Here is a 72,089-nt window from a genome sequence, read left to right as displayed (position 1 = left end):
ATAATAATGATTTGTATTATCTGACTGTGACTTATATGTGAATAATTGTATGTGCATCATTTATCTTATATCTATAAACTATATCTTCATTAAGTGGGAATGATATAAAGAATCAAGTATTGGTAGTTTAATGATCTACCAAAGTAAGTGGCTAAGCCGCAAATCTGCATCTGATTCTGGTGATTTATCGTGTACTATTCTGACAAATAGTATGTAATTATTCTAAAATGTGTCATACCGACACTAATTGGTGTGTAGGGCTGAATGGGTACTTGATACCCTATACATTGTCTTGGGATGGTCGAAGATGGTGTGTAGCGGATAAAGGTAGGAAATTGCATCTGATTCTGTTCTGTTTTTGTGCCTGATCTATTTCACATTTCATCTGAACTGTCTGATTATATTGAGTATCATCTATTTCTGATTCTGTATCTTCTTGGGAAAATTATTGTTATATTTATATTGTTGATTTGCCTTTATACATGTTACATACATTAAGTTATAAACTCATTCCATTGTTGACTGAATTTTAGGTAATCCGCAGACTTAGGAGGCTCAGCGTGCCAGGAGCTTAGTCGTCTCTCTCTTTTATAGTTATCTTACTGCTTGTTTAAGTTTGAACTAACGTATGTTTATTTTAGACCAGGGTTTATAACTCAGAATTCTATGTTGGTTTAATTGGTTAATTGTTTTTTATATGATGAATTTTAAATTACTTAAAGGTTGGTTTTCCCTTAAACGTTTTGATGTAACATCCAGACTTGATCTTAACGTCTAGGTCAGGTTTGAGATGTTATAATACTTCTATATGTCCAAGACTTGAAAGTGAAAATCATCCGAATCTTTCTTTTGATATTAATAATCTAGAGCGAGATATGGGATTACATCCTCAAATATAAGAAGATCTTGTTAATCAACGAGGTGAAGTCATTCAAGCATATTTAGAAATAGGGTCATATCAAATAAGTTTGTCTGAGTACCCACTTTCTAGTGACAAGAATCCCTGAAGATTTCAGTCTTCTTGGTTTTGCAAATTTCATTGGTTAGCGTATTCCTTACTAAAGATGCAACATATTGTTTCTCATGCTATCTTTTCTCAAAACATATTGTTCGTCATGGAACAAAGGTATTCACTGTTAAAGTTTTTATAACTGGAAAAAGGTTAACAATGGAAAAATGTGTGCTTTCTTGAATCATGTTGGTCAAGATCCATACTCTCCACATAATAATGTTGAGAAAAGTTGTCAAGATTTGTTAAATCAATCTCGACATATTGAAAAAGTTATCAATGCACAAAGTTTAAATTAAAAAGAAGGTAACTGCTTACGAGTCAAGACTTTAATTGATGTTGTTCGATGGTTAACTTTGCAGGGATGTGCTTTTGAAGGTCATGATGAAACCTTTAATTCAAGAATCGAGGTAATTTTCTTGAATTGATTACATTGTTAGCTTCCTATAATGATAATGTTGCTAAAGTTGTTTTAGACAATGCTCCAAAAAATGCTAAATATACTTCTCATATGATCCAAAAAGAGATTTTACATATTGTTACAAATAAAGTGCATCATAAAATTCGGGAAGATATTGAAGATTCTAAATTTTGAATCATTATTGATGAGGCACGTGATGAATCTAAAAGGGAGAAAATGGTTATTCTTTTGAGATATGTTGATGAGAAAGGATTTATAAAAGAGTATTTCTTTGATCTTGTACATATCTAAGATACTACATCAATAACTTTGAAAGAGGAAATATGTGTTGTTCTTTCTTGGCATTGTCTTGATATTCAAAATATCCGAGGTCAAGGATATGATGGTGCTAACAATATGCGGGGTGAATAGAATGCTTTGCAAGCATTGTTTTTAAATGATTGCCCCTATGCATATTGTGAAGTGCGCCTTGTATTTTCAAATGAAACAGCATCGGCATCATCACAAGGAAGAGACAACGTCCCAGCGACGTGATACTCGACATCTCAACGAGAAAAAATTGACGACGCAACATTAGGCATCCCAACGAGAGGACACATAATGTCACAATGTGGCAACATGTTCCCACATAAATGGAGTTTCTTATTCTAGTTATACTCTGATTATTACCCCAGTCAAACTCTGATTAATCTAGGAATATTTTATTCATATTAGGACTTTAATATTAGCCTATTTAAAGGTCTTTGTAACCATGTTTTAGGACTTAATAGAATATTTCTTATGTGAGATTTGATGAAAAATGTTGGGGAGATTTTTTTAAAGAACTTTGTAATCGAGTTCTAGGTTTTGCTCTTTTAGGGTTATTTTTCCATCTTGTACTCTTCGTTAGTTTGTCAATTAGTGAAGTTTTCTTTACCCATGGTTTTTATCCTTTTTAGAGGAGTTTTTCACGTAAATATTTGTGTGCTTAATTTTTTTCTCTTTTTTATTCTTGTTCATTGCTTATACGGGTCGATCCCTAACAAACTAGTATCAGAGCTTGGTTTGAATTTCACAACCGACACGTTCAGATATGGCAACAATGAAATTCGATATCAAGAGGTTCAATAAAATCACAAATTTTAGTTTATAGCAAGTTCGGATGATGACAATTCTGGTTTAGAACGGTCTGAAGAAGGTCATTACTGGGCAAAAGCCCAAAAATTTAAACCAGTCAGAATGGGAAAAGCCTAATGAGAAGGCTCTGTCAACAATTCAATTGTGCCTCACGAACAATGTGTTGCAGGAGGTGCTTACAGAGAATGGAAGCAGCCTCAAGGAGAAAATTAGAAACCTTATACATGAAAAATTTTATGGCTAATCAATTGGTGTTTAAACAACGCCTATACACATTCTGTACGGATGAAGGTGAGCACCTTAGAGGCCATATCAATCAATTTGTTACTCTTTGAATAACCTAAAAAATGTTAAGGTTAACATAGATGATGAAGATTAGACTATACTATTATTATGCTTTTTGCCTCATTCGTATAAACTTTCAAGGAGACCCTGATTTATGGTAGAGGTAAAATTTTATTTGAGGATGTGAAGGGTAACTTGTTGAGTAAGGAAAAACTCGATAATGGGCTTGGTTCAGGTAATAAGTCTGGTAGTCAAGCCTCAATTTTGGTTGCTAAAGGTAGACAATAGTCTATGGATTCAGGTCAGAACAGTCTAGGTCAAAATCAAAGTCGAGGAATTGTGACCAGACATGTTATAGGTTGAAAAACAAAGGCAGAATGTTATAGGTTGAAAAACAAAAACAAGAAGGTTGTTGAGAGCGACAAGAAAGAGAAGCCTGGGGTAGTTGATGCTAGTGTGGTAGAGGTAAATGGTGATGATTGGTTGTTGGTGTCTACGACTAAAATGTCTAAACTTACGTCCAAATGGATTCTAGATTCGGGGTGCTCTTTCCATATGTGTAACAACCCATATTTCAATGGTACCGGAAACAATGGTTTTGAAAACCCGTATTTTGATGATCGAGCTAGTAAATAGTATTTATCAATATTTACTAGTCTATTATAGTGTTATATTAAATTTTGGTCTGGTAATTCTGTTGATTGAATGGTTGGTAGTTAAGGTGCAAATGTTTTGACCCTAAAGTCAATGGTGTCAAAAAATGAGGTATCGAGACATCATTTTTGTAAATCAAATCCTTAAATATTATTATTAAATATTTACAGAGTTAGTATATAAGTGAATTGAGTTTTGGTTAGGCAATTTTACCAAATTATTAGTTAACTAAGGAACAAGGACAAAATCATAAAAATCGCAAAAGTTAATCGCTATTGAATTTTATTAGCTAAAAGGATTAAGTAGAATTTTTTTTAGGGATTTAATGTCAATTAGGTCATATTCCATTGTATTGGATGGTTAGTGCTAATTTATAATTAATTATATGTTAAAATTTTGTAATAATTAAATAAATATTTTAAAACATTAGTAAAATAAAGAAAACGACATCACCTTCTTCATTTTCTTCTCTTCCACTCGAATCAACCATTTCCAAAGCTTGGAGAATTGGGTCAAGCTTTTCTCCTTTCCATGGTATGTAAACCAAGCTTGTTTTTCGTAAATTTTATATTTTTGAGATTGTTGTAGCTTAATCTAGCTAATCTAGGTACTAAATCGTAAAAATGTTAAAGTTTTGGAATGTTGTCATTAATGGTTTTTAATATTTTTATGTTAAATGGTAGTTTTGTAAGCTTAGAAATGATCTAGGACTAACTTGTAAAGTGATTTTTTGTTAGTTTTCAGTTTAATGACTAAAATAATGTCAAAATTTACATGAAATTTTTGAAACTTTTTATTTTATAGGGCCATAGAAGGAGGAAATTAAAATTGGATAGTAAAGCGGGCTTAAATGTGAAAAATATGAAAGTTTTAGTTTTACGGACTAAATTGAATCAAATGTAAGACTTTAGAGAATTGTGTCAAGTAAAATTAAAAGGTCATATACATGTAATTGAGTATTATAAGTTATTTGGATTTGATGATTTGAAATTAATCATCATAGAGATCAAGATTTAAATCAATTAGAGAATAATTGGGGAAAAAGAAAAATTGTTAAATAATCCTACGATTCAACTCATTGGCTAATTATATTAAGTAAGCTCGTATTGTACATGTATGTTTTAATGGATAATAATTTGTGTTATAGATGTTTGTATGTATAATATATTTTGAATTATTCGCTAAATGATACAATAGAAGAGTTTTGGACTGAATTGTAAAGTTATACATATGTGATAACTACAAATCATGTGGAATTTTGAATGGATATGATCTGTTATGACATATGTTTTGATTCATGGAAATGTTACGACAATGTAAATGTTTTGAATTTTGTATAAATGTCTGTTTGAACTTAGTAAATGATTAAGATACGATTGACATGCCAATTGGGTTAGTTGTGCGTTTGTACGGATTTGCACTATGGTGCCTCTGTATAGCATTACGATGCTCTTTGGTGTAATGTAAATACCCGAATATCTAAACCAATTTGCTAATGTGCATCAGGCTATTCTTATTAAGTAAAAGAAATGAATGATTCGAATGTATGCTTTAGACTTGAACAGATGGACTGAATTGAATGAAATGATAAGTTGAAATATTTTTCTATATAGTATTATGATGGACTCGCCTACCTCTTTTGAAATGTAATGTCAGGTTTTGAAAATATCATGTAAATTGATTGTATTTACATATTTCTTTTATTCTAAGGTAAGTTACGATACATTTTAAACTATGAACTTACTAAGCTTACTTAAAGCTTACTTTGTTTCATTTTATGTTCTCTGTAGTTGGCATTTTGCGGAACGTGTCTATCAGATCATCCCCAGAGCTCACACTATCTAGCTTCAGTCTTGGTAGATTTTGAAATCGTTCTACTTGGTTATGTGGCATGTATATAGGCTTGGTTGTGAATAAGTGTTTATGTGTTTAAATGATGATTTTGGAAAGATGATGAAATAGTCCTTGGTAATGTTTGTTTGAAAGTACATATGTGTATGTTTGATTGAAATGTTCATGTTTTTGAATCAAGAAAGAGGATAGTTTTTTATTTTGGAAAGATTTTGAATGCTTGTATGTTATGTATACAAGTATGTTTGATGACATTATGGTAATGTTTAGATTGAAACTCAAGAATGGTTAAAATGATTGATATGATGGGCTATTTTAAAGGATGTGTTATTTGGTAAGATACTAAATGGATGGTTAATAGTTGATGACATTGTTTTAGTTATTTTTAAGTTTGATTGAATGCTACAATGTGTCGATGTATTGGTTAGTTGGCATGATATACTTAGTTAAATGTTGTTTGAAATGGGGTGTCATTTGAGGCATATTGGTATAATGTTTGAATATGTTTAGAATGTGGTAAATTGGTATGTTTTCTATTGAATTTATGTAGTTTTTTAGTTGGTTTAATTGTGCATTAGGTCAACAAATAGGCAATTGATTTAGTTTGGAATGAAGTAGGCATTAAATGGTATACTTTGTACCACACGCCCGTGTGTCACACATGTGCTGGTGACATAGCCGTGTGTCTACGGGATAATAGGAAGTATTAAAAGCACACAGCTACTGATTGTCACACGGGTTGGCCACACACCCGTGTAAGTACTGTAGATTTGATCATTTACTTTTCACATGGGCATTGGCAAAGAAGACGTATTAAATACAAGTCAAGGTGGAGATTTATGGAGTGCCTCGTATTTGTGGACGAAACAGAGTTGGCGTCACCATAAAGAAGAGTCAATGTCTCAACAATACGACACTGGACGTCTTGATGAGGTGACATACGACGTCACAACGTGGCAATGTGTTCCCACATAAACCGAGTTTCTTCTCTTAATTAAACTCTGATTATTTTCCCCAGTCAAACTCTGATTAATTTAGGAATGTTTTAGTCATGTTAGGATTAATATTACCTATTTAAAGGGTCTTTGTAACTTTATTTTAGGAGTTAATAGAATATCTCTTATGTAAGATTTGATGAAAGTTTTGGGGAGAGTTTTTTAGAGATTTTTGTATCCGAGTATTGGGTTTTGCTCTTCTAGGGTTATTTTCTCTATCTTGAACTCTTCGTTTGTTTGTCGATTAGTGAAGTTTTATTTGCCCATGGTTTTTATCCTTTTCGGAGGAGTTTTCCACGTAAATATTTGTGTACCCAATTTTCTTTTCTCTTTTTCGTTCTTATTCGTTGTTTATACGTGTTGATCCCCAACACATATTATATTCATTGCTTGACTCATCGACTCTAGTTAGCATTAGTTTCTGCTTCTCGAGAGGTAATGATATCAAATTATACGGATGAGTGTGGATGAATGCGGAACAAGATCATAAGGTTTGTCCAAGTCACGGATTTGACATAGGGCTTTAGACGTTCGAAAAGAAACTTGGATTTTAACACAACCTAAAATGCAAATAAATCCAAGTTAGATAAAAAAATTAAAGAATAATTAAGATAAAATAAACGATTGAATAAATTAAAGATTAAAACAATAAATGAGAAAAGAAAGAAGATAGATGGAAAAGATGAAGATGGTGTGTAGAAGTCCTAAGGAGCCTTAGAAATAAGAAGAATCCACAACCCCCTTTAAGAAACTCTAATTTCCCCTCCATGAAAGAAAACTTGGCAAGAAAAAGTTTGAAGATGATCCGCACAATTTGAAAAGATTGTTAAAACTTTTCTAAAAAAAATAAGAAAATTTCTTGAAAATAAAAACTTAAAGAGAATTTACTAACTAAAAAGAGAAGTTGAATAATAATGATTTTTTGTGTACAATGTAAAGGCCTTTATATAAGCTAGCTAAATAAATCTAAATAAAACTTTTAAGTATACTAGAACTCTAATTAACCTAAATAAGAAATAGGTTTAAACTAACATTCTTGTTGCAACTTAAAATACTTAATAATTATAAAAAATTAGGAATAAAAATAATAAAATAATATGAGCTAATAAATACAATATTGGGCTCATATATAATAAAAATTAAGCCTAAAAATTGAACTCAATGTGATTTAAACTCGAATTGAAAGCCTGAAAATCGAAATTTCTGCAATAATCCCGTTCAGAAATTCTGCTCATGCAGTCTTCACTAAAATGGTCATAACTTGAGTTCCTGAACTTGAAATCAAGTGATTCAAAGTGCATTTCAAAGCTAAGATGTAGATCTTCGAATGCTATGAAGATATCCTAATCTAGAAATGTTTGGATCCCATCCAAAAATTTGTTGCAAGTTGACTAATATTTTCAACTTAAAAATTGACAGGTTGGTAGAATTGACTTTAATACATTTCACCCATTCTGTGCATGTATCATTCCTGGTTTCCTCGAAAAGATTCATCCTCAGATACTGACTTTGGTTGAATCTTGATTTAATTTGTTTGACCTTTGACCTTGCTGTTGGACCTTGAGGTAGTGTAAGCCCATCACATACATTAGCCTGAAATTGGGCCTTGAGACTCGTATCATTCCCCCATTCCTTAAGAAGATTCGTCCTCGAATATTTCGTTGTAGAAAATGAAAAGGGATTAGAATTAATAACAATAAAAGCAAACAAATACTTACCTAAGCTTTCATATGCAGCAAAACTATCTCTAAGATCAAAGACATGATTTTGATCCCCCAAATCATCATTGATCAAGTACCTCTCCTTCAAAAACAAACCATCAATACTAAACAAAGAAATGTTAGGCACATGAGTGTTCAAGTAAAAAAGAATCTGTAACTTTCTTTGAATATGCATGGTCATCCATAAGAATTTCCAAAGATTAGTTAATGATTTAACATAATAATCAAAATCCAAAAGTTTAATATTATTATTTAAAAATTCATATTTAAAGTTTAAGGTAGAAAATTTTGTTGTAAGATCAAAGGCATAAGGTTCTTTAATAAACCTATCGGATGCAACAAAAGTAACTTTTACATACCTTGATAAACCTAAAAAATCAATTGAATTTTTAGACCAAGGTTTAATGAAATTTGATCAACGAGAAAGCATGTTGTAAGGAAATATTTTACAAACAAAATCAGTAGCATACTTATCAAAAACATTCAAGGTATGCCTTCTTAAATCAATTTACAATGTTTCTTTACATTACTTACCTTGTAGCACTTGTGGGGAATTATCAATGTTCAACTTACTTCTTTCCCACAAGTAAAATCTTCTATTAATGGTAGAGTGATGTAATTGGAAGTCTATCAATGGATTCTTTAAATCCTATAACAAATAAACACTACTGAACAAATATAAGTTATGGTTAGTTAAAACATAATCATTCCTCACTTTTACATGGGTATTTTCTTGCTTTTCATTTTCTTTTCTCACTTGAGAACTCTCTGATTTTACCTCATATGTATTTTCGCTCACCAAAAGTGGACCATAACGTAGACTTTTATCACTCAAGGTCTCTTTTCTCTCAGTCTTTTCACATGATTTTTCCTCATTTCCTATATCCCCCTCACAAGTATTATGAATATTCCATTTAGCACAATACATCTCAATAGGAGAACATGACATTTCTATCTCATCTATCTCTATAGATTCAAGGAAAAATAATTCTCATTATCAACTTTTTCCAGTTCACAAAATTCACTATCACAAATCTCTTTTCCGTTAGAGTAAGAGTCAACAAAAGGTACAAAGTCATACTTACTTTCTTCTCTAGTTGGATATTTAAAAGGACATTGAAAACCCTTATGATCTTTTGAACTATACCAATAACATTGCACAAAAGGTGATAGCTTAATCGTATTATCCCTATTTGGATATTTAATTGGACATTGAAAACCCTCATGATCTTTTGAACTACACCAATAATATTTCACAACAGGTGAGAGATCAATTGTACTCCTCCTTTCATTTGACCATCTCTTCTTGAAGTTCTCGTCAACTAATCGGTTAACTTGAATATGACGTCGATGTTTCGTTTTGACCTCTCTATAGTAATGAGAAGGAATTAAACGCTTTTGCATCATTAGCTTCAACTCGTCCCATGTTTAAATTTCCCTTTCGTAGTTTATTTGACGATTAATTCCAAGTTGAATCCATCAACTCAACACATAATCTTAAAATTCAAAGGTCACCAATGAGACTTTTTCATGTTCCAGGCATTTATAGTAATAGAACATAATTTCAATTTTTGATTCCCATTTACAATATGCTTCGGGATCATTCTTTGCACAAAATTATGGAATTGAGAAATTTGGTTTAGCCAAAAAAAGGTTGTCCACGATCATTATTAAAGAAATTCCCATCATTTGTGTGAGGTGCACATCTAACATTATTTGCACGAAGATGAGGCTAGTCAACCTTATCTCCTCAATTACGATTTCGACGATCAATTTTGGTACTTAGACATTCCAAATTTTTGTTGATCGTGTCTAGAATAGTTTCTCATTGCTGATCTCGATCCTTTCAATCCATTTTCAACTTTTTGCTCATAGTATTGCGAATCGGTATGAAAGACTGAAAAGAACACAACACTTAATAAAAAAATAAACAAACCTCACTATTATGCACTTAGAAATAAAAATAAAATTATCAGTGAGGTAAGAATTAATCTTGTGAAGCTTTTAAAAGTGTTTATATCAACTAATCAGAATGTATTAGAATTATACTAGCAAAGCAAGCCTAGTAGCACTAGGAGTCCAAAATCGGCTAGACACTAAAGAATTATGTTGCGTGGAGGAAGGAATGTGCAACATGCTTTAACCTACTAACATAAGAAACAATTGTGTTAGAATGCATAAAAGAACAATAAAAACCAAAAACAAATGAAAACTTAAGGTTAAGAGTAAATGAAAATCCTTGAAACCCGAAAACTCAAAAAATTGCGAAGCAACTTGACAAACTTCGTTCAACCGATTTCTAAAATTACAAAATTTAAATTGAAGCCTCCTCAAATAATGTATATCTGATCTAGAAAGTTTCGGCACAAAATTCAACCCATATAATATTTTTTAATTTTTTTTATATTTTTCTATTTTTTCACTTTTTCAATCACTTTTTTGTGAGAAATATTTTTTAATATTATAAAAAGTGCCAAGAATCAATATTTAAAATTTCAAAGTTCAAATGTTTACCCATTGAAAAAAAAATTCTTGAGAACTTTCTGGGCAAAAAAAATTATTTTAAGACTGTTTGCTGGAAATCAGTTTATAAGAACACAAAAAATACCTAAAATGCCCAAGAAATTGATACTGAATGATATGAATGAACAGATGATAGCGGAAGAGGATCGTAAATTTGTCCAAGTCGAGAATTTAACTTAGGGCTCTAGACGTTCGGAAAGAAACTTGGATTTTAACACAACCTGAAACGCAAACGAATCCAAGATAGATAATAAAAATTAAAGAATAATTAAGGTAAAAAAACAATTGAATAAATCAAAGATTAAAATAATAAAGGAGAAAATAAAGAAGATAGATGGAAAAAAATGAAGATGATGTGTAAAAGTCCTAAAGAGCATTGAAAACAAAAAGAATGCACAACCCCCTTTATGCAATTCGAATTTTCCCTCCAAGAAAGAAAACTTAGCAATAAAAAGTTTGAAGATGATCCCCTATAATCTGAAAATATTGTTAAAACTCTTTTGAAAAAAACTCAAAAAATTTCTTGAAAATAAAACTCAAAAAGAATTTATTAACTCAAACGAAAAGTTTAATAATAATAAATTTTGTGTACTATATAAAAGCCTTTGTATAGGCTAGCTAAATAAATATAAATAAAACTCTTAAGTATACTAGAACTCTAATTAGCCTAAACAAGAAGTAGTTTTAAACTAACATTCTTGTTGAAATAAAACTCCTAAAAACTTAAAATACTTAATAATTATAAAAATTAGGAATAAAAAATAATAAAATAATAAGATCTGATAAATACAATACTGAGCTCATATATAATAAAAATTAAGCCTAAAAACAAAATCCAATATGATTTAAACTCGAATTAAAAGCTCAAAACTCGTAATTTCCGTAATAATCCCATTCAGAAATTCTGCTCATGCAGTCTTCACTAAAACGGTCATAACTTGAGTTCCCAAACTTGAAATCAAATGATTCAAAGTGAATTTTGAAGCTAAGAGAATGATATTCGAATGCTATGAGACATCTTAATCCAAAAATGTCTGGATCCCATCCAAAAATTTGTTGCAAGTTGAATAATATTTTCATCTTGAAAATTGATAGATTGGTTGAATTGACTTTAATACATTTCACCCATTTTGTGCCTGTGTCATTCCTAGTTTCCTCGAAAAGATTTTTCCTCACATACTAGCTTTGGTTGAATCTTAATTTGATTTGCTTGACCTTTGACCTTATTGTTGGGCCTTGAGGTAGTGTAAGCCCATCACATCTATAAGCCTGAAATTGGGTCTTGAGACTCGTATCAGGTATTTTCTATTCATAATTTTTTCTTTGATTTGAACTTCATTGTTAATATAATCAGCGCCTCTTGCAAACACCATGGTCAGTTATGAGTTGCCCAAGCAATTGAAATTGCAAATATGTTGGCAATTGATGAACTTGAAACTGGTAAAGGACTTAACCAAATTAACACTGAAATGAGCTGAAGAAATCCGTTGGAGCTCTCATTTTAGTTCTGTTTGTAGCTTGATAAGGATGTTTGATGCTACTTGTTTTATTCTAGAAAATGTTATTGATCTATCCGTGGGGATGCAGTTGCAGCATATAAAAAGATTACATCTTTTGATTTGTTTTTGTCTTACATCTAGTGAAAGAGATAATTGGCATTATATATATTCTTTGTCAACATCTAAAACAAAAATCTCAAAATATAGTAATGTTATGTATTTAGTCTTAAGCACCAAAACTTTGATAAAAAAGTTGAGAAAAGATGGTTGGGACAATTTGTTGTCAAAGCATTTTGTGAAAATCACAATATTGAGGTTCTTGATATGGATTCTTCATTTGTGGTAAAACATGGTCATCACCAACATGCTAATTTCAATATGGAGCACTATTATCGAGTTGATATATTCAATGCCATTATAGATTCTCAACTTCTTGAGCTAAATAGTAGATTTAATAAATAAGCGATTGATCTTTTTACCCTTAGCTCTGCTTTGGATCCTAAGGATGCTTATAAATCCTTCAATATTGATGATATTTGTTGTCTTGTGGAAAAATATTATCATCTTGATTTCACTAAGCAAGAGAAAGTAACCTTGAAGTATCAATTGCAACATTATAAGCAAAATGTTCCAAATCATCTGAAATTGTGGAATTTGTCCACAATTTCTGATCTTTGTCAAGGATTAGCAGAGACATAGATGTCAAAGGTATATTTTATTGTTAGATCAATCCATCTTCTGTTAACTCTTCCTATTTCCACTGCAACTATAGAAAGAGTATTCTCGACGATGAAATTTGTCAAAACAAGGTTTCGCAACAAAATGAAGATGGGTTTCTTACTGATAATCTTGTTGTTTATATTGAAAGAGAGATTACTGAAACTTTTTATTCAAACTCTATATTTAGTGATTCTATTTCCTTGAAAGAACGTCATGCACAATTTTAAGTAATGATATGTTATTTCTTTTTTATTGTTCTTTTTAAATATCTATTCATGCTATCTTTTTTAACTTATATATATTTGGAAATATAATGTGGAACAAAATTTTTATCTAATTTTTTGTAGTATAACTAACATACATAACATATGTAATAGGGGAAAAAACTATGTAGCACGTCTAATTTTAGCTTGGCTCTCCCAAAATTAACATCCTGACTCCACCACTGATGGAAGAGTTGTAACAATTCATACCAAAGAGTTGTATCATCTACTACTACTACTACTACTACCAACTTACCCTTTCATCGTAGTTAATCGTTCTGTTGTTCTTATTTAGATTGATGAATGAAGGAACTCAACTTAGGATCAACAATCATGACTATTGAATCATGTTCGATAAATCAATGTGCACGCACTACAAAATGAGCTTATCATCATTTGTAGTGGGTGTTGTGAGGGTTTTAACTTTCTTAGCATACTCTCAGGGTTGAAACCAAAAAAGTTTTTTAAGGGGGCTGAAATTAAATTTTAATTTTTAATAGCCTATATCTTTATAATTTTTTAAAGGATTAAATCAAAATTTTATCATTTTTAAGGGAGCCAAAGTGAAATTTTACCTTTACTAATTTTAAATTTTCTAAATGAATTTTTTTTCCATTTTCTAGATATGCCATTGCATACTCTTATATTGCTCCCACACAATCAACAATCAAGGTACAACAAGTGAAACAATAGGAAAAAAGAGAAGAAAGATTGGTTCAAACTTTGCAGAGGATATATTTTAACTTAATCTTTTTAGAACCATACTTCGATATATATAAGCGAACATTAGTATTGACTATGGAAAAAAAACTAGCATAAAAAACAAGAATGTGATATTTTAGCAGCCAAAAGCAAAATAACATCAATCACCATTACTTTATTATTATTATTATTATTATTATTATTATTATTATTATTTTGTTTTGCAATTTCCCTATCTCTACATGGATGATGCTCATATTAGCATATTTAATATAGCTACTCCTGAAATAGGGTAAAGATAATAGTTTAGAATAGAATGACTGAGCATACCAACTTAGCTGTAAGGTTGGCAGCTGTCGACTTTGTTATTTTTAGGCTAACCAACTTTGTTTTTTTCTTTACAGATTTTGTATAAATCTACTATCCTTATTATCGAATGGATGGGACTAATTTAATGAAGCATCAGTTTTCTCCTTTATTTTCTATATTATTTCTACTCTTCATATCTAGTTTCCAACTTGATATCTAGACCCGATTTTTTTTCACCATGCCACCAGACCCACCTCCAACCACTGTGAATCCTTTTGCTCAGGGTTCTACAATTGTTAATCTAAACTCAGATGAAAGTAAGACTTCCTCCACCAAACGTGTTATTGTCATCCTTGATGATACAAACTATTTATTGTGGAAACAACAAATTCTTTTAACGTCGAAAACTCATAAACTTCAACGTTATATTGATCGTTCATATCTCCTACCATCTTAAAACCTCACTAACGATGATGGAACTACATCAACAAATCTAGAATTTGAGTTATTTAAAAAACAAGATAGTGCTTTAGCCTTTTGGTTACTGTCATCAGTCAGTATTGGCATTCTCCCTCATTTGATTGGGTACGACTCTGCTCGTGACATATGGAATGTTCTTGGCCAACTTTTTAAAAGCAAATCCATAGCCAAGCTGATGCATTACCGCCAATTACTTCATACCCAACAAAAAGGCAAACTGCCCATGAAGGATTTTCTTATGAACATAAATATGATCTGTGATAATCTAGCTAATTGTGGTGAAACTATTTTTGAAAGAGAGCACATTACGGCTATTCTGAACGAGCTTCCTCCTAAGTACAATGTTATGGTCACCGTCATAACAGCCTCTCCACAAACACCTTTTAACCTACATACTGTCACAATGATCCTTCTCAATGTTAAAACTCGACAACTCGCTTTATTAAACATGGTTACTGCCTCTACTAACATTGTCACTGCTCAATCTCCTACGACCTCTCAAACTTTTGAAGACTCTCATGACACACCTTTTAACGAGTCTTTTTGGGGATGGGTTAGAGGTCACTTTGGTGGTTCCTCATGATTACAATGTCAACTTTGTGGAAAATTAGGTCATCTGGTTGATTGTTGCTACTTTCGATTCGATACGACATGCAAAGCCCACTCCCTTGCGGTGCCGACATCATTTGGAAAACCACAGGCTTATAACAACGTTTATGGTGGTTTTTCTATTCAAGGGCCTTCTGCCTAAGGTCACTACTATTTGGGCCCTAATCATTCCTACCCAATCCCTCCACATATTGAACCTACTAGCCCTGGCCCAGTTACTTTAAACACCACAGTTGACCCACATATACTTCGACTATCTATTCAATTTGCTCCAACTCACCCTAATTTCCTTGGACATCGCACTGCCTCTGCAAGCTCTAATGTTGGGAATTCCATCAGTGCTCCAATTTTCTTATCTGTATGTCTTGCCACCCCTATCATTGTTGGCGATAATGCCTGGTACCCAGACTCAGGGGAAACAAATCACCTAACGTCTGATGCTTCTCAACTTGATCACGGTGTCTCGTATAAAGGTTCAAGTCAAATCCTTTTTGGAAATGGCTCTCTTGTTTCTATTATGAAAGTTGGGCAATCGGCATTCTTCTCTAATCCCAAAAGATTTCACTTGCTTGGCTTACTGCATGTACCTGCTATAACTAAAAATCTTCTCTCTATGCCTAAGTTTGCTAAGGAAAACAACATCGTGTTTGAATTTTATCCTAATCGATGTTGGGTTTGCGATTTGGTGATAAAGGATTTTGCTCCATGATCTTGAGTGGGGCAGTCTCTATCGACTACATTTACGCACTGCTAGTAATTTTGTTTCTTCTTTAATTTCTAATGTTTCTTATAATAGTGACTTCATTAGTGTCTCTTAACATGTTTGGCATCAACGATTGGGCCATCCCTTGTCTGATGTACTTATCAAGGCCTTGAGTCATTGTAACGTTCCTTTCATCAAGAATAAAGAAGACACTCTTTGCACTGCATGCCAACTTGACAAATCTCATTGCTTACCTTTCACCGCTTCATCTGCATTTTATTCGTCTCCATTAGAACTTATGGTTGCTTATTTATGAGGACCTGCTCCCATTTGTCCTAATGGCTTCAAATATTATGTAACATTTGTTGATGTCACTACAAGGTACACTTGGATTTACTTCCTCAAGCAAAAGTCTGATGCTAAGCATGTCTTTTTCAAATTTCATAAACTTGTTGAATGCCAACTTGGGACTAAGCTCAAAGTCCTACAAACTGATGATGGAGGTGAGTTTAATGCCCTCTGTGCACATATTACAGAACATGGGATTCAACATTGTCTCTCTTATCCACAAAATGTATTGGTGGAACGCAAACATTGTCAAGTTGTGGAGGTCAGTTTATTTATGCTTGTTCATGTTCAAATGTTGTTATCCTATTAGAATGATGCATTTTCTACTGTGGTGTTTCTAACAAATTGGTTACTTACTAAAGCTCTTAAAGGGGTTTCACCTTATGAGTCATTGTTTCATTTGAATCTTGATTATAGGTTCCTAAAAACATTTGGGTGCCTATGTTTCCCATTTTTAAGGCCATATCATGCTTACAAATTACAATTTTGTTATGCTTCGTGTGTGTTCCTAGACTATTCTCTAAAGCACAAGGGTTATAGATGCCAAGATGCCACTGGTCGTGTATATGTTTCACGACATGTTCGATTTGAGGAACATGTTTTTCCCTTCAATCAAACACAATCCCCATTCTTACACACACCATACTTCAATCCTGAACGCATTACCAAACCTCAAATTCCCTCACTTACCCTAATCACCTGCCCCCATCATCACGTCCATCCCCTCCACCTTCATCACCCTCCAATAAAGATACCAATACCTCCAATTATGACATCTCAACATCTCCCAACCCCTCATTCACATCGGCTCAATCTACAAATCCCTCTTTTCATTCACAAAACTCACCTCTCATACTCCCCCAACCTTCACAAAACACTCATCCCATGGTCACTAGGGGAAAAGATAGCACTGTATGGCCTTCGACAGGCCCCTCGAGCATGGTTTGATAATGCGTTGCTTTCTCACTAATCATATTTACTTTGTCTCTTCACAGGTTGATAGTTCATTATATATATGCAACACATCTACATCACAAATAATACTTATGATATATGTTGACAATATCATTATTACTGGGTCCTCCTACCACTGAAATTGATGAGGTAGTCTCTCAACTAAACTATTAATTCTCCTTGAAAGATCTGGGATCAACTCATTTTTTCTTGGTATGGAAATCATTCAACTTTTCCAAGGTGTGTTACTTAATCAAAAGAAGCATATTGGTGAGTTGTTACATAGGATGTCTATGGATAATTACCTCGTTACCAACTCTTATGGTTGTTACTCCGAAACTTATTGCTATAGATGGGCACTCTTTCATCGATGTTCACTTATATTAGCAAGCTGTAGGTGCACTTTAATATATCTGCCTTACTCGACCTAATATTACCTATAGTGTAAATAAAGTTAGCCAATTCATAAACACACCACGTGATATTCATTGGAAATAATTGTACACCGTCGTGTCACAGACTATGTGCTAGACCGTGCGTACATTTGAAGTTTGGTCACATGGTTGTGTCGCCAGGCTGTGTAACTCTCTATGCCGTATGCTAGGCCATGTGAAACCTACACATAAAATAATAATGACACACGGCCGTGTGGGGTGGCCGTGTGACAACCTATGTCCCAGGTTGTGTGCTTCACAAATTTCCCTTAAAACAAGCCATTTTCTACCCATTTGCTTACACACCAAGCCAACCCAATCCCATATGCATTCATATGACTAAACCGCATTCAAACACACTAAAAAACATGTCAAATTCACTCAACCTATATCTAACCAATATGCCATCATTTGGCATCTCATCACATTCCAAAACTAACCAAATTCAAAGCTACACTCCATATCATATTCATACACTAATCACATTAACAAGTGTTCATTCAAACTCTCAAATCATAATAATCTCATACTAAAACTTACCATTTCTTTTATCATTCAAACATATACATTCATACCATAATTTTAAACACCTATACAAGACTTATGCCAAATGACCAAATAGCATGACATGAACATAAACACATACAAGTTAATAATAAACATAGGCATCATTCATCATTTCTTCAATTATCACATGATTTACAACCAAACATCTACATATTTCACCTATTACATGCCATATAACCCAAAAGTTAACTTCAAAAACTACCAAAATGTGACTGGATAATGTGAGCCTCAAGTTGATCTGATCGCCCGATTCTACAAAAAGTTATCTACAAGGAAACAAGAAAATAACATGAATAAGCCTCTATGGAGCTTAGTAAGTTCAATGGTTAAAACGACAAAGCTTACCGAATTAAACTTAGCATTTATAACAACAAGGGTAATAAACAATGTTTCCTGTCAACCATAATCACTAACAAGTGAGTATATACATACATTCAAGTGCAAGTTACATTTTAATATAATCATATGAGATCATTCAATATTAAGCCACAATGCTATCAAGTAATTCATGAACAACTTTCAAACAATTCAATAACAAGTCATTTAACACTGGGGTTATTACCCGATGAATGATATACGGATATGAGTATACAGTTATCCATCCGAAACACGCCATAAGTTCAATTGAGCTAATCCAACTGAAAACACACCTTGGAACCAAGTGCCTAGCCCGTACACTAACATCCCTTCAAAAACACACTTAGGCACCAAGTGCCAAGCCCGAAGGCTTTACATCCGCCCTCGGTAACACACCAAAATCACTATAATATAATCTGATAGTTCGCAACAAATGTTGAATGTCGGTATACTCAATATATAAATACAAATTAGGAATCATCGCCTCGTCACAAGTCAATCTCGTACAACACGCACTATAACCTATTGGCATGCCAATTGTACTTTATCCTACATCCATCCATCTTAAGAAATATCATTAATGAACAATGTCCCAAGCAAGTTACTGCTTCAATTCACATGAATTAACATTGAACAATTAATTGAACATTCAACAAGTAACTTCTTATTCAATACATTTCAAAATATACTAAATTAAACTGAACGAACTTACCTCAACAAACACGGTTGCAAATGTAAAGCCAATGACTAATCTGACACCTTAGCTTTTCCTCGATTCAAGTTTGGTTAATTCATCTCTTTATCTAGATAGTAATTCCATTCAATTAAATAATTCAAATAGCTTAAAATAATTAATTCAAGATTATAACCCAACTTAATGTAAAATTATAAATTTACCCTTAACATTTTAACTTTTATGCAATTTAGTCCCTAAACCCGAAACTTGTAAATTCACCATTTTTCAAGACAAAACCCTTCTAGCCGATTTTTCTAGAGGTCCAATACAGTCCATAATTTTCATCATTTCACTATATTTTCCTTGAATTTTACTATTTTCATAAATAAGCCCCTAACTTTAGAATTATCAAAAGAAATTAGTAAACAAGATATCTATATCCAACTATCAAGTTCATGAATCCATCAACCAAGTTAAAAAATACATTAAAATTTTAGTTATCACAACTTTTACTAATAATCTATATATGACGCCTTTGAATACTTTATAAATTTTGGGTTATGAACTTCGCTTCTCTGCCTCCCATTAGAGTTGCTTTCGTTGAATTTGTTCTTCTGTTTTCTATGATGTTAGAAAATTTAGTTTTGAGGTCGAATTTCTTAAATTGAGTTAGTCAGAAATAAAATTGAATAAATATGTGTCCAATACGAAAATTATAGGGTCAAATTATTAAGTGGAATTAAATTAAATTGGTTGTTAATTATAGTATAGGGACTAAATTGAAAGTAACATCACAAATGAGACTTGATGAAAGAAATGTTAGAGGGCTTAATTAGCAATTGAATCAAAGACCATAAAGCAAAAATATATATATATATCAATTTGAGAAAAATCACATAATTTATGTATCAATTCGTGAGTTAAGGAAACAAAAAACCGAGCCAAGTAAAATAAAAATAAGATATTTTCAGTTTCCACTAAAGCATGGCTATACGACATCGTTAAAGTTATCCTTCATGAATCGATAAGAAATTTTCTTTTGGGTGCTTAGTTTTAGCTTCTGCTTTCTTCACTGAAAGCTGAAAGTGATGGCGCTGAAATTGCCCATCTCATTCCCAATTTTCTCGCCACCGTCGCCAACCCCTTATACTAACACTAACGAGCCCGGCCATCGACCGCCAACGGAGATCCGATTCTCCCGCTGGAACAACGCCAACGCCGAGAAATTCAACCAACGCCGACGCGCCCAACAAGAAATCGAAGATGATATTCGCCGTTACCGCCGCTTCGATTCCGCCACCAAAATTGCCACCACCGTAGAACCCTCCTCTTCCTCCACACCACAACCAACCGAAACCTACAAATCCTTTGGCTCCCCTTCCTCTCCCTCCAGTCCTTCAATTCCAGGCAAGAAATCCAAGTACTCCAAGCCCCCAAACCACCCAGCTTTTCGCAAATTCTCCAAAGCTGCAAATCCTCCGCCACCGTCTCCACTCGACAAGAAACCTGCAAATGTCGCCATCGGCGAGGACGGCGTATCGTTCGTCATCGACGGTGCACCGTTCGAGTTCAAATACAGTTACACTGAGACGCCAAAAGTGAAGCCGGTAAAGCTAAGGGAACCACCCTACTCGCCGTTTGGACCTACGACCATGCCTAGGCCTTGGACAGGCCGGGCTCCACTTCCGCCCAGTAAGAAAAAGATGAAGGAATTCGATTCTTTCGTATTGCCTCCGCCTGAAAAGAAAGGGGTGAAGTCCATACAGAAACCTGGTCCATATTTACCTGGGACCGGTCCAAGGTACGTCCAGTCGAGAGAGGAGATTTTGGGAGAGCCATTGACTGCAGAGGAGGTTAAGGAGCTAGTAAACAGTTGTTTGAAGTCACAACGACAGTTGAATATGGGTAATAATCCTATTATTTTACTACTTTTTATCTGCACTTTCTTCATTAAACTTAAATTTTCATTCACATTTATATGCACTTTCCATATTCCAAGTTTAAGTAAATTATAATCGATTATGAAATTTATTCGATAATTTGAACTATACTGCATTGCCCTTTTATGTTTAGGTAGGGATGGTTTAACACACAACATGTTAGATAATATACACGCTCACTGGAAAAGACGAAGAGTTTGTAAGATTAAATGCAAGGGAGTTTGTACGGTCGATATGAACAATATTTGTGAGCAACTAGAGGTTTGTACTTCTGCTATTACTCTTTTTAAGATTGGTTTATGTTAAACTTGTTTGGTTTACGAGAGAATATAGAAATCATGGTTGGCTAGACTCGTTTGATTTGTGTATTGTGTTTGGTTTACATATGATTTGGCAGGAAAGAACAGGAGGGAAAGTTATTTTCAGAAGAGGGGGAGTTCTATTCCTTTTTCGAGGTAGAAATTACAATTATAAAACTCGTCCTCGCTTCCCTCTTATGCTGTGGAAACCTGTTACCCCTGTGTATCCACGGCTGATTCCGCGTGTTCCTGAGGGTCTAACACCACAAGAAGCAACTGAAATGAGAAAGAAGGGGAGGAAATTAATGCCGATACGTAAACTTGGTATGCTGCTGGTGGACAGCAAAACATATTAAGAATGCTTCAAATTTTCCTATTCTGGAAATCTAAAAGTAATGTTCTGCATATTTTGCAGCGAAGAATGGTGTGTATGCTGACCTTGTCAAAAATGTTAGGGAGGCATTTGAAGAGTGTGAACTTGTCCGGATTAATTGTCAAGGGATTAAGGGAAGTGACTATAAGAAAATTGGTGCCAAACTAAAGGTTTAGTATATTTATATAGTTTATATATTTTATCATAACACTTGCACATGTAAATGATTTTTCTTTTTTAATCTAGAGAATTAAATTCGATTTCTGTAATTCTTTATTTGCAGGAGCTGGTCCCATGTGTGCTAATCTCATTTGAAGATGAGCACATACTAATGTGGCGAGGAAACAATTGGAAGTCGTCTTTCTCAAAACCATCATCAAATTCAGGCATAGAGAAAACCAATGCAGACACAGTTTCCATTACTGGACAGTTGGAAGGACAAGAATTATCACCGACATATGTTCAAACAGCTGGTACAGGCTCACCTCTCAGTAGTTCTCAAGATAATAGCATTGAGCAAAGGGAGTCCGTTGAAAATGACCAGACAAATGTATCTCCCACTGCAAAATCAGGTATAATGGAGGCTAGTCAAACAACATTAGATGGGATGGATTATGCCGGTCATGAGTCCGAAAGCAAAGTGAATACCTCTGGAAGTGCAATTGCTGATGATATCAAATCTGCTGGTGGTGAATCTGAAACCTTGACAATGACCTATGGTCTTGAGCATATTTTGGATAATCCTGGCAGAGCAAATGAAGAGCCATCAGCTATGCTAATGGAAAGTCATGTTGGACCCAGGAGTCCTGGAAGTAGTCAAAGCCATTCAGAGTCTTCTGTTATTGATTCGATCAATCATGACCAGCTGGAAATTGTTGCCGAAGCTTCGCTAGATATTAACCGGCCAGCAAGAATGAGTGCACCCTGTACTGAGAGGGTTTTGCATCTGATGAAACAAGCTGTTGAGAGTGGGAGTGCAGTTGTATTAGATGATCCTACTTTGGATGCTGACGGAATATATCAAAGATCTGTTGCCTTTTCCCGGTCTGCACCACCTGGGCCAGTTTTTAGGCGACAGCCTCGTAAAATGTCTATCCAAAAGAACAAAGAGCTAGAACCTGGGAATTTGGAAATGAAGGAAGTCACAGCAGTTCCCCATAAGAGAGGAAATGAAAAGCAAGCTTCTAAACCTCGAAGAATTAAAGTTATAGCTGAACATCATCCAGAAGTTGTACCGAAGGGAAGCCTGAGGGTTGACGAGCTTGCTAAGCTATTAGCTTAATCCACATTATTACTTCCAAAATTTTACTAGGCATACTTTATAGACTGAGATCTTCCCCTGCTAATGTTTATTGCATTTGGTCCATCTTTGTCTAGGATTTTGTCATTTTCCCTCAGTGAGAGCCTTTTACATGTTTCTATGAAATGCTAAGGTATTTCCAAATTAACAGTTTAGAGAAAAATGAGCTTCTCTCAGTCATTGCTGTCTCTCTCTCTCTCTCTCTCTATATATATATATATATATTATATATATATGCTGTAAATCTCATACAAACTCAATTACAACTTGTTATGTTTGAAATAAAGCGACAAAGAAGATAGGTTGTGAGAAAATAAGATGCGTATTTGTTCTTCACTTTTACCTTAAAAATTACAGCAATTATTTATGAGAAAATCCAAAGAGCATTAACATCTTGAAAGTAAAGAATGTGAACAAAGGTTTTTCCTATTTTAGATAATATTACGTGGTTGGCTTTTTGATATCCTTCTCGTCATCATCTTCAACATATTTCTTCCAGAACCAATGATCCTTCCAGAGAAGATAGACTTCCTCGATCGGAACTCTCTTTGTTTCCGGCAAGAGGAAGAAAATAAAGCTGCTCATTATGAATATCAAGCCAGCAAAAAGCAAGAAAATTCCATACTTGAGATGACAAAGTGAGACCAAGAAGCATTGTGCTATCAAAGCTGTGAAGAGAAGGTTGACACAGACCACCATGCTTTGGCCAGCTGACCTAGTCTCCAACGGGAACAGCTCACTAGGAACTAGCCACCCCAGAGGACCCCAAGACCTTCCATAAGCGAAGACGAATAAACAGATGATAACCACAAGGAACCAACCAATGGCTTTTGGAAGAGTTTCTCCTTCTCCAAACTTAAAGGCCAGAGTTATGGCTACAGCAATCTGCATCAGATACTCAAATTATTACATCCGGTACATAACAATGGAGCCTGCCAATTAGTTGCAAAAAAAGTATGCCGCAAAATGTCTTTATAACTTACCATGTAGCAGAACATCTCGAAACCAGCTTCCAAAAAGAATGCTCTCCTACCAAATCTGTCCACTAAAGCCATTGATACTAGTGTAGCAAGAACAAGCATTCCACTAGTTAAGACAGAGGATATTAGGGATGCCCCTGAGCCAAACCCCAAGGTCTGGAACAGGATAGGAGCATAGAAGAGAATGGAGTTCATGCCGGTGAGCTGTTGGAAAGCTGGGATCCCCAAAGCCCCTAATACCAACTGGGGACGATTCTTCCTCTGCAGAAGGTTCCTGAATGGGTGCTTTATGGCCCGTGCTGCATCGCTGGCCTCGATAAGGTCGGCAAATTCAGCATCGACATTGGTGGTACCTCGAACTTTTACCAACACCGTTTTTGCCTCTTCTAGTCTTCCTTGTTCTACGAGACTGTTAGGGGTCTCTGGTAGGGCAAGGCCACCAACAAACATCAGTGTTGCTGGGACTGTAGCTAAGCCTAGAGATAATCTCCAACCCCATTTATGGATCTTATCTGTTTTGTAGTTGATCAGGTTTGCTATAAGAATTCCCATGCAGGTTGTGAATTGGAACAGCTGGTTCACAGCTCCTCGATGCTTTGCCGGAGCCATCTCCGAAAGATACAAGGGAACTGCCTGTACCATTATAGCATAAGAAAAGAGTTGGTGACTTGAGAAACTACCATCCAAATATTTTCAGGTTTAAGGAGCTTTGGTCTTACTTGGTTTCCAAATCCAATGCCTGCACCAAGAAGAATGCGTCCTATGATCAACATTGTGATATTCACCGCACCTGCATTGATAGCTCCTCCTAGGAAGAAGCTGACTGCACCAACAAGGATGCTGGCTCGACGCCCTTTGTTTCTAGTAACATAGGAGGCTCCAAATGTAGAAACAAGACCTGCGAAGTAGAGCGAAGACGTAAAAAGTGTGAGGAGCTGGTTGTCATATTTGCAGTAGTCAGTTTCATGAAGATGTTCTTGCTTCCTTCTATATATCTTTGGGAAGAATTCCTTCAAGAAATCATCCATGGAAGTCACTCCACCTGCAATTAATATGAAAAGGTAAACAGTGTCATCATCTTGAAATAAGCATCTTATTGAGCTCTTTTGAATCAAATAACATAAATCTTCTAACAAACAGAAACAAACACATAATCTATAATGCAAGTAGCTTAGGAATCATTGATAATCCCAAATACCAAATAATATATGAAGATTAGATTTTGATGATTAAAGAAATTGTGTAGAGAGGGTTCTTCTCAAGACATCATTTTGATTGAAAAGCAAATCAGTAAATCTGGAAGATAGGATACAAATCTAAAAAGATTTCAGCAATTGCTAATACTTAATATAAATGAACAGAATTCATAAACAGGCTGAAAAAAAAACCAATGAAAAAAAAGGAAAACAACAGTGAATCATAGAAAAGAAATCTGACCAGAAACACCAAGATCATATCCAAAAAGAGATCCCCCTGTAGCAGCAACAAGGCAAGCAAATATAAAATAATTGGTAATCTTGTATTCATAGAGATGAGCTCTCTTCAAATTCCCTCCTTCATTACCAAACCCTCCACCAGCCATGGTGGACAATCTCTGAAAGCAATTGAAAAAAAAAACTCTGGGTTTTGCAGAAGACAAACAGATCAGTCCAGAAAGTGATATATATAGAGAAAGGTAACGGAAGTGAAGCAGATGAGAGAGAGTGTGTCAATGCTTGTGGGAAGAAAATACTTGAATTAGTAGGTAGTTCAGTATTGACTAAAAGACAAAACTGTAAATGAAAGACGGGTGAAGAGGACTTTACATGATGACGGACTACTAATCAACGGGGAAAAAGGGGCACATAGTAGCTGTACATATAATATATTGAATCTGACTAGTTGAACTTGTTTTTTCCAAATCTATTTAAATATCATTTTAGTGTTTATCTAATATAATTTTTACAGCTCATTTTCGTAAACATCTTCATTATCATCCAACCTTGATAGAAATATGTGGAAATATAAGATTGAATGCCTAGGAAAGCCGCCTATGGCATGAATAAAATAAAAAGGACAGCAGCCTTTCAAGCATTGACTTACAATCTTGAGCAAAAAAAAAAAATCAAATCATTTGGTTAAGATTTATATAAATCCACTTAAATTTCTCAAAGAAAAGCTTGGATAAGATGAGATTGATGAGGAGCTACCTTTCAAGCATTGACCTTTTCTTCTTAAAAACAATTTTTTAAAGAAAAAAAAAAAGAGAGTAGTTATCCCTTTGTAATTGATTTTCCATTTGTCCAAAGCCCATGATAATATATAAGCAAGGTCAGAATCAAAGTTTAATGAATATAAAAAAGTTGGACCAAATTTTCTTCATAAAATTTAATATGATGAAGGCGAGCTGAGCTGAATTAACAATAGTTTCACTGACAAAATTGTTAGATAATGTCAAACTGTCTACTACAGATATGTGGTTTGACAAATATCCACTTGCCTTTTGTCAAATATACAGTTGTTCTCAAATTGCAACTGCGTCCCATAATTTCTACAAATTGCGTGTGTTGACAAAGACCTTGTGCTACTTCTTTCTATGTAATTTCCTTTTTTTTTTCTTCCTAATAATAGTACCTTATTTTCATGAAATTAAAAAAAAAAAAAAACTGCTTGTTGGATCATTTGAATTTGATGACTTAATTGGTGCTCACGAGTGTTGAAAGATGGATTCAATTAATAAAAATTGGAAGGAAATTGATAAAATTATTATTTATATAAGAAAAGAGGGTTGAGAGTTTTTTTATTTTAATTTATTTTACAAAGTCATGGTATAATATCTTTGGAGTGAATGTTGAAGGTATTTACAGGTTTTTATGTGGATTTCATGAACTGTTTCATTATGTAAGAGATTTGTTACGTTAGGTGTTTTGGTAAGTATTTTGTGATCGGGTGAGGTTTACATGTATGTATTGATAATCGTACAGAGTGAAATATCTTTTACTAAGATGTTTCCAATGGATAAGTCTCTCTAGTACTCTAAGTAGTTGATTTGGTAAGGTCCTCCAAGTTGAATAATATAATAATTTGTACTAATAATTTAAGTATCCATGTTACATAATTTGATCATTTTGGTCACTTCCGTTAAAATTACAAGCGCCATCTAAATTAGAAATTAAAAAATTAGTATAATAACAAATTTAGCCTTTAACTTTTACATATTATATTGATTTAGTTGTTATTTTAAAAACTTTATAAAAATACATAAATATTTAAAAAAAAACAAAATAATAGATTTCAATTTTATATTAATATTAATATTAAATAAAAATAATTACATTAATATTAAATAAATAAATAAAAATCTTCCCCCACCCCGTCCCTCTCCCTCTCTCCCTCCTCCCACCCAACCTCCCCTCATCACCTTCCCTCCCCCACCCAATGTTTAAATATTAAATAAAAAAGTTTCAACATTTTCTGGTTTTTTACGTATAGTTCAGAGCGAGGTATGGGAGAACGAGAAACCACTTGAACCTGGTGAAAAGCAAATGAAACCCAGACAAGAACTTGTTACTAAAAAACATTTGAAACAGCAGATACGGACAAAGACATGATACATTATTGTAATAAGTTTGGGGAAAACAACGCAATGAAATACAGCACCTGAGAGTCTTCAAAGCTAAGGAGAATAATTGATCTTTGTTAAGCGAATGTTTTTTTCAACTGGAAGAGTGGGAGTATTACTATTTAGTTACTCTCTTGTTTGTTCTTTCATCATGAAATCAACTTCAACAATGGCGGTGTTCTTGGAGATTTCAAGCTTTTTCCAACAGTAATGGAATCAGATGCTACTCGGAGTTAAAAACACAGAAGTTCCAATGGTGAAACCAGTTGTTTAGCTTACAAGCTGTATTTGCTAAAAGAGTAAGGAAAATTATCTTGGAAAAGCGCGCCATGCTTGACTTATCTGATCAGAGTTTCAGACCGCCAACCATGGAATTAGGTTCGCAATTTAGACTGTCGCTGGTTTAATTTTTTTAAATTATGACTAATATATAAAAGTATGAGTAAATTTTGTCGATTTTTTAATCCTTATTTATAATTTTAATTGGAGTGATTAAGATTATTAAATTACAAATTTTTTTATTTAAATTATGTAACTTGAATATTTAAATTACAAATTTTCTTATTTTAATCGTCTAAAATGAAAATTGTTTATAGTTAACCGATTATTTACCTTAATTATTAATTATATTTATTTTATGTTAAATTAGCAGTTAAATATTAAAAAATAAAAATGTATTAACTGACAAAATTAATTCAATAAAAGATAAAAAACTTTAAAATAGGAAATAAAACTCATATATGGGGTCGCACTTGGTGGATTTTAGAGATTCATTTTATTAACTATATAGATTTAAAATCTTCGCCTTTATCAACAAAGCCAAGTCCTCATTGGTATATGTAATTAAGGGTGAGTAAAACTCAATTTAATTAAAAAATCGAAAAAAATTTGACTTTTGAGTTAATCAAATCGAGTTATTCGATTTATTTGGGTTATTTGAGTAAACTCGAATAAGTAACTTGAGTTTCGAGTTCGAATCGAGTTGAATTTTACAATTCGAATAGCTCAAATAATTCGAATAATAGATTGGTGTAACTACCCCTTTGGTCCCTGGCAATTTTGAAAATGAGTAAATTGGTCTCTCTCAACAAAAAATACAATAAAATAAATTTCAAAAATTCAAAATATTTATAAAAATTCTAAAATTTATATTTTTAAGAAATTATAAAAAAATTTTAAAAATTTTCTAAATATATATATATATATATAAAATTCTAAAATTCATGACGGTTGTTGGATTTGGGAGTTTTAGCAAAAAGATTAGCTCATGCCCTATATTGGAGGCAAAATTATGGGGAGCCTAGGAGGGACTTTTGATCGCATGGGAGAAGGGTGCTAAGAAAGTTATGATGGAAATGGATTGCAAAGAAGTAGTCGATATTTTCAAAAGAGGTGAAGAGGAGAGTTTGCTAATATCCAGAAGAATTCAAGGATTCATATCACAATCTTGGTTAGTTCTGATTAAACTTGTGCCACAAGAACTTAACAAAGTGGCTAACGGGCTAGATAGATTTGATATTCCTCCTATTATTGTCTATGATTTATTTGTAGAAGAGAGAGCTATGGGCCTGAGTGCCAACTAATTCTGGTTTCCTTTTCTTTTTATAAAAAAATATTTTTTTTGAAATAATAATTTTAGGGCCTAAATAAATAAATAAATAATTCAAGTTTATCATAAAATTTTCAAATATATATAATTTTAAATTTATGTGCTATAAAATGAAATTAGTTATATTATAATAATATTTTAATTTAATATGTTTAATTTTTAAATTTTACTCGATTTAACTTGACTCAATTTTATTTTAATCGACTCAATTCAAAAAAATTCAAACGAGTCGAATGATAAAATAAAACTCATCAATTCAATTAACTTAAAATCTTTTCACTCAATTGGATCGAATAATCGTATTTGAATCAAGTAACCAAGTATGTAAATACTAACCTTAAAATAAAAACCCCAAAACCAATCCTCTTGAATGTCGTGTCCCTTTAATTTTACAAGGGTGATTGTTCTTCTTTTTAGGTTTTTTTTTTTTTTTTTTATCTTCATAACAACAATAGTAGTATATCTCCCCCGCTTCGTTAAGAGTTTCCAGAATTTTTCATTATTATTACCTATTTATTTAATAATAAATAGCTATTTGAATTTTGCTAATCAAAATTGAATAATTATTTAATATTAGATACTAATTTTAACTTTTTTTATAAAATATTCATAAAAATTATATGTTGCTCAAAATTTAGACAAAAAATATAATCTTGAGTTCAAATTCCATATTATATATATATATATATGGAGGAGAAATTCATTTATATTAGTGTAAATTTAAGTAGTTTTACATTCATTCGTAACTTTTATACGTTTAATAATTTTAAAAGTCCAAACATCATATTTCATACTCTAATCATGTAGATTATGCATATCAAGTTTAGCATAAATTAAAAATTTCTAACTATTTATTTTACTAAAAACTTTCAATAGTTGTATAAATTAGATTGATATGATAGAGATATTGAATTAATTAAAAATTTATATGCATAACAAGTACAAATATTTTGATAAATTCAACGGTTGGATTGCTAAAATATTTAACATCCAAAAAATTACGAATGGTGTAAAACCACTTAAATTTTACATTGGTGTAAATAGATCCTCCCCATATTTATTTATTTTTCTAGATTTTATATAAAAGAAAAAGAACACTATGCTGAAATTAATATTTGGTGCTTTATGAAAATAATGGGGTTTTGGTAATTTAAAATTGAGTTGGAATCCAGTTAATGATCGTCACCAACTCAATCAGGCTCTTAAATAATAGTATAGGTTAATACAAAAGTAATTATTTGAATGCTCTTATTTTTAACTTTTTCTCTAGTTAATGGGATGCAAATCTTAAATCAATTTGTGACACAATGTGCAAACTAAGTAATAACATTTTATTTAGGGACAACGTAAATGCAAGAAAATCTCTCGATTCTCTTGAACAATTCCTTTACTTCTTGATTCATTTCCACCAAATTTTACAAAATAATCATGTTTTCTCATCAATTTCTTCATTACTTCAATGAGGTCATCATTTTCTTTTCTTTCTCTTGTTACAATTTACATCAATTTCAAATTTTAGTTATACCATTAGAATAAAGAGTTTTAAATTTGGAAAGGTTTTGGGTGAGTTTTTAGAAGTTGAGTCAAGCTCTAAAAAAAGAAAGTAAGATATTTTTGGTGTTTTTGTTGAAAGAGTATAAGTAAAATATTAGATTTTATTTTGAGGAAGTACAGATTCGAGTAGCGTCTCGTGTTTCATTGATTTAAGATTTTTATTGTTTTGGTAATGAACTTGAAGCGAAGGAAGTTAATTGGTGAGAGTCCGACAGCGAAAGTAGTGGAAGCATAGTTGATTTTAGTTTGTGCGTTCTAATTTTTGATATATATATATATATATATTTTTTTTTTTAATTTTTATGGTGTTAGTGTTGTATGTCTAATTGATGAGCAATACGGTATATGCGAAGTCCAAGTTGAATCTAAGATAAAATATGTGAATGCTGATCTATGTTATACTTATTTGAAATGACAATTGAGACTAATGCTTTTAATGATTTTTTTTATACGTTTTTGGAGATTAATTATGTTGAAAATATATGTACCTTATTAAATGATATTTGATAGTTTTTGGATATAGTTGGTATGTCATAAGATCTGTAAAGTTCTTTAAAGATTTTGTGTTTAAGGTTTGCTAAGTGCGCCCGAGAAATTTGCTTTGTGGCACTTTGCGCAATTCTTGAGGAATGGTTGGTTAAGTCGGTTTATATACATTTCGGAAATTCATTATATTGTATGCCTTATTATTATGGTTATGCACTATTGTTTGAAGATTTGATTAGATATCTATGTATCTATTTAAGATTCTTGGTTAAACCTGCGTTTTTTTAGTGTAAATTTAATTGGTTTTTTAATTATTTCAGAATTTTTTAAAAAAGTCTTTGTAAAAACCATAAGATCTAAGTGTTTTTAAAAATATATTTATTGGTATCAATGTATACATATATATAGATAATCATAATAAATTTAAATTTTGGTTTAATTGTGAATTCCATCCAGTTACTTTATTTTTATGAAAACTACAAAGTTAGTCTAATTGAGTAGTAACGTTGAACCTTGACAGTTCATTAACAAATAGACTAACTTCTTAGTTTTTATAAACTACGAGCTTCAAACTTTGACAAAATAAAGCAGAAGGACTAACTTCTCAATTTTCATAGTTAGATCTTTAAATTTTACATCATCTAATAAATTCTTTTATTAATTAAAAACTGAAAAATAAAACCAGTTTAATTATAGAGAATAAAGAAATTTAAGGATGACTTTAGAAAAGAAAACTGATTAAACATGAAAATTGGGTGAAATTGAACTTATTTTATTTTAAATTTTTACTTGTTTAGCACAAGTAAATAAAGTCATAGACATTAAAGAAATTTAAGGATGAAACACGATTTTGAGTTAAATAGGACTTCTTATTTTATTTTATTGTTTTGCTTTTAGCACAAGTAATCATATTTTTACCTTCTTATAATAATGTAGGAATAAAGAAATTTAAGGATGTGTTGAGAGAAAGAAGAAGGGTGATATTGAGTTAAAATAGCCAAAGTTTAGGCCTAAATTTGGTAGAATGGAGCAGAAAAAGGCTAAGAAGATTGATCATGAGGAGTATAAGGAAATATATGGGGCTGCGTTATGTATTAGTTCATTCAAGCATTTGATATTAAGCCCTGAAAGTGCAATGAATTTGCAAGCATCATTGCAAGCCACCATTGACATTCCTCGGGTGCCGAGTCTTAATGGCCTCATCGGAAGGTGCAGCCAACCCTTTGAGAAGCAGCTCACTGAAACTGATGTGAATTCCAAGCAATGCAGGCTTTCAATCAATAAGGTTGATGTGGAGAATGCTGTGATGCCATTGTTGAAGGAAGAGGAGGATGTTGAGAAAGGGATTCGGGTCAAAGTTTATGATGCCAACGGGAAAGAGTACCCCATGACTCTCAAGCTTTGGGCGCATAAACTTCATGTCCTCAAAGAAGGTTGGATTGAGTTTTGCACTGATCATGCTTTACTTGCGCATCAAGATTTTCTTAAACTCTGGGTGTTTAGGAACCTCCACACACAGGATCTTTGCTTTTTCATCACTTCAAGAAGATTGCAGGAGTTTCAACCTATTAAGAAGAGAAGGCTCAATGCCTGAATTTCAGCTCACCATGCGTCTCGGTTCTGTCGAGAGTCTTATGGTTCACAGTTCGAGGGGTGTATCGATAAGTTCAATATTGTTTCCGTTCGAGATTTTGTCTTCTTACTCTATCAAAAGCCCTAACAAGTTCACAAAATAGACAAAATCATAATAAACTTAAGTGTTTGCACATGATCTGACGTAACCCTATGACCTATGGCATCCCCATCAATGACTTATATGTCATAGGTAATGAGGTTGAGTCAGACCATGCATAGACTCTTTAATTTGTTATGGTTTTGCTCATTTAAGCTTCGAGGAATTACCACTTTGTGAATCCGCTAGGACTGATCGGGACAATAATGAACTTCTTGATACACCCTTTGACTTGTGAACTTGTAAGGCTCTCGATAGGGTCAAGACACATCAATAAAGCTATTAATACTACATATATTAGGATTAGAAAGTAGAAAGGAACGGAGTATTCTATTTTATTTATATAAAGTATATTAAATGTTGGAAATAATAGGAGAAAAGATGACATAGGGAATAATATCCTTTCTGGAAGTTCTAAATAGTTTTGTTTTGATGCTTGTTTGCCATACATTTCACTTAGTTGTGTATACTCTTGTTGAATGAATCTGCAGATAGAGGCTGAAATCTCATATATTAATCTCATAATGATTAACAACTTAACAGAGTAATGATTGGTGACATGACATGATCATTCTCTCTTTGGTTACCACAAAAAAGATTTGGTGAAGAAACATGTTTGCTAATGTTCTGTTTCATGCTCCACGTAAGGAGTGGCATCCTCTGTCACCAACATTCTCTGGTTTCTCAGTAAGTTACTGAACCAGATTTTGCATGTTCCTTTATCAATAAAATATTGTTCAACTACCACTTCAATTCCATTTAACTGCTTTGTTTGCATTTTTGTTGCATATAAATTGTTAAATTCTTTGACTTTTTCCAACTTTTTGTATATAAATCGTTAAGAGAGATGAAAATCATAATTAGCCCAATCCTTGTAAAGACAGACCAAAAGAACTGAGCATTGCTTACTTGCAATTTTGCATTAAAAATATATGCATGTAAAGAAACTATACAGCCAAAGATGAGATATAAAATTAGAGCAAGTTTTTATTCACATGCATGGTGTTTAATTAGTTAAACAAACAACAAATGTAAATCCTTAAACATCTTTGGACATGATCAAAGTGAGAACAAACTCAAAAAAATAGGGGTAAAAATGAAAATTAGAAAAGATTTTGGAGATGGACAGATAATATATGTACATACGTGTGGTATGGTGAGCAGCAATAAGAATATATATATGTAGTCGCATGGTATATATACATATATATTTGTTAAATCCTATTAGGTAATTCACAACATTTTCTCACATTTTTCAGTGTAGTGTTTTGTTTAAGTGAGCATGTGATAGAGCAAAGACAACCTTGGTTTTTTTTCTGTCTTCATTCAGGTGACTTTCTCTTTCCTCATTTTTCTTACTGTTTTTTTTTTCATTTTTTTGGGGGTTCTTTATTGAATCTGTGCAGGGTTTTGACAAAGTTTAATGATTTTTACAAAATGGGTTTCTGGTTTTGTTTGGATCTAATTATGAATTTTTAGTTCAAACTGATTCGGGTTTGATTTTATTTTCTTAAATATCTTTATTTCTGGGAATAGATCTGGAATGTTCTTCTTTTTACTGATAAATGAATGTCGAAAATAAATTAAAATACATATTCTTGCTGCCAATTGCGATGCTTGTTCTTGTTCTTTAAACCCCTGCCTCTCCACTAAAAAACATGAGCACTTTAATTTTTGTTTAGCTTTACTTTGCAGGGTAACCATTGGCACTTCCATTATGTTTTTGTTTTCGTGTGTGTGATTTTTTAAATTAATCTCCTTTAACCATTTTTTCCCTAACATTATGATTTGGTAAGACTAATATGAAAATGGGTTTGTTACATTTTGGTAGATTGAATTCAGATTAAACCTAAAGTTCCTCTTTTTAGACGCCATCGCCGAAGAAAAATAAGTAGTTGTTTCATTGTAAAACTGTTTGGAAGTAAGTGTTCTTTTAATCTTCTTGTATTTCCTATCTGGCTTTTGTGCAGGCATGCAAGTTTAAGATGGTTCTAGCATATATTGAAGTTGTATTATGTATTCTATAATAGATGTTCTGTAGGGAGGATCGGTAGAGGTTATACCTGGAACTTTGTGAATGTACTGTGAATTGATATAGAATGGAGGATGAAAATGGGCTGGAGCTTAGCTTGGGTCTATCTTACAGTGCGTTGTCTGCCAAATCTAAAGGCAAAATTAGTAGTTCTTCAGATACTAGGACAGAAGAAGGCGATAAAGGCGTCGAAATTGTGGATGACTTTAAAAACTTTCTTCAAACCAGAACCCAGAAACAGGACCCTGGTGTCAGTTCTCACAGAAGTGATCCAGTGAAACCTTTGGAAAACTTCTTTAATGATCTTTCCAAGGCTGCTGGTGATGCAGAAGCCTCTGTGAACTTGAATGGTAAGCGTAAGATTTTGTTTGATGAGATAAACAATCCAAAGAAGCTTGAGAGAGAAGCTCACCATGTGGATTTATCTGAAAAACCCAAAACATCACATATCTCCATGACAACAGAAGATGGCTCTACTGCGGAGAATGAAGATGTAGCTGAGTCTGAAGTTGAGGGTTCACCCTTGAGGCTAGTTTCACGTCATGATGATGGTTCCAAGCGGTTTATTGGAGTTAGTGATTCTTCTGAGGTGCCGAAGGAGGTTAAGCTTGGAAACTTGAATTACGGCAATCCATGCCCGGTTCAATCTGTAAATGTCCTGAATGTGCCATTTTCATTAACAATGAAGCATTCTAACTCTCCTGGAACCCCCAGTTCATCAGGTCATACACTACCTGGCATGATACATAGTAGGCCTTCTGGAAATGGTGAAGGGTCAGTGAATCCTGGAAACTTGCCAGTTATGTTTGGTTATTCACCTGTTCAACTTCCACTGTTAGATAAGGATAATCCCTGGGGTACGGTCTCTCACTTACCACAGTTCCACCCGATGTCTGTTGGAAAAGGTCCACCTAATTCTGATAAGCATAGTGATGGATTGAAAATATCACAAGGTATCTCTTTCTCCCTTAGCTTGAGGATAGGAAAAGAAAAAGAAAACGAGCAATATGATGTGATTAATGGATGGATGTGATTTGTAATATATGCCTACTGATCTGTTTTTTCTACACTTCATTGAGAGCTCCGAGTTATCATATATTAAAAGTATCAAGTATATACTTTCATGCATTTTGAAACCTTTTTGCCCAGACAAGAAAGTGAGATTCAAAATATTCTTGAAGCTAAAGGAAAATCACTTGTTAGTATGTGTTGAATAATCTAGTACATAAATGTATGAATGAATTCTATATGATACTTATTTCAGCATTTTATTCCAAGAACTTATTATTTTTACATTTGTGCCGTAATGATTTTCAAACACTATTTTACCTTTGTGTATCATCAAGGCTACTAATTGTTAATGAACTTTCCCTTTGTCTAATGTAGCTTCTGTGCATACAATTGTGCGCAATTCCTCTGAGGCTGCACAATATAACGGTGGAACATTCAAGCAAGTCAAAGGCGAAGGTAAACAGCATGCCACAGAGGAAAGCTCCTGTACTCCGGTAGACGAAGATGTAAAAGGAAGCAGCAGCATGAGTCTCAGAGCAAATGCTCCATTGGATCAACCTACAGCAGAAGGCGTAGTAACTCTTGATTTTTCAATCATAAAGCCTGGTATTGCCGCAGACCTGAAATTTGGGGGATCTGGTTCTTTTCCAAATTTACCATGGGTTTCAACCACAGGTACTGGCCCACACGGTAGAACAATTTCTGGCGTCACTTACAGATTCAGCGCAAACCAGATAAAGATTGTTTGTGCTTGCCATGGTACCCAAATGTCCCCTGAAGAGTTTGTTCGGCATGCCAGTGAAGAGTGCACTGATCCAGATAATAAAAACCGTTTGGCAACATTCCCTAGTACCAATCCTGCCGGCTCTGCTCAGACCTGAAGCGTAAAATGGACATGCAATCAAGTGTGACATTGAAATACACGTGTGAGTCCTTGCTTTCCTCACTGAATATAGTTATTTGTTTCCTTTCTCAGTTGTATCACTGCTGCAGTTAAATACTGCATTTGTATGTAATAATATTTGTAGCATCATTTCTTTGTCTAATTATAATCTGAAACATCATTTCTGACATGCTTTTATAGCAGTAAAGGAGACTTCCCCACCACTTTGGTTTTATGATTCTCCTTTAGAATGCAATACGTGTTTTTATATTTATATGTATATACATATAATGCAGGCAGTTGAAGAATTTTATTGGCAGCCATGTTTATTTATAGCATGATTGGTTTTTTTATGACAGCATAAGACCACAAGTTTGGTACCGTATATTGGCTGTCTCAGAAAACGCCACCAGGGCCGAGTCCAAATTTTGTATGCAATCAAAAAGTCTCTCCACTATGTCATCACTTCCGAAATTTTAACATTTTAAAAAAGGCATGCATTGCAATATGAAATAAAAATAAAGGAAGCTGCCAAACATTAAAAAGGACGCTCTTTTAGGGGAGTGACATGTTTGTCAGGATTGGGACCATGCTTAACAAACCAATGTCAAACTACCCCCACATGGTCTAATATATATATATATATATATATATATATATGTACATGTTTCAGCTTAAATGCTAGCAGGGAAGCAATAGAATTCTGGGTTCTGAGAGACGTGTTCTTCAATGATTCAATCTATGTTGATCAGTTTAGTTCTTATTTTCCTTTTTTTGGTTGTTGTTGATGCACAATCGTATTCAAGTGAGACTGATGCAATTTCAGGAGATGCTGTCTCAAATTTCCAACCGAGCCTGGCGGTTGTCATAGGTATACTCTGTGTCATGTTTGCCTTGACGTTTTTCCTGCTTGTCTATGCCAAATTCTGTCACAGTGCAGCAACGGTTCATGCTGATCATCATCGTCGAATACTCAACCGAACAAGGTCTCGGTCCTCGGGGATCGACAAGAAAGTTGTGGAATCGCTTCCTTTCTTTAAGTTCTCTTCACTTAAAGGATCAAAACAAGGGCTTGAATGCGCAGTCTGCTTATCAAAATTCGAAGATATTGAGATCCTAAGGTTGCTGCCTCAATGCAAACATGGCTTTCACATTGATTGTATTGATCAATGGCTAGAAAAGCACTCAAGTTGCCCTCTTTGCAGGCAGAAGGTCAACGCTAATGACCCAACAATCTTTACATATACAAACAGCATGCGGTTCTCAATGAACCAATCTGAGCTAAGAGAAGACTCCAACATAGAGCTGTATGTCCAGAGAGAGCAAGAGCATCACGGCTCATCAAGGTTCAGCATCGGAACCAGTTTCAGAAAATCCGAGAAGGGTGATATTGAAACCAAAGTTCTAATCCAAGAGGATGATGATGATGATGGATTCCATAAGGTCAATCATAAGATCATTGTATCTGATGTAGTTTTGCAAAACCGGTGGAGCAGTGTAAGTTCATCCGACCTGATGTTCTTGAGCTCAGAGATGCTTAACGACATGTCGAGCAACAGATTTGTGTCCCTGGACATAAACAAGGAGCAGTGTACGAAAACAAGGACAATCGAAAACGAAGGAATTACGAAGATCAAAAGGGAATTGGAGATAAAGAGACTGTTAAACAAGCCAGTTTCAACTCCTGATGTGGCTTTCACATCGGATTCAGCAGCTAGTACGAGTCATGCTGCATCAAGGATTACTAACCAAGTTGAGAAAAGATCAATGTCGGATATCACTGCTTTATCGAGGTTTCGAGACGATGGTAGGAGGAACAGAAAAAGTGAGTGTTCATTGCCTGAAAGGTACACAGAGGAGGAAAGGAGAAGGCTGCTTTGGTTGCCAATAGCTAGAAGAACAGTGCAATGGTTTGCCAATAGAGAAAGGTGTGAACAACAAATTCAGGGTCCAACACACCATTTAGATGTTTGATTAATTGACTAATAGTTGCATTTTGTACATAATTTCACTAGGCAGGCACAGCTACACATTTCCAAAAAAACATTTTCCTTCTTAATTCAGTATTTTACTAAGATCGCTGTTTGCTTGTTGGCTTTTACTTCTAGAAAAAAAAAAAGAAAAAGAGCCTGCTTGCTAACCTGGTTTTCTGAATTAAACATGTAATTTATTAAAGATTGCCCTGGTGGCTGGCAGAACCAAGGAATCTTGATTTAAGAGGATCACATATGATCTGCCCATCATACAAAGTTGGTTTTGTTGAAATGTTAACTGTATCTTCCATATTTATTTTATGATGCATGTTTGAGGTTTGAAATTGTCTCTTTTAACAATATATCTTTGAGATTCGAACATGTGTTCTCCATTTTAAGAATGCAATATATACATCTAAACATATATAACTGAACTTCACAACTATTTTTATTTAGTAATTGGTATATTGATCCATATAGAGTTTAACATTTAAGGGATAATATCTCATATATATTAATGATAATTATTTAATACAAATTTAAATAATGATTTTTAATTTCGCCCACTATCCAATGCATCAAATAATAATAATAATTAGAACAAAATTTGCTTTTGTTTTTCTCAAACAGTCATTTGTATTTAAAATAAAAATAAAAAGAATAAATTGTGTAAGGAAGCTTTACCAGTAGTGGTAGGGTGGTAATTATGGGGAACATGGAGCAAAATAATCAAACTACAAAAAGAGACAAAAAGCAATGAGATAAGAGATAATTAACAAAAGATTTGACTCACATCTAAATAATCAACTTGGCTGCAGACATCTTCTTCTTTATTTATTAACTTATATTACAAGATTATAATTCAATTTGCTATAAGTTAAGTCAGATGTTACGCACCAACTGATTTCACTACCCATGCTTTGTCCCTTTGCTTTGGATCATCTCACAGGGAAATTCAATAATTCAACAAATCTAAATGGCGGGCGGTTTCTTAAATTAAATCCTTCTTTTAAAATATTGTTTCCCCTCTCTAAATCTCTGCCATAAGATCTGGATATTACTTCATCTGTTGTAATATTAACGCAAGTGCTGTGTCCCTCTTTCTTGTCCTGCTTTGGCGGAATCTCGGCTATTATTAGGATGCCATCTGTTTATATTCAAACACAAATCTCAAAATTATAAATAAATTTTGATCTAATAACATTAAATAAATTTTGATTTTATATACAATTGTATATATAAAATTTTAATTCAATTTTTATATACCAATAATTTAAATTTACATTAAAGTGTAGGGTTTATGAAGACGGAAAATGATGCCAATGAGTAAACTTGAGGTTTCTTTGAATGGAAGAAAGCAAAACTTTTTCATACAATAAGTCTAAACATTTAGAACTCATTGTTACTTGACCAAATATCACCGAAAGTACCTGAAAAAGTGGGGTTCAGTTTACTGCAGCTGATTGATAAGGATGTAAATGTTTGCTTCTATGGTGTTTTTCTTTGTCCGTAACCCCTTTACCAGTTTGGCACCACTCGGTTATCAAAGACCAGCCTGAACGCAGGGCTAAAACCTGCAACACCATAGGAAAACATTAAAGGGGACCATTGCTACTCGTTTAAAAATATTCCGAGGCAGCAGACAATTGAATACCATAGAGGAAGACCATGTGAATAGAAGCAATGATCACCTGTTTAGCCTTTGGCATTTATAACTTCAGCAAATCCTGGTTTCTGGCTGAGAAAATACCTTCCAAAATTGGTATGTCCATGTGAGGATGCAGGACACCACAGTCAAAGGAGTCTCCACGAGAAGTTTAATTGCAGTAGCTGTGTTTCCTATGCAAGAAGCCTCACTCAAATGGCATATCGTTGATTTGGGAAACTGGAGAATAGAACTGTCAGAGTAGAACATAATAGAATTCAACAAAATCAATCAAAACAGGATATAAAAGACTGAAACTAATTGGATGGCAACATATATCCCAATCCAAAGATCATATTTCTTTTACATATTGTCTTGAAAAAACACCTTACTTTGCTTTGCATCGGAGGAGCATGTCAATGGAGTAGGTAAATGAAGCACTTGTAGCTTCTTGAAGCCGATTTCCTAGGTCAGTCAGTCAATGAACCTATCGTTAATGCCCCTTGTACTAAAGGGTATACTTAGCTATGCCTGAACTATTCATTTCCCTGATAGATCTCTGTGTCTGACTAATATTTAGACATAATAATTATAGATATATCCTTCAAATATATTAAAATACTTTAGAAAAAATTCGAATAACATAGGTTACTGTAGAAAAGGTCAACGGGGGCATACCTCTGCTTGGGATCTAAATGCTAGCATTATCGGTTTTTCTTTGTCCATAACTTCTTTAACCGGATCATGCCACTCATTATCAAAGGCCAGCCTGAACATAGGGCTAATAAACTTGCAATGCTATAGATAAACATGAAACGGGGCTATCACTGTTTGTTTGAACATTTTCTGAGGCTGTGGTCATTTGAATACCATAAAGGAAGACCATGTAATAGAAGCAATGACCACCCACCAACTAGAGTCCCGCACCAAATGCAAGGGGACTGTATCCTTTCATGTTTACAATATCAGAAAATCATTGTTTCGAGATGAGATATGCCTTATAAAATCAGCATGCCCATGGAAGGATGCTACATTTGAAGAAGTCTCAACAGAGGTATGCTTGATATTGTCTTTCAAGAATAACTGGATTTTCCCCAAGAGGTTTGATCAGAGTAACCATGTTTCCCTTGCGAGAAGCCTCAGTCAAATAATGTCATCCATGTCAGAAACTGAAGTTAAAACTTTCATGACGCATCTCAGATAAAAGCCATGATAAGCTCCTGCGTCAAATCTCAAGAAATTGATGCAACCAATCAAAGTAAGAGATAAATTTCAACTGTAAAACTAATGGATGGCAAAAATACCTCAAAATGAAGATTATTTTTCTTTTATTGTCCGCAAAAGAAAAATATAAAAAAACCTTACCTTCACTTTTGCATCAACATGTTGAAGGGTCTAGGTAATACCTCCTTGCTAGAAACGCTGCTTAAATTTCTTGAAGCAGAATTGCTAAGCTAATCTGTCAATGAACCCGTAGTCAGTGCCAATGTTCCTGAATCAAAGCGTGTGCCTGATCTCTTGACCCATTTTTAGACATAATAAATATAAGAGATATCCTCCAAATTTATGAAAAAGTTGAATAACATAGGTCACAGCAGAAAAAGTCAACGGTGGAATATCTTTGCAATATAAATTACAGAGGTCAATCATAGATTAGAATTCTCAAACAACATATCATATTCCATACATCTATGAATATGATGACCCAAACGGTAAATGCCTATTAATTATCTACTGCTACCAATGTATATAGCTTGATTTACAAGAAACCCTCATTTACATATTTACCCATTTAAAAAAGTGGGAAATATGTAAAAAAAATTGGAGATTTTAAAATAAAAGCCTGATAATGGAGCTATCCACTGAATAGGTTATATGGCCAACTAGCTGAGATATTCTTCCAATGCTACTCTGAATTCATGGCACTGAAAAAAGGAATCACAGAATTATAAGCAATCTAAGGCCGGCAACTTTATACTTGAATTACTGCAATGATATCTCTGCCTAGTTTCTGACGCACTGGTAGTCAGTCTCACCACAAGGAATAGAACTCCACTTGGAAACTGTCGGCAAAAAGGATGGAAATGCATATAAGTCGTTCTTCTACCAATCATCAAGCCAGTCCGGAACATTGAGTTCTGCAATATCCTGAGGTGGGGAAGCAACAGCAACAGGGCAATCCTCAGAATGTATTTCCAAATGTTGAGCTACACGAGAAGCTAACTCTTGTGGAACAGGACAAGTCCGATCTTTGATCCCTTTCCAGTCAACACCATCAAACCACAGATGACTTCTAACAGAAGAGGAGCCATGGCTTCCCAGTCTTGTCTTTTCATCAACTTCAAGTAACTGAAATTTTATTTTAATACAAACATGTGAGGGATTCTATGATTCCTATGAGGAAGTTATGAAGAAATGGTAATAAAAAGACCTTAGTTATTAGATCAACAGCTTCAGGGCTCAAATTATGTGAAAGAATAAAGTATCCTCTTGCAATCTTTGCAAATGTATCGAGCTCGCTTTGTCTCCATGACCCAAATGGCATTTCACCTTGCAACAAGAAATAGATCAGGACTCCCAGGGCCCACCTGCATGTTAAATATTTCAAAAGACTAAAGTCATAGAAGGGGGGGAGAGAGGAAGAAGAGAACTCTGATCAAACTGCAGAAACTATTTAACCTCAATGGTAAGAAAGAGTAGATTAAGGCCCCACCAACCCAACCAAAGGTCTACTGCGTTGAAAATTCCTCTTTAAAACCCACAAAAAATTTCAAGAACTAATATTGAAACCTGTGGTGTATTACGTGACAGGTAAAAGATATTACCAAAGAAAATTTGCGTTTTTACCCTTTAGTAAGCCAATATAACACCCCCTTTGTTGTAAGACAATTCTAATGCACTAAATAACTCCTGGTTGAATTAAATTTCTTTTCTTTATGATATTGGTTAATGATCTCCTTTTAAACACTACTCTGCTTCTTTAACAAGCTAGTAATGTTGTAACTTTGTATTATTCAATTATATTCCTTTACATGCTAAAGAAAGCATGAAGACGTTTATGACAAGCTAGACAGAAGGAAAATAGTACATGTTTTTACCAGTCAGCAGGAAGACCATGGCCCTTTCCCTGAACTACCTCTGGCGCTAAAGAGTCTGCCATTCCGCAAATTGTAAATGTTCTCTCACTAGATAACTTCTTTCCAAATCTGAAGTCAACTAGCTATAACACAGCATAGCAAAACAAAAAATGATGATGATGATGATGATTTAGCTTTGATCAAGACATCAAGTATAAAATAATATCTGTTCAAATACCTGTAAATGGCCTGTTTTGTCCAACATTAAAACATCTGGAGACACACCTCTGTAAAGCACGCCATTCTGAAATTCAAATGAAAAATGGATGTAGAAAGACAAACTGTAATAAATAACAGATGCACCAAAAATGAGCAAATGAAGTAAAATAACAGGGCTGCTTGTAGAAATCTGACCTCATGTAGATCTTCTAAGGCAGAAACAATAGAGGCAGCACAGAACCTTGCCGATTGTTCATCTAGAGGAGTGTGAAGTATTGAAGCCAAAGGGCAAGCAAGGCATGTATTCAATAGAATTGCAGCATGCATTTGATCAGCACAAGTGCATAGCACCTCAGGCACACAAGCTGCAGAACTCATACTCTTCATCAGATCCTTCTCCTTTAAAACTTGTGCTTCTTTTCCTAGTTTTTTGATCTTCTGCTTTGAAAACCTCTTCAAACTAAGCATATTTTCTGCAAAAACTCATTAAAAAGGAACATTTCATCAATTTTTGTTCCAAGACATCCTTTAAAATCACTGCAAAACGCTTAACAAGCTTATTTTCCTAGAATCTCATTTTGCACCTAACCTCCCTGGGCATGTTTCTTCATGTAAGCATTCACAATCGATCTACTTATCACAAGGTACAGACAGAAAAGGCTAACTTTTAATTACCATTCCTGTGTAAAATAAATATACAGATATATAATAAAAACCAACCTGTGTCTCTTAGAAGTACAAGCCCAATCTCACTACAGTCAGTGGAATATAAACATGTTTTCCACTCCTGCATATGAAATTAAATGAGTTTAAGAGATTGCTTTATTGATGATAACGTTTTGCTAAAATTAACAAGGCAGAACTAAGCATTTCTTACCAACTGGGAGATGTTGATGATAACGTTTTGCTAAAATTAACAAGGCAGAACTAAGCATTTCTTACCAACTGGGAGATGCTAACTTTAGCAAGAGTTGATAGATCAATTTCTTTGAGAGAAGCCTTTGGCACATCTGGAGAATAGTCTCGAGACCTAAACAGCAACAAAACAATAATGCCATTCTCAATTTAAGGTATTGGAAGTTCAAATAAGAACGAAAAGAATAGAAGTTAATTGTTTTCCGGCTAGAGAACTCCAATAGCCTACATACAGAACCTTAAATGGAAGGTTGACGAGAAATATAAAATGAAACGCATCCTAACAAGAGAAAAGGAGGAAATCAAAGATGCAACATTCAGTACATGAGACTAAGACATACTTATGGTCATCTTGGGAAAGCTTTGTCAAAGGACCAACAACTGAATCAAACTTCTCCTTCGTCAAAAGAGCACACGTTACATCACCCACTGCAATGGCGCTTAAAGAACCAATCTGTTCCCCAAGAAGTGTCCATTCTCCAAAATAGCTTCCTTCTGTCTTTTCAACAGACAGTTCCTTGCCAATCTGTTGATCATTGTCCTCTTTGGGGTTATCAGACTTGAGACTACAGACGCTTGGACAGCTTAACAAATCCATATCAAAAGTAATTCTCACTTGCCCCTTCTGGATAATATACAATGCAGAGAGGCATTCATTCTGCAGCCATGCAAGAGAAATATAAGAAACAAGAATGTGAACCAAGAGAAAAAGAAAGAGAAAAATGAAACAAAGGAAAATAATATTGGAAGGACGAATGTCTACCCTATTAACTAAGGCCTGCCCATTAGAAAAGGAAATTTCAGAAAGAGAATCTGCAACATGACTCAGCTGTAAAATTGTCAATCTAGATAGAAGATCCACAGAGCGAAGCAACTTCAAGGATAACAAATTAGAAAACTCAGACATCAAAATTCCACGAAAATCTTCTCGTTTTAGAGCCCAAAGAGTTCCATTTGTCACAGCACGCACAGAGGCTTGGAGAGGCTTATTGTACCTGTATAGCAACAAACAAAATTTTCATGGTCAGCAAGTTGTATGGCATTTTTTTTTTCACCAGAAAGAGCAGTAAAATATCCCAGCCCTCAAGAAACCAACATGTTTAGCAAATATCTAAGAAAATATAAATATTCACCGAAATAATAAATGATAAGTGCTAACCAATTCAGCAAATTAGTGCTTTTTTTTGCTACCTCACAAAACTGGTGGTAACATGTTACTCTAATTTCGGTTTGCTACTCAGCATTTATTCTCTAGAAGCCTTTTAAATGTGCACTTCAATTTTCACTAAACAAAACAATTTGTCAACTTCAGAAAATAGAATTATATAGTTCTTTATTAACTATGAGGTGAGAAAGGAAAAAGAACAAACTATACATCAGTGCCAGCTCCCCAAATGATGATAACTTCTCAGCTGTATACTTCTGCAAAACCCTTGGCACCTCTCCATTTTTATCTTCCTGCAAGTATAGTTTCTAGTTACAAACTTAACTGAAAATAAACAATTACCAATGAACTAAGAACTCGTTATTAAATAGCAGAAAAAAGTGTGAACTGAGAAATAGAACATGACTTGACTGAGCCAAATCACAGTAAGTAATCTACAAGTTTAAATTCACAAGAGATTTGATAGGTTTAAATATAGATAACTTGTAATCATTATATATTTAACTATTAAAAAAGAAAAAACAAACCTGGGTTGCTAAGACTTCAAATTCTCCACTTCCGACAACATAAAAGCAGTCACCTTCACCACCCTGAAAAGTATAACAACAATCAGAGTCCTAAATCTATTTGTAACTATGACAAAACTACCTCTAGAACCGTATTTAAGATATCAGCTCCTTCATTCCTTGTATGTGAAGCCAAAGCAGTTTAACCAGGGTTTAGCTTTCTGAAAGAGAACTTAAACCAAAACCGGCCACAGGATGCTTATAAGGAAGAAGTTCTGAACTTCACACACTTAATGATTCAATTTATAATGGGTACATGGAGTTTTTTGCTGGTGACTTCTTCAAGCTTTAATTATGCTATCCATTACAACAACAGAGACATCTTTGTTTGGGATTCATAACTTACAGGAGAGTAATGAAGCAATTAAATTGCTCATGCAGTTAGAGGACAACTGGCAACATCAGAATTACATGAAATAGTAGCAATAAATGAAACTAAGTGCAAATAGAATAACTAACCTGTTTAATGACAATATCCCCTGGTTGGACCTCTACTCTTTGCATGCAATCCAATAAAACATGACACTGTGAATCCGTTAATTTTCTGAAGAGGAAATGGTCATGCAATGCCCGCTCTATATGTGCCTGTAACACAAATACAGAACCGCTTAGGTGAGGAAACACTTTAGTGAGTATACAAAACAACTAGAATATAACAGATGGCTTACTTCTTCTTCCCAAGTTTTCCTGTGAGATGGAGGTGGTGGCACCCAGACTTGCCCATTCTCCAATGAACTCTCAATTGCACGAAGACGAGCCCGTGATAAGTCATGCCTTGCTCTGTGGTTCCTCGAGCTCCAGCTAAAGGTTGAAGGAGATTCTGATCCTGTTGCCTCTAACACTTGAGGAACAGGAGGCCGTAAAATTGTAGCAGGTTTAGCTGTTTCACAATTAACCTGATGGGAGAGCCCATTGAGAAACAAATATAATACAAAGACAACAAATACATTTGATGCACAAAGCTTGCTCACTTACACCAGATAGCCCACTAATATGCACAACAATCACAGTAATATCATCAGTACGGGTTTCATACTGAAGCCAAAGTCGATAAGATTCAGCAACGATTGCAGCACAAGCATCACGAGGATCCTTGTATTTTGCAACCTGAAAAATATTAAGACAGCTACTGATGAAGAAAGAAAAGAACCAAGGAAAATCTAAATATTTGCAGCAAAGGGTGCATCTAAGAATAAGAACAAACAAAACATTCTAAATAGAAGGAAGCTCCTAAATAGTCATCAGTTCAACCGAATATTAAGCAACCTACGAACATTATGACTAACACAACTCATGTAATCATAGCAACAACAACTACTGAGCTGAAGTTATTTCCTAATAATCAACATTTTATATTAAAATAATTCCCTTACCATGTCAACCACTGTTTGACTAGAAAGGAACTCGAAAACCCCATCACTAGCAAGCACAAAGAAAGGGTGGTCTTCAGTAAGCTCCAACACAACAATCTCCGGATTCGCTACAACACCAATTGTCTCAGCAATTGAATCTCCAATACTCCTCGTAAAAGCCGTTCCAGGATACATCCCATTCGGCACCCAAAGCCTGGGAGGATCACCATCATCGCCTTCTTCCGTTCCCCAGCACTGTACATCTGGATTCTTCAACCCTTCAATTTGATCTAATGTAAGCACTCTCGCTCCGCAAAGCTTCACTCTCTCCATCTCATCAACTCGAAACGGCGTCTGATCAATTGACAAATCAACGGCCACGATTTCTTTCCCTCTTTTTTGCGCTATAACCGCTCTCGAATCACCAGAATTCGCCACGTATATCGTCCGACCACGAACTAAAACCGTTATAGCCGTCGTTCCGCTCATGCTATCATCCAAACTATCAGCGTGTAGCTGTGTGTTTGTCGTCAAATACGCAGCATCGCAAGCTTCGGTGGCGTCGACGTGGAATTTATTATTTCTTAATAAATTTTCGCATAATTTTCTTTTCACGAACTGCGAACACTCAGCTCCGAATTCACCGTGGCCGTCGAAAACGCCGAAGAAATGATCATCAGGATTTGTTCCAAACGGAGTGTGGATACAAAAACTGTCTTGATTAGCTTTATCTAAGGCATCTGGATAATAACCTCTTTGAGATAAGTAAGAATAGTTAAGCTCGAAATTGCCAGACGGAACCTTAACTGTTCGAGAGCCGTCCGGCGGAAGGAACTGAGCTGAAACCCTAGAAAGGCGAGTGATGCCAAGCTCGGGGTCACCAGGTAGGTTCAGGCTTAACTGAGAGTGAATTTGGTCTCTGTTTTCGTCGTCTTCGTTTGTAGATGTGGGTGAGAAAACAACAAGCTCCGCCGCGTTTGGCCTTACGCTTTGCGGCTCTTTGATTCTTGCATCTCTCGGCACGCAAATCTCGCCGATGCAAGCTCTGGAGTAAACGCAACCCATCACCCCACTGTTTTAAAAACAAAAGCTCAAGAAATGATTCACCTCATCGCCGTCTACAAAATGAACCTTTAATGAATTTTCAAAAAAAAATAAAAATCTAAAACATATTGAAATTTGTGATTTTGTTTCAATCTCCTCTGATTGCGCAGTAAATGCGGCGGTTTCTAACGAGTACGAAAACAAAATATTTGAATCAGAGAAAATAAATACATTTTGTAGACAAATTTTTAGGTACTGAGAACCGAAATGAAATTAGAAGATGAAAGAGGGAGAGAATTTTTAATCTACTGTTTTGAAAAACCGTTACAGAGAAGGAAAAACAAAAGAGTGAGTTTCAGACACAATGCAGCGTAAGTTAGCGTGAGGAGATTAAAGAGCACACCGGTAGCTTACGTGGAGGTTAAAAAGTTGGGGGGTGAGTAATGCTCCCATTCCAGTGTTTGGATGACGCGCTTGTTTTGTCCCGCATCTTGTAACTATGCTATTAAGTTTAACGGATGCCATACCCTGGCTTTTTAAACAAAATGATGAAAAACTGAAGTTTGGGGTTATTTCTTTTTTATTGTTAAATAGTTTGATTTTATTCGATTTGGAATTTAATCCAAGTTTAAAAAAGGTTTGTAACATTTAAAATTATAATCATATTCAATCTTGCCAAAACATGCCGGCTCTTCATTTTTTAGAAAATAGGGATGTTTGAAAGAATAAGATGATGGGTAGTTTTCGTTTGGAATGTTTCTATTGTCGCTATCATTCGTCCAATGCTTATAAAGTGAATAGTCCAATAATTAAGACTTTACGTCGTCGTTTTTGCATTTTAAAAATAAAAATGAGTTCTTTTTAATTTTCAAGTTCATTTTATTTTTAATAAAAATGACACTAAATGCAATTCGGATATACTTACCACATGAACAACTTTAGATTTTTGCCTGCCCTGATTTTGAATTGGTTCCGACTCTGAAACACAAAAATCATTCAGAGTCTAAAATTTAATAGGAGATCTGATTTTAATTGTTTTATTTTTTTTTATTTTGAAGCAAATAAAGTTACATTTTTGAGTTTAGACTTAAAACTTAATATATATATATATATATATATATATATATATATATATATATATATATATATCGTGACATTTTGTAAATATCTTGGACAAGGTAAATTCACCTCAAATTTGACTATATTTCTAAATTCACCCGCCCCAAATCCAAATTTAAAAGAAAATCAGGCCCTAACAAATCGAATCGGGTTGAAACCCGTCAAATGTATATTTTTTTGTCATCCCTACTTATCACCGTGATAATTAGATCATTAGAGATAATAAAAACTAAAAACAATTAATCACGAGATAATAAGTCCAATATCTCAGGCAAACACACAATTAAAGGAAAAATGATAAATAATATGATTAGGTAAAAATATTTTATTTGATATCCTTGCTTTCGTTTTCTTTTATAGATGTTTTCAATTTATTTTCTACCAAAAGAAAGTTTATTTGATGTTATTTTATGAAAGATAAAATTATTTGGAGACCTAACATGTTCAACAAGACCCACCATTGCATTTTGGCCATTATTTTTCGTCGAGGAATAAAATTTACACAAACGAAAGTTTTCGTATCTTCCAAAAGTAGAAAACTGAAAATAGCCTTCTTTTTTTTCATTTTTTTTATTTAAGGTAGAGAATAAACCAAATAAATGTTATAATAAATATGTATATAAAAGAAAGTAGGGAACATATGGAAACTTTGAGTTTAAGGATAAATATTTGTGTTTTAAATTTCTTTCTTAATTATTAGCCTATAATTAAGAGATGAAATAAAAAGAGAGAGAAAAACACTACTGCAAAATGGAATAAAATAGCAGTATGAACAAACCGGAGAAAGACTAATGAATTGATTCTTAAACTTAGCAAAAAATACAGTAAAGCATAGTAAATTTATAGGTTAAAAATACTAACCGATTGCCCTTAAAAAGGTGCAACTACCCACAAAAATTCCATGGAACTAAATTATTTAACTTAATAAATCAAAATCAAAATCAAAACAGAAAAATGTGTAAGATGCACTAAATTTTTTATACTCCCCCTTAGTGCATTTTTACAATCAACAACTCAAAGTGCAACTCTAAACTCTTCAAACTTAGGCTTTCCCACTGCTTTTGTGAAAATGTATGCCACTTGGTTATTTGTAGAGATTCCTTGCAACTCAATTTCTTGATTCAACACTTTTTCTCGAATGTAGTGATGACAAACTTCTATATACTTTTTTCGAGCATAAAGATAGGATTGGAAGCAAGTTTAACAACACTTTCATTATCACATTGGATCTATACAACATGCTCAACTTTACACAGCATATCTCCCGTCAAACTCTCAACCACATGCATTCTTGAACAGCCATGGTTGCTGCCACATATTCAGCTTCAGTGCTAGATAGAGAAGCCATATTCTGCTTCTTGCTACACCAAGATATCTAGTATTGAAACAATAGCCTGAAGTTGAATGTCTATTATTTGCATCTTCTGCCTAATCTGCATCAATAAAGCCTTTTAGTACAAAATTCTCACTTCTTCCATACATCAAACCATAATCAACAGAGCCTTTTACATGGCACAGGATTCTCTTTGCAACATCTATCTGAGTACTCATTGGACATTGTATAAATTGTAAGACTACACCAACAAAATAAGCAATTTCTAGTCTTGCGATAGTTAAATAAATTAAAATACCAACAAGTTGCCGAAATTTTGTAGCATCCTACAACAATTTTCCTACAATATGCCATAGTTTCCACCTCTTAAAGGCTGCAAAAGAAAAAAGTGTTCTTAGTGTTGCCATTTTTGCAACCGAACTGAATGTTTCCTCATAATCCAACCCATAGCTTTGAAAAATCATTATGCAACAAGTTGAGCTTTGCATTTATTAACAATTACATTCGATTTCCTCTTCAAGCAATGCACCCACTTGCAGGTAATAGGCTCACAATTCTTTGGTTTTGGCACCAACTCCCAAGTTTGATTTTTGTTTAAAGCTTCAATGTCTTCTAGCATAGTTGCTTGCCATTTTGGGTTATCTTTAGCTTCTTCATAACTTGTTGGTTTTTCTTCATCCATTGCTCCAATAAAGAAGCGTGAAGTAATGGAACATTTGTTGGTCTGCACCTTATAACTTTTCAGGTGTAAATCTAATTCTAGTTTAACAAACAAACTAGAATATGCATCTGAAACTTTAAAACGACAAAATATGAAGTAGTAAGCCACATTACCATACTAAGCACGTAGTGCTTGCTTAAGGCCATACAACACTTTCTTAAGCCTGCAAACATGACGGGGATGCTACATAGAAACATAACCTCTAAACTGTTTCATAAATACTTCATGATCTAGATCACCGTAAAGAAACGCAATCTATACATCAAGTTGTCATAGTTTGCACCTCTTAAAGGTTGCAAGAGAAAAAAAATGTTCTTAATGTTGCCATTTTTGCAACTGAACTAAATGTTTCCCTATAATCTAACTCGTAACTTTGAGAAAATCATCATGCAACAAGTCGAGCTTTGCATTTATTAACAGTTACATCTAATTTCTTTTTCAAATCATACACCCACTTGCAAGTAATAGGCTCACAATTCTTTGGTTTTGGCACCAACTCCAAAGTTTGATTTTTGTTTAAAGCTTCATTTTCTTCTAGCATAACTGCTTGCCATTCTGGTTGATCTTTAACTTCCTCATAACTTGTTGGTTTTCCTTTATCCATTGCTCCAATAAAGAAGCATTAAGTAATGAAACATTTGTTGGCTTGCACCTCATAATCCTTCAAGTATTGTGGTTGTCTCTTATCCCTTATAGATTTTCTTTGGGGTTATTGCTTACTACCTTTCACATTTGAGGTATTAAATGTTAAAGGATCTTCATCATTTGGAGCTTTCATGTTGCTTTCAAGCAGTAGTTGTAAGCTACTTTTCTCATCATCATGAACAACTTGTTGATAATAGGATGACACTTCATCGAAAACAACACCTCTGGAAGTGACATACTTCTTTGTTTCTGGATCCATACATCTCTATCCTTTCCTACAAGGATCATAGCTATAAAAAATACATTTTTTTTGTTTTTGGGCCAAGCTTGGTTCTTTTAGATTCTGGAATATGAATATAACAAATTGAACCAAATACCCAAAAATAATTTACATTTAGCTTGACATTATGTAAAATTTCAAAAGGAGATGTCTCTTTACCTGGCCATGGAGGCAGGCAATTTATTACATGGCATGCACATCGCACAGCTTTAGCCCACAGCTTTCGAGGAAAATTTTTGTCATGCAGCCACTAGAGACTCATAAAGAAAAGATGAGTCAACTTCTTTTTTGAAACGTCAAAAGGAATGTACTCATTCTTCAATCCTCGAATGAGAAATCGTCGTAACATGGCATCATTGATCTTTTCATCCACATCTAGTTCTAAAATTTCTGCACAAATACTTTTAACTCCTAAGAAATCTTTAGAAATAGACATACTACTGACCGCCTCTAGACGTACTAACGTCCAGAGTGTGAATAGTGCAACAAAATATATACAAATGAGGCGGTGTTCACAAGTATACATGTTAGGTTGTAATATAGTTACAACGAAGTAGGTAAGTACTCCGAGGATAGTACCCAAGGGATTGCAGTTTGGGGAAAACTATTATCAAACCAATTACCAAAAATAATTACTAATCTACTTGAGTCATGAATTAGTAGTGTTAATACAGAAGCAAGATGATGATAATATCAATAAACTAAATAAATTGAATTAAACCCAAATCTACTCCTAAGTTTATGTATTGGCTTCTCTTATCCCTTATTTTGATCATGCGAGTTCTTTTAGCCTATATTCAATTGTTTCACCTAATTAATTATTGATGTAGGGCTCTAATCAATCAACTAGTCATTATCCTAGCAGGATCTTCCGATATGTCCACTAGAATAATGAGTCGGCAAGAACTATTTATCTCTTGACCTCACAGTCTAGACCAGTGCGGGGCAAAGGTGCTCACGGATAGGCCATACTAATTTTGGGTTAATTCCTACCTAAATGACTTCCTAGGGTTTAAGTTCTTCCTCTCTCGATCAGCTGATTCGAAAAGAAAATCCTACCTTTCAATAAATTAATAAGATTAATACAATTGGAACATGTGAAATATATATAAAGTATAAATTGATTTTAATCTTTACACAAACATTCAATTAACAATGTTAAGAAAGAGATATAAAGAATAGATTAAGGGAAAGAGATGCTCATAAATTATCGATGAAAGCTTGGTTCCGGAACAATCTCCACTTGCGAAAGTTTCACTTCGGAATAGGATCCTTCGATTACAAGGACATAAAATAACCTAAGTAAAAACTAAGAACAAAATAAAAACCCTAAGTATATTTTTTGTCTCCCTAAAATTGTGTGTTTAAACTGATTACAATTGCCTTTATATAGGTTAAACTCGAAATATTAAAGTGCCTAAAATATTCTTGAAGTCCTTAGAGTTCGACTAGGACAGATACTCCTAATTTCCCTAAAAAACGTAATTAAAACGTGCAAGAGTTTTTGGGTTGCGCAGGGGATTGGTTGTAACACAGACTTGCGATGTTGCAACCAACCTCAAGAGTATGTCGCAACATAGGAGGGCTGTGTCGCGACATCGAGGGTAGTTTCACTCCAGAACTTGTTTTTGGCTTCTGTCTTTGATGTTGAGACATCAGTGTCTCGGTGTCGCAACATAGGCATCAGTTTTGGCCTGAATAAGCATCTTTAGCTCTCGACTTGACCTATAAGACCATGTGACCTTATTTAGATATATAAAATGTAATAAAAACTACTAAAAATCATAAATTATTACTTTAAGTATGAAAACCTAAATATATAATAAGATGCTTTGATTTAACTATCAAACAAGCTAGAGTTGTATGTAAAAAAATATGTAAATAATAGTGTATTTCATGGCAGATCAACTCCCTTGAGTTGATGATGCCAAATCATTTTTAGCAATTGCAATCTTGTTGTACTGTTTTTAGAAAATAGCCTCTCAAGTATCTTTCACACTTCTCTTGGGGAGTTGATATCCAAAGCATAGTCGATGAACTCTTTGCTAATTGAAGTTCTCAATGCAAAGAGAGCTTTGTCACACTTGATCATCCATTTTCTATGTAGTTTAGAATTTTTTGTAGTGTCTGTAGGAATTTCATCACCAGCTCCTGCAACCAAATGCCACAGGTCTTAGCCTTGAAGGTATGTTTCCATACACATTCTCCAATACTTGTAGTTTGTACCTACAATCTTCTCAGTATCGTATTGTGTGTTTGAATTGCTTCTTGCATTTTCCAACTCCATCTCTTTTTCCTAGCTCTCGATCTTCTCTAACAAGACAAATAAGACTTGATAGACAAGAAGAAAGAAAGTGTAAGTAAATAAAAACTTCAACAAAGCTCTAATACCTAAAATACATTAAATTTTTGACATAGGATCCATTATTAACTTAATTTAATTTAATTATATACATTTTAATTCAATTTAATCATATTATATAATAATTAATTTAATTATCTTATTATATACCTCACTATTAATCACATCATATAATAATTTAATTTGAGTTGATTTAAGAATCAATCAGTTGAGTCTTAGCTCAATTGGCATCGGTATTGTTACGAATACAGGAAGACATGGGTTTGAGTGCGCTGAAACGCATTATCCTCCTATTTAAAGGTTGGGGAGGGGCTATGGGTAGTTCTAGGCATGCTATAAAAAAGAACGGATATGATAAGAACCTATAATGATATTAATGTTCAAAAATTTGATTTAGGAATCAAATATAAATATTACATTTTTTTTATCAAATTCATCAGGCAAGAAACGAGAAAAAAAGTAATCTTATTTTTTGTTTATTATATATATGATAACACATATACACATATCATGCCACATATATAATAAAATAGATTAGTGAAACATTATAAAAATTAAATAGATTCATAAAAAAATTAAGTGCACTTTTATTAATACATATAATTAGCATGTGCATCGCATGGGTATACAAATTAGTTATATATATATATACTATAGCAATATGAGGTTACAAAAAGGAAACAATTCCTATGTGGTATATAGCGTATAAACTATCATTTGTCACGATAATAATCTACCACACGTAATTGTTGACTATATTTAAAAATTAATTCAAGGAAATTTTCTCATAAAATTATAGCAACAAATTTGAATAAAAAAATCAATATATTCCGTTAATATCTCCAAAATCCTCATTGTATAATAGACTATTTTTGGTATAGACATCGGAATAAGATAGACATTAATGATATCGGCAACTTGCTATACTAGAAATGTGTGATTATATTTGTAACAGCATTATACGTATATGCATGTCTAATATCTGTTCTGTAATTACATGGGGTGGAAGTGACGAAGTGAATGAAGTAATTTGTATTGAATTAGTGGTCAAACCACCCATTTGTTATGTTTAATCTGGCAGTGAGACTGTAAACACTGCAATGTGTCACACCAACAACATGAGATGTGTAGGGATGGACGGGTATAAAATACCTATTGGTGTGTAGGGGAGATGTAGATGGTGCATAGTGGTTGGACTAGGGAATTGCATCTATATCCGAACCTATATAACATCTGTATCTACTATTGTGTCCTTGTAAATATGCATCTGTAACTGATCTGTTCTGTATCAGGACGATATTGTGTCTGAATCTGTTTAGGGTTATCACTCAGACTAATGAAACCGAATTGTTTTCTGAACGCACAATATCATCTGAGCTCTTACTCATAGGCCAAATTAATTATGTTAAAACCTATGTTGCAACACATTAACTGTTTGTATGGATTTCAGGGAGCTTATAGAACTAGACGGCTGGTGGATGTGGAACTCGATCATCTATTGGAATTATTGTTATATATATATGTGTGAACCTATGTTTTTAATTACGCAAATTTAAATTCTCTAGGATTTGACTATGTTTCGGATAACTAATGTTTTCACAAATTAACACTGGTTGAAAGGCTCGTTTTAAGTATGACAGTATTTTACAAAGTTAATGTGATGGTATAAACTTGGTCTTTCCGTCTGGGCTAGGTTTAGGGTGTTACAAGGCATCCCCTTCGATTATCATATTTTAAAAACCCAGATCGATTCTCATTTGTATTTCCTGTAAACATGCCAAAGCTTCTGTCGCAAAGGGAGAAGGAATGTGTTTATTCAAAATGATTTTTGAGCTCATCACCTACCACCAGTATTTTTGCATACCAAACCCAAACATAATTCTTTTGTTTGATTTTTGAATGCTACATCAAATTTTATTTTAATAAACTCTGGATCTGGTGGGCCCATCTTTCCTTCATTATCTCTTAAGCAGGTAATTTTTTTTCCTAGATCATCAATTTCCTTGAGGTATGTTCTTATAAACACAACTGGTTCATGTGAAGATTTTTTAGCCCTTTCATGTACCTGTTTGTTTCTTACTGTCCAAATGACCTAAATAGCATAGAAAACCATTCGACGTTTGTGTGCTGAACAAGTAGCAACATCCATAAGTTAGTCTCTAAATCCAATCTGAACGATATTCGGATTCCATGTTACTCCTAACTGCTGCCATATTTCTTTTGCAATTATATAATCACGGAAAGTATGTTCTGTAGTTGAAAATATGGAACTAGCAAATTAAGTGCTAAGGAGTAGTGCTTACTCATTGGCCACTAAAACAATGTGAGGACAATTTCCATATTTAATGTGTTGAAAATTTATTGAATGGTATATATGGGTTGTGCTGAGTATATAGATGATATCTAGTTCATAAATGAAGATCATGTCACTTAGGAAAACATATTTTAGAGATTGGATCAAATCGAATCATCCCATCTAATCTATTAGACCATGTATGTTGGATTGAACTGAAACTTTGATTGCTTAGCTGCTAAGAGTCCATATTTACTTTACTTGTTATTTTCATCTTGTATTGAGGTTATCTTATTACTGTTTTAATGGGGTTGTGATAGATCTTCTTATGTTAGCAAGTCTCAAAATAATCTATTTAATTGAGAGACTTGTATAGATTATTATACTAAAAGAATTAAAAACTTAATCTGTTATTGTGAGGAACCTTATTGTATGAGCATATTTTGATAGTAAAACCTTTGTGTTATGGTTTTTCTTGTTGAATTCACAATGAGTAAATTTAGTGGTGAGAATATCAAGTCTTCAAGATACAAAGGTAGGGAAATTTGTCACGAGTGTGATAGGTTAAGAACACTTGTTGAAAAGAGTGGATATTTTTCACTGAGCTAGGCTCCACAAATGAAGGGAAATCAAACTACGTAAACAACTCATTGGTGTTCTATTTGTTTATTGTTTTCATTTAGTGGTGAGGGAGTGTGCACTTTCTTGTCACTCCTTCACTGTGAAAGTTTGTTTCTCAAAAATTATTCCAAGCTTTCCTTTGGTATCAGAACCTTCCACTTAAAGTAGTTAGTGGAGATCCCTGGTGTTGCTAGAATGAAGCTATAGAAGGTTCATCTATCTCAAGATCTCCTATGCTCAAAGTTGACAATTATGCTCACTAGAAAGCACATACGAATGCCTACATTAAATCAATTGATGAGAAGGCATGGCAAGCTGTATTGATTGGATAGGAGCCCTCTAGATTAAACACTAAGAATGGAAGGGTAATGAAGCCAGAAGCACAGTGGACACTAAGGAAGAAATGTTGGCAAATGCTAACTCAAAGGTCTTATATGCAATATTTTATGGAGTTGATATGCAATATTTCAAGAGGATTGCTAAGTGCACTATTGTAAAGACTACTTGAGATATCCTAGAGACTGCCCATGAAGGAATATCCACAGTCAAGCAATCAAATATGCAAATAGTAACTTTCAAAACTATTATTTTTTAACTTTTATCTAAAACTATTCAAAATAAAATAATTAATATTATATTAGTAAGATTAAAATTATGAATAATAAATTTTCAAAATCAAGATTTACTATTATCAAACAAAATAATTATTTTTCATGCTTATTTTTACTAACTAGATTTCTTTCTCACATTCATTGCGGTGAATAAACACGTTTATTTTTATAATTTAAAATAAATAATATATAACACATTTAATGTAAGTAATATCTAAAATAAATATTTTTATAAATAAAATAAATTGGTATCATATTTTAAGTTAATAATAAAATAAAATACCAAGTAAAAAAATATAGTATTGTATATTATACAAAGTAAAGATGATTAATACCAATTAAAAATAACAATATATTGTAGTATATTTATTTATTTTATTTATACGCTCGTTCAAATCATCAAAAGAAATAAAATCATAAAATAAAACATTTCTATGAATTGTAGAAATTATTTCTTAAACAGTGGTACGAGAAGTCAATGACAATTTAAGTTTATTATGAACATTAATAAATCTATCAAAATTTTTTTTACTACATCATCTATGATGATATACATTTTCTGAATTAACACATACAACTATTGAAAATAAAATAGAAATTTAAGACTATATAAGAAAATAAATTATAATATTAAATCAAAATAATAAAAAGTAAACAACATGAATTAATTATAATGATGATTTATGATAACTACGAAAAATATTTACTTTAAATTAATTAAATATGAAAGATGTTCACATTAATTTATAACCTCATTTAACAAAGATGATTAAAAAATATTGAAATCTTAGATGGTAAATTATTTTACTTTTTAAAAACCTTTCTCTCGTTTGTTTACAACAACAATAAGAAAAAGGTAAAAAAAAAATTTACTTGTTCCGCACGGTTTAAATAACTTACAAAAAAAAATTTATATTACCTCGTCATCGTTAAAATGATTTTACATATCTCTCTAGTGTTATTTTTTCGAATATAATTTGATATTTCCTCTTGAAAAACTATTACTTTAATGCTCTATTCTTTTTAGATACTTTTTAACTTATTAGCGTAGACAATTTCTTTTTTTATTGGTTATTTTTTAGATACTATTAATAGATGTTATTTATTGATCTAAACATAAATTTTAATTTATATAATTCTAACACTAATTAAGTGATAGTTAAAAGAAAAAAATCAATCTTTATTTATATCCTTAAGCTTCTATTCAAGTTATAATTTTATTTTATTATGTTAATAAATATAAAATACAAAATTTTACTTATAAAAATAAAATTAATTCACATTTTTAAAATAATATTTTAGCCTTAATTATTAGTTATTTTGACTTATTGGTAATGAGTATGTTTTGACTTTTATTCAAGTTATAAATCTATTTTAGAATCAATAAAATAATCCAAACTTATTTTTTAAAATAGAGTTATAATTAATAATTTTAAATTAAATTAAAAAATTTAAATGTAAATTTAGTAATATGGTTGAAAATAAAAATCTTCTTGTCAGTTCAAAATTTTCTCTAAACTTTTGTTTATATATATATTATAGAGATATCAAACAATTTTATAATATGAATTCAGTGCTTATAAAACTCCGTACTAAAAATTTAGTACATAATTTTTGAACTTATCATATATATCCTTAGGGAAGTTTGAATTCCTTAAAATTCGATTAGGGTTTGAATTCCTTAAAATTTGATTAGGGTTTGAAGAGTGTATTTTCTATATATACATGAACCCACTATGCGCAAAAAAAAAAAAAACTTGAACCTGTTTTGCTCTAAAATTATTATTATTATTATTATTATTATTATTATTATTTATTTATTTATAATTGAGGGTGGAGAATGCAATTGTTTGGAATTAAATTTAAGCTCTCATGTCTATAATATAATATTCTTATCACTAGGTCAATAAGTTGTTGGCTCTAACCTTGATCTTGAAATGATTTTTTTCATTCTCTTCAAAATTTTAAATATTGTTTGTATTATAATAATAGTTTTCAGAAAATTATACCATATATTATAAAATTTTATAAAATTAAGATGTTGTAGTAAAATATATAATATTTATAAAATTAAAATATATGTTACAAATTCCTACAAGATTTAAAAATTTATAATTAAAAAATTATAAAATTAAAGAGAGATATTTGAGAACTCTATGACACAAAACAAAAACAATAGAAATGGAAATAAGAAAAAAATTATTATTACTCAATCAAGAGAATACAAGAAAACAGAAATCTAAAGTGCTGCAACTTAAGTAAGAGTAAGACATCTATTTAAACAAGAATACCTCCTCAAATATGTCAACTAATTTGATTTAGAGTAGTTAACGTACTCCTATTTTATTTGCACAAATAAAGAAGCAAAATTATTGACCAACTCCTAATAGAAATAAAAAATCTTGACCAATTCAAGTAGCAGTAAGTTGCACTAAATTTCGATAATGGCCCTTAGTGCAAACTTGCTGTCAATAATGCCAAGAGCTTCACGAAAGCCTTCAAACTTGGCTTTTGCAAGTGCCTTAGTAAATATGTCTGCAACTTGTTCATTGGTTCGTACTTTTTGTACGTCAATATCTTGAGATAACTCTTTCTCTCGAACAAAATGATAATAAGTTTCAATGTGTTTCGAATGAGCATGAAACACCGGATTCCCAGCAAGCTTTATAGCACTCTCATTATCACAATAAATCTGAATTGGATGTTTGGGAGTAGTCACCATGTAACACCCCTAACCCGTATCCATCACCAGAATAGGGATATAGAGTATTATCGGAGTTTACAAATTAATTTACAAACATTTCATTTCATCAAGCATTCATATTTATAACCAATCAAAATCAAAACATTAATGAGCTAACGTTGGCTAATTTAACTTATACATGTCATTATAACCAGAATCAAATCATCCAAAATTACCGATAGAACCAATGGATAGTGTGATATATCTCCGATAAGCTTCCAACTCAATCGAGCTTTCAATAATCATTTCAATGCATCTATTAATTATACATATTACCAATAATAATTCAATTCCAATAATAAAACACATATTTATATAATATTCATCACCAAATAACATTCACTTTAATTAAAATTATACAGAATATAGTTCATACGAACTTACCGGGCTAAATTACGAAATATCAAAATTCAAGGACATTTTGGTAATTTTCTATTTTCCTCAATTTCCACCCAATCTTGATCTAAATTAATATTTTATTCAATTTATTAATTTAAATAATAAAAAATTCATTTCATGCAATTTGGTCACTTTTTGACATTTTACAAATTTACCCTTAAAATTTTACTTTTATTCAATTTAGTCATTGAACCTAAAACATGCAAATTAATCATTTTTAATGAAAAATCATGCTACTTAAATAATCGTATATTTTTCCTCCTCCTCCTCCTCTCCATTCCACATCCTTAATATATATAACATGCTTATATGTAACATTATCTATAATTTCACTATTTATTTCTATGTTCATTCAAAGCTGTCCACTTGAGGCATAGTCGCTAAATTATTTATATCTTTAGATACGGAACTCCGAATTAAGATCCGATAAATTTATATGAAACTATACTCAAATATCTTATTACCATAAAATTTTCAGAATTTATAGTTTAGCCAATAAGTGCAGTTTATTCTTTCAACTCATCCTAGTTCTGCTATCTGACAGTTTCGACCCTTCTTCACTAAAAATTAATTATCTCCTCATACGGGATTCAGATGATGTTACCGTTTATTTCTATTGAAAATAAACTCATTAAGAATTTAAAAATATAAATTTAAGCCCCTAATTATTTTTATAAATTTTTTTTATGATTTTCCAAAATTAGAATAGGGGAACCCGAATTCATTCTGACATTGTCTCACAAAATTTATTATATCTCATGATTTACAATTCCATTACTTACACCGTTTCTTCTACGAGAAACTATACTAAATAATCTTTAATTTCATATTTTTTCATTCTCTAATTCGATATTCACAATTTATGGTGATTTTTCAAAGTTAACCTACTGTTGCTGTCCAAAACTATTTTAGTGCAAGATGTTGATTATTAAGTTTATAACTCCTTATTCCCTTTCTCTATAATATTTCTCATCACTTTCACTTATTTACCTTCACTAATATATCAAGAAAATAAGATCTTATATAAGAAAACTTTACTATAACATCATTTCTATGCTTTTTCAATAATATCAAACTTAAAAATATATTGAAATCTTGATGTTCTTACCTTGTTCTATTAGTTTCAACCTTTAACTTGATTTTCTCTCTCCTCTAGCTGCTCTTTCTTGAATCTAACTTAATATTCTAGCTCCCCATAGTCTCCTTGTTATCTTTCTCTCTTGATGGATATGGAAATTCTTTTGATTTCTAGGTGACAATGGTGAATTTTTTGTGGAAGGACCAATTCGTAAAGAAAGCAAAACTTTCTTTTTCTCTCTTCTTCTTACGTTGGTGCATGGGAAACAATGGTGGGATGGTGATTCTTCATATTCCGTTTCTTATATATATACTAAATAAAATAATAATAAAATAATAAAATATTATTTAAAAATCAAATTAAAATATTAATAAACTAATATTTATTTAATTAATCTAAAATATCTCCAACATCATCATTGCCTTCTAGATTTCACTCTCTTCTAATTGACCATTTTGCCCTTTAGAATCTTTAAAATTTCCATCATTGAGTCATCATTTAATTTGGTAACATTGCGATTTAGTCCCTCAAAATTCTTCACCTTTTCAATTTGGTCATAATTCATCCGTTTTCCTTAGTTTCTAGATTATTCCACCCCTAAAATATTTGCACAATTGGTCCTTCAACTTTTTCATATTTACACTTTATCCCCTCAAATTTTGAGTATTTACTCTTAATTGACAAAACTTTTTTCACTTTTGCGATTTAATCCTTTCTTGAATTAATATATCATAATATACTTCCCAATGTTGCCATAACTCAAAATGTCTCTTTTTGTCACTTTATTTCCTTATTTTACTATATTAAGGATACCTACTTTCTTACTGTAGTAATTTTCGGGGTATTACAGTAGTAATTTTCGGGATATTACACACCATTCCTTGAATAAGTCTCTTTAGCCATAAACATTCTTGAGTAGCCATTGTAGCTGCTACATATTCTGCTTTACAACTTGAGAGAGTTACAATAGTTTGCTTTTTACTACACCACGAAATCGCAGCAGAATCTGTTGTAGAGCGCCTGTCATTCACATCACCAGCCCAATCTATATCTATAAAGCCACTCAAAGAAAATGGCTTAGGTTTTTCGTACATTAATCCATAATTTAGAGTACCCTTAATGTAATGAAGAATCCTCTTTGTTGCAACTAAATGAATCTCACATGGTTAATCCATAAACTGAGAAATAACTCCCATGGAAAATGCAATAACAGGTCTTGTGATAGTTAAATAAAATAAACTTCCAACAAGTTGACGGAAAAGTGTTGCATTTCCAATGGCTTTCCTTCATTTCTAGCTAGCTTGAGATTAGGTTCCATAGGAGTAGTTTTTTCTTTTAAATCCTCCATGTGAAACTTTTGCAATAAACTTGCTACATATCCTTTTTGAGAGACAAAATAACCATCACATTTTTTAATTTCCAACCCAAGAAAACAACAAGCTTCACCCAAACTTTTCATTTCAAAACGAACCATCAAAGCATCTTGAAGACTGTTAATTTTGACACTATCATCACCCGTAATAATCATATCGTCCGTATAAAGCAAGAGCAATGTACACACATGATGCGGTCGTTGAAAGCACCAAAAATATCCTATCCCTAATAAATAAAAGAATAGTAAAAGGGAAGTAGGGTCAAATCCTCAGGGACTGGACTTGCAAAATATCTTGTTCCGTGAAATCCTAGGCAGAATCTTGCCCAAGAAAACTTGCGTGCCTAAAAAAAATAAAATAAAAAAATAACAGAATTAAATGTTTGGATTTGAAAACAAAAAATAAAATAAAAACAAATTTAAGAATATTGAATCGAAAATTAGAGAAATTAAAAATAGAATTGAGAGAAAGGAAATTCTTATGGGAGATTCCAGCCTCCAGTTGTTTCGTTCCGCCTTGGGTTCAATCCTCGGCTTTTAGATGATCCTTCCCAAACCGAATAAGCCAGTTATAGTGGAAGAGGACGCCTACGACCACCAGCTCCAAGGATTTAGACTTACGATTTAGTGGAACCTGACTTTAGCCAACAATCGCTTCTGTGGGATCGTCTTATGCTAGATCAACGCTTCTCAATGGCGAATCCCACGCCATTTTGTCTCTTGGGCTCGCCAACCTCTGACGCAGTAAGCTAACGAACCAACTGTGCAATCTTCCCAAAACATACAAAGCGGCCGCCTTTACATACGTTGAAAAGCTTACTTCTTAAGGGACATGGACGGAAGCGTCAGCCCCGTAGTGCAGAGAAACGATGAATACTCAGCGAGGAGGCTAAGTACGAATTCTAAGCCTCATAAACTCTTTTGGGGATTTTTGACAACCTTCGACTAGATGGGTTTAGTAAATAAAAATAAAGATTTTATTAAAAAGAAATATGAGAAGAACAAAAGCCTAAACTTTTGGAGAGAGAGTGTTTTCAGAAAAATATATGAGATCCCCTTTTGAGTCACTTCATCCCCTATTTATAGTGCTAGGGGAGATATTCTAATCCTACTTAAATTCCTAAAAAATAAATACATTTAATTGAAGATAAATAAAGATAAAATAAAATCCTAAAAATAATCCTTAATAATTATCTCAATATTAATTATCCTAATATAATTAAAATATAAAATCTCTTCTTTTTGCATTTCAACCCTTGTGTCCTCCATACTTACACTTTTGGCACCAACTTTTCCTTGTGTCGCACATTGGCCCATTTTATCTCTAAATTCACGCTTTTGGCCCTTAATTTTTCTTTTGCCTCAAATTTAGTCCCTATGAGATAAAATATTATAAATAGCTCAAATTAGCAGGATCATACTCAGAATAAATATATAATTAATACATAAAAATAAGTTATTCTAGAGTGTTATCAACACAGTGGGTGTTTTCTTAATAAATAAGCTCAGATCAGCACTTAAAGATTTAAAACCACAAAAATCAAGATATTGAGCAATCTTACCGAACTAAGCACGAGGAGCTTGCTTGAGACCATATAACGCTTTCTTGAGTCTGCATACATGATCATGATACTCCTTAGATACAAATCCTTGTTATTGTTCCATAAAAATATTGCGATCCAACTCTCCATGAAAGAAAGCATTTTTCACATCTAGTTGTCATAATTTATAACCTTTACCAGCAATTAAAGAAATGATTGCTCGAACCATTTTCATCCTTGCAATAGGACTAACAGTCTCATCATAATCTCGATTGTATTGCTGAAAGAACCCACGGGTAACAAGACGAGCTTGGTATCTATCAATTGTATCATCAGCCTTTTTCTTCAACTTATAAACCCACTTACAAGTAATTAAATCAGCGTCAAATGACTTTGGTACAAGCTCTCACGTGCCATTCTTGTTGAGTGCTGAAATCTCTTCTACCATTGCATTTTCCCGTTCCGAAACTCTTTTAGCTTCATTGTACAGTTTGGGCTCATTTCCACATGACTCCTCTATGAAAAAAGCAAGATAAAATAGAATAATGATTTATCTCAATTACATAATCAGACAAATGGCTCGGCAATCTTTCTGTCTTGGAGGATTTCTGCTTGTGACAGTCTCAATACTTGTGGCCTCTGTATTTTCCTCAGATTGAATGCATCCCTCAATTTAAGAAATATTTCTTTCTAAAATATCATCAGGAAAAAGTGCAAGACTTCTCGTACCTTTGCTGCCATTTGCATCATCTTTGTGACATGAAACTTCATCGAACATCGCATTACAAGAAACGATAATCTTTTTTGTTTCCAAATCCATACATCTCCAACCCTTCCTGTGAGTATCATAGCAAAAAAAATGCATTTCTTGGTCTTTAGTTCAAGTTTAGTTCGATTGTGTTTCAATACATGAACATAACAAATAGACCCAAAAATATGAAAATAACTCACATTGGGTTTACGACGATATAGCAGCTCAAAAGGTGATGGTTCTGTCCTTGGCCATTGAGGCAGTCAATTTACGACATGACAAGCAGTTTGAAAAGCTGTTGCCCATAGTTTTCTTGGAAGAATCTTTGCGTGTAGCCAAGACAAACAAATTGATCTAAGATGAGCTAATTCACGCTCAGCAACCCCATTTTGTTGTGGGGTTTCTGAACAATTCATTTGATGCTGAATTCTATGTCTCTATAATAATCCATAAAATCATTTGATAGAAATTCCCCTCCATTATTCGTGCGCAAGCACTTGATTGACAACCAAAATCCTTTTTTTACATAATGTTTGAACTGAAGAAATTTAGAGAAAGCCTCACTTTTGTGTTCTAAAAAGTATAACCAGTTGAACCGAGAGAAATCATCCACAATCACAATCACCATTACATAATGAAGACCAATGTAGCTTGGCGTTCTCGTTGGTCCCAAGATATCTGAATGAACCAGTTGCAATGGCGATGATGCTTTACTTTTTGAACTTGAGAAAGGAAAACAATGTGATTTTTCATATTGGCAACTTGGACAAATCTCATCATGGTGAATACCCTTTAAAAACAGGGATACCATTAAGAAGTTGGTTTGTGGATATCTTCTGTAGCAACTGAAAACCCACATGACCCAAGCGAGCATGCGAAAGTGTTGAGCTTGCATTGCGACTAGCCTTTTTTAAATACTCGTCAATTGCAGACAAAAGATACAATGATTCTTTTCTTTTTCCACAAAACAAAACATCAACAATAATATGTTTCACATTTGAAAGAATTTGAATGTCATTAGGACTAAAAAGAATATACCTTTTTGAATATGTTATTTGTGAGACAGAAGCAATATTTTTCTTTAAGCCACGAACATGATAGACATCCTTGAGAAGAACATCTCTGTCATTCAAATTTCCTTCTTTCTTCACAGGATGAAATGAATTATTAGCTGTTACAATGACCTTATTCTTACGATGCGGACGAACAGCTGATAAAAGAGTATCATTCCCAGTAGCATGATGAGAACAACCAGAATCAACAATCCATTCCTTGTTGGAGTTAAGAACATTTGCAGACACATCATCTTGGTGCATAACGGAAGTCACATTCGTTGGCTGGTCAAGAACCTCAATGGATAAACATTACTCCCAAGTTGGTTGTTGGAACTCATTGCTGTCATGTACAAAATTTGCTTCAATTCTTGCATTTTAACTCGACAATTTACCTTAATATGGCTTGACTTCCCGTATCGATCACACACTACTTTCACCCGACAATCCCATTTGAGATGTCTAAGTTTTCTACACCTGTAACAAGCTTTGGAAGATCTCTTGGGCTGCTCCTCACTTTTGGACTGATTTCTATCACTCGATGAAGACTTCGAGCTTCTTTCTCATTTGATATTTGACAAACAACACATCTTTTGATTTTTGAGAAAGCTTGTTATTGCTTGTCATTTGCTTTATCAAAGCTTATTGCTTAGAAAGATTTTCTAATTCAATAATTAAAGGTTGATTCACCCACCATTGAATTGAAGAAACAAAGGGCCTAAGGTCTTTTTGCAGTCCACGAATAAGATAGCGACACAAACGTGCATCACTCACTGGCTCCTCTGTATCCAATTCTGAAATTTCAGAACACAAGTTCTTCGCTTTTAAGAAGTATTCTTCAATGGACAAATTACCTTGAGTTATTGCAGCTAGTTCATTCTCAAGAAATTATAATCGAGCTGTATTTTTCTTAGTAAACAACTTTTGAAGAGTCTCTCACACTTGCTTTGGTGACTTTAAATCACGAACATGGTTAATGCATTTCTTGTTGATTGATGTCCGCAAAGCAAAAAGAGCTTTCCCACACTTGATCTCTCATTTTTGCTGTAATTCGACATTCTGCAAAGTATCTGTTGGGATCGATGTTTCATCAACTTCAATAAGATCCCACAAATCCTGCCCCTATAGAAAAGCTTCCATACATAACTTTTAGTAATTGTAATTATTACCAACAAACTTTTCTACGGCAGTTCCCGAAGAAGCACTTCCACTATTCATGTTTGTTGAGTAGTAATATCAAACACTTAGTAGTAATCTTGCTCTGATATCAGTCGACACAAAACACAGACAATAGAAATGGAAATAAGAAGAAAATTATTATTACTCAATCAAGAGAATACAAGAAAACAGAAATCTGAAGTGCTGCAACTTGACTAAGAGTAAGACATCTATTTAAACAAGAATACCTCCTAAAATATCTCAACGAATTTGATTTAGAGTAACTAATGTACTCCTATTTTATTTGCACAAATGAAGGAGCAAAACTATTGACTGACTCTTAATATAAATAAAAAATCTTGGCCAATTTAAGTAGTAGTAAGTTGCACTAAATTTCGACACTCTATTGGAAAGATGAAATCGATTTCACTTAAATCCAATCCAAAATTTTAATTAAAATTGGTATTTTTTCTATCTAAAGATGAAAAAAATGAATGTACTTGCATGTCTCTCTATTATAAGGATCAGACTAAATTAATTCATTAACCTTAAAATGGATCAATATAGTCTTTAGATTATTGAAAAAAATTATTATTTTTTGTTTTAAAAGTTATTTTAAAAGCTGAACCCTAACATTTAGCCTATTGGTGAAGCGTATTCATCATATTTTTAAGGTTATGGGATCGATTCATACCTTTGTGGTAAGTTACATGGATGTGTATGTGGGTGAGATTTTTATATTAAAAAATATATATTTTAAAAACTAAAATATAATGTTAGAAATAGAATCTTTTATTTGGGATTCACTGCAAATAATAATAATATTCTTATATTTTTTAAATTTCTATTATAGATTAGCTTTATTTAATTTTTTAATAATATAAAATTAAAACAATTTATTTAATAATAAAAGAAGTATAACAATCAATCATTGATTTGGGTTTGAGAACACCACCCACGTTGGATAATTATCACAATCTTGCTTTCTTCCAGAGTGGTCCCTCTTTCATCTCAAAATCTCAATTGCTTGTCCCTATAAATAGTTTGCGGCTGTAACCTCTTTTTTCTTCATGATGATGTTTGACGAAACACTTATTTTCAAGTTGTATAAAAGGTTCTTGTATTATGATATTTTTTTTTACAGATTCACTAAAAACCTATGTTTTCAACCTTTAAAGTATGTTTAAATGAAGAATTTACAAGAGGAATTTTGTTTCTCTTAGAATTGTTAAAATTTTAAAATAAATTTATTTGTTTGGGTAAAAATATCGAAAAATTCCAAAATTTGCAAAAATTTTAGTAGCTCAATTTTATTTTTCAAGTTCCACCTAAACAGGTGGGTTTTCAAAATTTCTCCTAATTTTATTTCATTTAGAACACATATCCTATTATAAGATAAAAAAACAATTTAAACTTCAAATTTTTTATTTAACTCTAATATATAGTTTATTTATAATTTTTACAAATACAATGATATCCACATTGAATTTCTAGTATATTATTTATTTTTAAGATAATTATTCTTCTTTCATAATTATTTTTTAATTTGAAAACGCTAATACCCTAATTTTTAAAATTTAATTATTTATCCCAACTAAATAATTATAAATGATATCATTTTGAATTTATGTTGTAATAACCCATTTTGTCCGGCCCAATAAATACCAAAAATAAATTAAATTAAAACGTCCACTATTAACAGCCTAGTTTTTATAAATATTAAAATCAAACCAAAAACCCAAAAAAATAAATAAATGTCCATTTACAGACTTAAAAGCCCAATTCAGTCCTTAACCCAAATACTAAATCTAAACCCAAATTACTAGCCCAAAATCAAGCCCAAATACCCACAGCCCAAAGCAGAGAAAATCAGCAGCAGGGAACCCTAGAACCTCCAGTGCCGCAGCAGAGCCAGGCCTCCTCCTTGCACGTGTTGCGCCTGCGCGCGTGTAGTGCCTCCGCGCCAAACCCACGCGAGCCTCCACGTCCACTGCTCCGTACGCCTGCAACAAACAAAACAAACAAAGCAGCAGGCAAAAACGAAAAAATAGCAGAGAGGGCAGAAAAAAAGGATGTATTTTGATTTATTTTTCTTTTGGATCCAGCTATATAAAAAGCCATTTTTCTGTATTTGAAGGGGGGAACCCACACATACGATCACACAATATCAATAGAAAGAATCAAAAACAGAGTTTTTTGAGTTTTGAGAAGGTGATTCACCATTTTTGTTTTGTTTTTTTTTCTGCGTTTCTCTATTATTTTTCTTTGCTTCTTTCTATTTGCTATACAAAAAGAAAAAGAGAAGGATCTTACCTGTGATATCACGCCGTAGGAATCCTCGTCTATTCTGTTCCGATCGGATTGGACGGGGAATTTGGGATTTGAAACGGCGAAAGATGGAGGGGAGAGCCTTAGGGCGTTTTATCTTCCATATTGCTGCGGCTAAGGCTTTGATTTAGTTTAAGAACGGCTAAAGATCAATTAGGTTTTTTTTAGTTTGAATAGGATTTCTGAAACGACACCGTTTGAGCCTTATCCCATGGTTCCAAAACGGTGTCGAATCGGCCTGACCTGCGCGGTGACCCAAGCCTGAGGGAAGGATCCGCGCATTTTTACTCGATGGTCTATTTGCGTAATCAGTCCTCCTTTGTTTTGTATTGTTCTAATTTGATTTTCTGCAGTTTTTCGATTCATACTATATAGTTTACTCTGGTTTCAATTTGGTTCATTGTTAAACGGCGGCGTTTTCATTACTTGAATTTGAATTCTTGAATTTTTGCGTTTAATTGTTGTATTAGTCCTTATGCTTTCGATTGATTGCAAATTTAGTCTTCTAAGTGCTGTATTTTCGATCTAATCATTTTTTATTTTATTTTTATTTCTCATTAGTCATAATGTTTTGTTAAATTTCATAAATATTATTGGCTATTACAGTGAATATATTAAAGAAAACTTCATTCAAATTTAGTTTTTTTATATATAACATAATGTAAAATTAACTTAGTATTTTTTAATATGTTTATTTTAATAAATTTTAAATATTAAGATTAACATTGTT

The 72,089-nt window shown here is 33.1% G+C and overlaps 6 protein-coding genes and 1 long non-coding RNA gene across 10 annotated transcripts; 4 read left to right on the top strand and 3 right to left on the bottom strand.

Annotated features, from left to right (window-relative positions):
- The first annotated feature begins 20,195 nt into the window (after positions 1-20,195).
- On the top strand, positions 20,196-23,288 carry LOC105772584 (CRS2-associated factor 1, chloroplastic). Its single transcript, XM_012593941.2, has 5 exons — positions 20,196-21,101; positions 21,270-21,397; positions 21,534-21,759; positions 21,851-21,978; positions 22,092-23,288. Exons 1-5 carry the CDS (start codon positions 20,285-20,287, stop codon positions 23,088-23,090), a joined length of 2,298 nt encoding a protein of 765 aa, XP_012449395.1. The 5' UTR covers positions 20,196-20,284; the 3' UTR covers positions 23,091-23,288.
- A 123-nt stretch (positions 23,289-23,411) lies between these two features.
- Positions 23,412-25,883, bottom strand: LOC105772585 (sugar transport protein 14). The gene is made up of 4 exons (XM_012593943.2): positions 25,526-25,883; positions 24,808-25,130; positions 24,092-24,721; positions 23,412-23,993 (listed from the first exon to the last, which is right to left on the bottom strand). Exons 1-4 carry the CDS (start codon positions 25,668-25,670, stop codon positions 23,550-23,552), a joined length of 1,542 nt encoding a protein of 513 aa, XP_012449397.1. The 5' UTR covers positions 25,671-25,883; the 3' UTR covers positions 23,412-23,549.
- Positions 25,884-32,362: 6,479 nt separating this feature from the next.
- Positions 32,363-32,932, top strand: LOC105771749 (putative B3 domain-containing protein At4g03170). Its single transcript, XM_012593152.2, has one exon. It carries the CDS (start codon positions 32,363-32,365, stop codon positions 32,930-32,932), a length of 570 nt encoding a protein of 189 aa, XP_012448606.1.
- A 1,301-nt stretch (positions 32,933-34,233) lies between these two features.
- Positions 34,234-37,186, top strand: LOC105772586 (ninja-family protein mc410). The gene is made up of 3 exons (XM_012593944.2): positions 34,234-34,400; positions 35,041-36,055; positions 36,489-37,186. The coding sequence occupies exons 2-3, from the start codon at positions 35,170-35,172 to the stop codon at positions 36,992-36,994; spliced, it is 1,392 nt and encodes a 463-aa protein (XP_012449398.1). The 5' UTR covers positions 34,234-34,400; positions 35,041-35,169; the 3' UTR covers positions 36,995-37,186.
- Positions 37,187-37,349: 163 nt separating this feature from the next.
- LOC105772587 (E3 ubiquitin-protein ligase ATL42) lies at positions 37,350-39,261 on the top strand. Its single transcript, XM_012593947.2, has one exon. The coding sequence runs from the start codon at positions 37,726-37,728 to the stop codon at positions 38,968-38,970; it is 1,245 nt and encodes a 414-aa protein (XP_012449401.1). The 5' UTR covers positions 37,350-37,725; the 3' UTR covers positions 38,971-39,261.
- A 2,942-nt stretch (positions 39,262-42,203) lies between these two features.
- On the bottom strand, positions 42,204-49,485 carry LOC105773274 (protein phosphatase 2C and cyclic nucleotide-binding/kinase domain-containing protein). Of its 4 annotated transcripts, XM_012595021.2 has the most exons (16): positions 49,367-49,485; positions 47,930-48,980; positions 47,532-47,663; positions 47,225-47,452; positions 47,016-47,141; positions 46,518-46,580; positions 46,201-46,283; positions 45,589-45,820; positions 45,167-45,483; positions 44,853-44,940; positions 44,631-44,697; positions 44,106-44,383; positions 43,930-43,995; positions 43,713-43,834; positions 43,046-43,202; positions 42,204-42,963 (listed from the first exon to the last, which is right to left on the bottom strand). In XM_012595021.2, the coding sequence occupies exons 2-16, from the start codon at positions 48,971-48,973 to the stop codon at positions 42,718-42,720; spliced, it is 3,249 nt and encodes a 1,082-aa protein (XP_012450475.1). In that variant the 5' UTR covers positions 48,974-48,980; positions 49,367-49,485; the 3' UTR covers positions 42,204-42,717. The 4 variants fall into 4 exon arrangements, 2 of the variants coding, with proteins under 2 accessions (XP_012450475.1, XP_012450476.1); XR_008196820.1 differs by lacking the exon at positions 49,367-49,485 and having other exon boundaries at positions 42,946-42,963; positions 43,046-43,164; positions 47,930-49,315; XM_012595022.2 differs by lacking the exons at positions 42,204-42,963; positions 49,367-49,485 and having other exon boundaries at positions 43,062-43,202; positions 43,703-43,834; positions 47,930-49,315.
- Positions 49,486-64,680: 15,195 nt separating this feature from the next.
- LOC128041848 (uncharacterized) lies at positions 64,681-69,218 on the bottom strand. The gene is made up of 3 exons (XR_008196759.1): positions 67,022-69,218; positions 66,092-66,906; positions 64,681-65,904 (listed from the first exon to the last, which is right to left on the bottom strand). It is a non-coding gene; the product is annotated as an uncharacterized LOC128041848 (long non-coding RNA).
- Positions 69,219-72,089: the final 2,871 nt, after the last annotated feature.

This window comes from Gossypium raimondii, chromosome 6 (assembly GCF_025698545.1).
Source record: "Gossypium raimondii isolate GPD5lz chromosome 6, ASM2569854v1, whole genome shotgun sequence".
In the NCBI taxonomy this organism is placed as follows: domain Eukaryota; kingdom Viridiplantae; phylum Streptophyta; class Magnoliopsida; order Malvales; family Malvaceae; genus Gossypium; species Gossypium raimondii.
This window is presented reverse-complemented; position numbering and strand designations above follow the sequence as displayed.

Coding starts and splice junctions, on each gene's coding strand:
- LOC105772584 (XM_012593941.2), top strand. CDS start 20,285: ATGGCGCTGAAATTGCCCATCTCATTCCCAATTTTCTCGCCACCGTCG. Junction 21,398..21,533: donor ATATTTGTGAGCAACTAGAG/GTTTGTACTTCT, acceptor ATGATTTGGCAG/GAAAGAACAGGAGGGAAAGT. Junction 21,760..21,850: donor AATGCCGATACGTAAACTTG/GTATGCTGCTGG, acceptor CATATTTTGCAG/CGAAGAATGGTGTGTATGCT.
- LOC105772585 (XM_012593943.2), bottom strand. CDS start 25,670: ATGGCTGGTGGAGGGTTTGGTAATGAAGGAGGGAATTTGAAGAGAGCT. Junction 25,131..25,525: donor ATATGATCTTGGTGTTTCTG/GTCAGATTTCTT, acceptor TATTAATTGCAG/GTGGAGTGACTTCCATGGAT. Junction 24,722..24,807: donor GCATTGGATTTGGAAACCAA/GTAAGACCAAAG, acceptor ATAATGGTACAG/GCAGTTCCCTTGTATCTTTC.
- LOC105771749 (XM_012593152.2), top strand. CDS start 32,363: ATGGAGCAGAAAAAGGCTAAGAAGATTGATCATGAGGAGTATAAGGAA.
- LOC105772586 (XM_012593944.2), top strand. CDS start 35,170: ATGGAGGATGAAAATGGGCTGGAGCTTAGCTTGGGTCTATCTTACAGT. Junction 36,056..36,488: donor TGGATTGAAAATATCACAAG/GTATCTCTTTCT, acceptor TGTCTAATGTAG/CTTCTGTGCATACAATTGTG.
- LOC105772587 (XM_012593947.2), top strand. CDS start 37,726: ATGATTCAATCTATGTTGATCAGTTTAGTTCTTATTTTCCTTTTTTTG.
- LOC105773274 (XM_012595021.2), bottom strand. CDS start 48,973: ATGGGTTGCGTTTACTCCAGAGCTTGCATCGGCGAGATTTGCGTGCCG. Junction 46,581..47,015: donor GGGATATTGTCATTAAACAG/GTTAGTTATTCT, acceptor TATACTTTTCAG/GGTGGTGAAGGTGACTGCTT. Junction 44,384..44,630: donor TGTACTTCTAAGAGACACAG/GTTGGTTTTTAT, acceptor GAGTTTTTGCAG/AAAATATGCTTAGTTTGAAG.